The 72,089-nt window shown below is 45.4% G+C and overlaps 1 protein-coding gene across 2 annotated transcripts; it reads right to left on the bottom strand.

Moving 5' to 3' along the window:
- Nucleotides 1–20,107: 20,107 nt before the first annotated feature.
- On the bottom strand, nt 20,108–70,100 carry LYPLAL1 (lysophospholipase like 1). Of its 2 annotated transcripts, none has more exons than XM_056568359.1 (5): nt 69,947–70,100; nt 56,984–57,083; nt 40,041–40,210; nt 26,486–26,601; nt 20,108–20,394 (listed from the first exon to the last, which is right to left on the bottom strand). In XM_056568359.1, exons 1-5 carry the CDS (start codon nt 70,029–70,031, stop codon nt 20,158–20,160), a joined length of 708 nt encoding a protein of 235 aa, XP_056424334.1. In that variant the 5' UTR covers nt 70,032–70,100; the 3' UTR covers nt 20,108–20,157. The 2 variants fall into 2 exon arrangements, with proteins under 2 accessions (XP_056424334.1, XP_056424335.1); XM_056568360.1 differs by lacking the exon at nt 69,947–70,100 and adding an exon at nt 69,392–69,440.
- Nucleotides 70,101–72,089: the final 1,989 nt, after the last annotated feature.

The following is a 72,089-nucleotide window of genomic DNA, read 5'->3' as shown; positions in this document are numbered from 1 at the left end:
GGTAACGCACGGTACAGTCCAATCTTTCATTGTTAACACTATTGATGTAGAGGGGTCTGGCGAGACTGGTCACCGGGATGTTGAACCTGTTGATGAGAGAGGCCAAAATAAAATTTCCTGCAGATCCGGAATCCAAGAAGGCCATAGTAGAGAAGGAGAAGGTAGAGGCCGATATCCGCACAGGCACAGTAAGGCGTGGAGAAGCAGAGTTGACATCAAGAACTGTCTCACCTTTGTGCGGAGTCAGCGTACGTCTTTCCAGGCGGGGAGGACGGATAGGACAATCCTTCAGGAAGTGTTCGGTACCGGCACAGTACAGGCAAAGATTCTCCATGCGGCGTCGTGTCCTCTCTTGAGGTGTCAAGCGAGACCGGTCAACTTGCATAGCCTCCACGGCGGGAGGCACAGGAACGGATTGCAGAGGACCAGAGGAGAGAGGAGCCGGGAAGAAAAAACGCCTCGTGCGAACAAAGTCCATATCCTGGCGGAGCTCCTGACGCCTTTCGGAAAAACGCATGTCAATGCGAGTGGCTAGATGAATGAGTTCATGCAGGTTAGCAGGAATTTCTCGTGCGGCCAGAACATCTTTAATGTTGCTGGATAGGCCATTTTTAAAGATCGCGCAGAGGGCCTCATTATTCCAGGATAATTCAGAAGCAAGAGTACGGAATTGGATGGCGTACTCGCCAACGGAAGAATTACCCTGGACCAGGTTCAGCAGGGCAGTCTCAGCAGAAGAGGCTCGGGCAGGTTCCTCAAAGACACTTCGAATTTCCGAGAAGAAGGAGTGTACAGAGGCAGTGACAGGGTCATTGCGGTCCCAGAGCGGTGTGGCCCATGACAGAGCTTTCCCAGACAGAAGGCTGACTACGAAAGCCACCTTAGACCTTTCAGTAGGAAACTGGTCCGACATCATCTCCAAGTGCAGGGAACATTGCGAAAGAAAGCCACGGCAAAACTTAGAGTCCCCATCAAATTTATCCGGCAAGGATAGTCGTAGGCCGGAAGCGGCCACTCGCTGCGGAGGAGGTGCAGGAGCTGGCGGAGGAGATGATTGCTGAAGCTGTGGTAGTAGCTGCTGTAGCATCACGGTCAGTTGAGACAGCTGGTGGCCTTGTTGCGCTATCTGTTGCGACTGCTGGGCGACCACCGTGGTGAGGTCGGCGACAACTGGCAGTGGAACTTCAGCGGGATCCATGGCCGGATCTACTGTCACGATTCGGCTGGCAGGAGGTGGATCCTCTGTGCCAGAGAGGGATTGGCGTGGACCGTGCTAGTGGACCGGTTCTAAGTTACTACTGGTATTCACCAGAGCCCGCCGCAAAGCGGGCTGGTCTTGCAGCGGCGGAAGTAACCAGGTCGTATCCACTAGCAACGGCTCAACCTCTCTGACTGCTGAAGATAGGCGCGGTACAAGGGAGTAGACAAGAGCAAGGTCGGATGTAGCAGAAGGTCGGGGCAGGCAGCAAGGATCGTAGTCAGGGGCAACGGCAGGAGGTCTGGAACACAGGCTAGGAACACACAGGGAAACGCTTTCACTGGCACAATGGCGACAAGATCCGGCGAGGGAGTGCAGGGGAAGTGAGGTATACATAGGGAGTGCACAGGTGAACACACTAATTAAACCAACTGCGCCAATCAGTGGCGCAGTGGCCCTTTAAATCGCAGAGACCCGGCGCGCGCGCGCCCTAGGGAGCGGGGCCGCGCGCGCCGGGACAGGACCGACGGAGAGCGAGTCAGGTACGGGAGCCGGGGTGCGCATCGCGAGCGGGCGCCACCCGCATCGCGAATCGCATCCCGGCTGGGGGCGGTATCGCATCGCACCCGGTCAGTAGATCTGACCGGGGCGCTGCAGTAGCGAGGATGTTGCGAGCGCTCCGGGGAGGAGCGGGGACCCGGAGCGCTCGGCGTAACACATGCTTAGGAAGAATGTGTGCTCGTCTTCGAGCTAAATGGCTGTGTTGTGAGATTACCATAACGTTGTGGCTATCTTTTTGTGAAATGGCTTTTTGAGAAATTTCCTGTTGAATTTTCCTCCCTCCAACTACAATTCCCAGAATACCTTGTTTTTAAGTGTAAGGTCATTTTTTTTCCCTCCCACACATCAGCCACCCCACCCATTGAAGCACACATGAGCTGCCTTCCATGCTGTGCTGTAAACAATAGACCAGTGTTTTCAAACCAGGGTAATTCCAGCTGCTGTAAAACTAAAATTCCTTGCAGAATGATCTCCCTCCCACCCAGTGGTCGCTCCACCAATTGAAGCACATACAGGCTCCCTTTTACCACCTGATTAGTGATGTAATTTCGGGCCGCACAGTAACCTGGGAAAACCAACACTCACTTTGTATGCTGTTCACATAAGAATTGCGAGACCACCATCACACACAGGTACAGACACTATATTATGAACTATATTATATGAAGTTGAGGAGAGTCTTTGCAGTGGTAGAACCTCATAACCTCACAACAATAGCCAGAATACTGCATCGTGTGAAAAAGAATACAGACAAGTCGGAATCTTTTCATATGTGGCTAGAATTGTTCTTTAATACAAAATGTAATTATGTGTTGATCATTTTTTTCCAAGGATGGCTCTACTTATAATTACAAACCAATGATGTACTGCCTGCCTGGGTGTTCATAAGGGTGACACCCTGGACTCCACCTCACAACGATGTCATCGGGTGACACGATGGTGTTGATTAAGACTAGATCATGTGTTCCGATGTTACCACAGCTGATGAACAGCATATAAGGCAGATTTCTTTTAGAGTTCCAGTTGGCACCTGTATAAAACGGTTAGATTTTTAAGAAGTCAAAAGTGGCTTCACTGACCCCTTTCGATATGCCCAGTTGGGGTACATGGATGCCAGAGATATGGGGCAGCAGCTCAGTATAGCCCCCTCTAAGTCACATGGAACACACATTGGAGAAAGTGGTTCCTACTCAGCCTAACCTTGTTTCATTATGGGAAAATCTTATATGGCGCCAAATCAAGGAGATCATGTAGTTATGGCCCCCTTGACTTAATAACGTATAAGGTTTTTGTGGCAGGTAATGTTGCCAACTCAAAGTTTGTTACAGCAGCTGAAGGACGTCAGAATCTAGGTCTTCTCTTTAAACTATGGATTTCTAAAATATACCAAATGCATAAATAACACAGCAGTTTTCCTATCGTCAGTGGCGACCTGTGGGTGGTTGAGAGTGGATGCTGGTGATACTGTTCACTATTTATTTTTCAAATGTATAAAATACACGGGTAGCAATTTTCATTAAGCAAATAGGCCCTTCAGTCACAGAAGGTCAACAATCACTGCAATACTCAACCAATCTTGGCTTTATGGCAGCATGGCCAAAAAGAAGCATCTCAATAATATCACATGAAACATGCCTAAAGTTTACAAATAAAGTGTGAGAAATGAGATTCCCTGATCTAATTAAACCAAGATTGAAGTTTTTAGCCTCAATTCTAAGAGTCATGGCTGGCGAAAAACACGCACTGCCCATCACCTGCCCAATACCATCCCTACAGTGATCATGGTGGCGGCAGCATCATGTCTGGGGGAAATCAGGCACTGTCCATTAGCTGCCCAATACCATCCCTACAGTGATCATGGTGGGGGCAGCATCATGTCTGGAGGATACCAGACACTGCCCATCACCTGTCCAATACTATCCCTACAGTGATCATGGTGAGGGCAGCATCATGTCTGGAGGAAACCAGACACTGCCCATCACCTGCCCAATACCATCCCTACAGTGATCATGGTGGGGGCAGCATCATGTCTGGAGGAAACCAGGCACTACCCATCACCTGCCCAAACCATCTCTACAGTGATCATGGTGGGGGCAGCATCATGTCTGGAGGAAACCAGGCACTGCCCATCACCTGCCCAATACCATCCCTACAGTGATCATGGTGGGGGCAGCATCATGTCTGGAGGAAACATGGCACTGCCCATCACCTGCCCAATACCATCCCTACAGTGATCATGGTGGGGGCAGCATCATGTCTGGAGGAAACATGGCACTGCCCATCACATGCCCAATACCATCCCTACAGTGATCATGGTGGGGGCAGCATCATGTCTGGGGGAAACCATCACATGCCCAATACATCCCTAGAACCATAAGCAGTGAGGGGCATCGAACAACTGATCGGGAAGGTTGTCGGTTGTCATCACCCCGCCGATCAGCGATTGATAGCCATCAATCATGTAGTCCCAGAATACCCATTAAATATAAAAAAGTCTAAGTAGGAAGAAGCCCTGCACAGTTGTCTTGTGCCACCCTTGAGTTAATTCCCGGCTTTTTAGCGCCAGCCAGGTTTCTGCTCCAATGGCCTTCGATTAAATGCATCTCTGTATTCAAAGAGATAGACTGCCAGGATCTATGGTCAAGAGTGATTTTAGGAAACTCCTCTAATTTTATTGGGTCACTAATTTTCCTACTGTCATGATCGGGGACTAGGAGACCGTTACAATTAGCTCTGGGGCCCTAGATAGGACCAGTAACACTAAGCGTTATGAAATACATTTTCTTTTCAACATTACATAAAAGAAAAAAGCCTTCAGCTATATTCTTCTTTACCCTTTCTGTTTATTCAAGATATCCCAGTGCGTGTGGTGCAAGGTTTCCAACGTAAAGAAAAGCAAAACAAACAAATTAGAGTTACTCTATCTGGAAAGTAGAATAACACAAATTCAGAGACATCTGTATACGTTTAAGGTATCCACATAATAACCATGTTTAATAAATTTAACAGGTTACTTAGTGCACAATTTTAACAGTAATTAAATAAGAAGTAAAAAAGCCTCGTAAAAGTTTTTATAAATTACAAACTCATTGTAGTGGACCCTCAAACAGCCTAAAAAAAAAATCTGGCACATAAAAAAGGCTTAATACAGTCTTAAAAACATGTACAAGGGGGGTAAGGAAAGTCCGTGATCAGCACAATGCTGACTGACTGACTGGTGGATACGCCTTGTGCTGACCATGGACTTCCCTAACCCCCCTCAGTCATGTTTTAAGATGTTGGAATAAAGCTGTATTTTCTTTTATATGGAGGGGGTGAGTGCTATCTATATTTTTCTTCTTCCATTGTATCTCTCTCATTTTTATAAATTACGAATTAATTGATATGGACACTCAAACAGTCTAAAAAAAACATTCTGGCACAGCATTAAAAAAAAGTACCAGACAGACCTGGTCATTAAGGGTTAAACATAGGGTGATTTAGCGAAACTTGAAAGTGTGTGTGTGTGTGTGGGGGGGGGGGGGGGGGGGATGAATACTTTCCCATTACATTCCTTCAGGTAAAGGTAATGGCTGTCCCCCGATTTATGACAGGTCCAAGTAAGTTCAAAATAGAACAAAGGTGAGCCGGACCGCTCCAATCTATTCACTATTCTTTTCCATTCAATTATTTTCCATTTGCTCCGACCGCTTTGCATGAATTATAACTTTACATGACAACACAAACCAAAAATCTGAGCAAAATCTAAACTCCCCTTACACCGTGTTCCTTCACCGATACAACGTGTGCTATTTATTCTGCTCTATCACATAATCAGTTTCCCTCCTCATCGAAACATCTGGATTCTTTTTAATTTAACAAAACGTCTATAAGAACCATTTTCGCTCCTTTTAATAACAGTTTCAGTGACGTGAATATATTTTCATTGGAAAGACCCATTATGTGGAGGTAGCTGTGCGTTATCGGCGCAGTGTCTGCCAGCTGCATGGTGCCTACTTTGCTTTTACAACGGGCAGGAAAGTTTTCTCTCTGTTCAGCACTTAGAAGTTGTTGGGGATATACTTTTTACTTGGCTGGGCTAAAAACAATAAAGAACACGTACTCACCTGCTCTGTGTGCCTGCTGTTCCAGTGGAGCCCAGTCCTGCTGTGAAGAACTTCTTGGAAGATCCCGCTAAGCCAATCAGAGGCCGAGTTGGATCAACACCATAGAAAATGTATTCCCTGGACAACCGATTTAATCTAATTTCGAAAAGAAAGATGGATACAAAAAATACAGTGCATGCAGAAAGTCTTCAGAGCCTTAAAATTATCGAAAAAGGAAAAAAACTAAAATTTCACATGGATATAAGTTACAGAAATGGTACAACCCATTGAAAAGGGGGTTAACATAAAAATCGAATTCCTATAATAAAAAAAATAAGCCACTATTTTAGCTACTTCGTTTAAACCTCAAAAATATACAGTTTACACAAATTTTCCTTCTCTGTGTCCCCTGCAGCACCACTGCTAATCTGTGCTATTTTTGGTAGGCTACTGGGCACAGTCATATGACCTATTTCTGTTTTCTGCATATAAATCACAAACCCCTATCATGCACTCTGTGTCTTTCACATCTCTCCTAAGGACTAATTATAAGTAGGAAGCCTATCAGGCTGAATTTGTGGGAGGGGCTTTGGCTATTTAACAGCCACCGGCCCCTCCCTCTGGGCGTATGCCGGGTTGGCAAAATTGCGGGGGTTCTTTTGTTGCGTACGCTGGGTCGCATGTATGGTGGTGCAGGTAAGTGCCGGGTGTCTGGCAGGATTCACTTACTGGGGCCCTGGTCTGTAGCAGGTGCTCCCCTCGCATGGTGGGCAGGCTCCGGCACCCAGCGCGTTATGCAGGCGGCAGTCCGTCAGGGCAGCGCATGCCCGGGCTGGCCGTGGTTCATACCGGCCTCTGGGTCCAACGGCAGCTGGCGGTATGGCAGGTGCGGAGAGACGCGACCCACGTGGGTCTCCCTGCTCCGGCGTCTCACGTGTCACGCTGGGCTCTGAAAGGGGCGGAGTTACAGCGCATCAGTGAGTAATTCGGCCCGGCAGCGCAGCTCCACGGAGGGGCAGCAGGTGGCGCTGCAGTACAAAAAAAAAAAAAAAAGATGTATTTGTACCATTCAGTATGTGGGGCTGGTTATGATGCACCGGTGTCAGGGCACAGCTTCCCGACACATGCACTGTCGCAGGCAGGGGGCAGGTTGCATATCAATAACACCATAATAATTCCATATATTACTGTTGGGTCGGTTTTGCACTGGCACTACGGTCAGCACTCTTGGGTTCGGCCACGTTGCACGGGCAGTCACCCGCAGCTGTAAGCTAACATTAAGCATGTATTCGGTTGTCCGCAGGTGTTACAGTCGGTTTGCTGTTCGTTTCAGTTGTCTTGTGTTACAGTGGTGGTAAGGTCAGTCAGTACTCAGCAAGGGGGGGGGGGGTACAAGTTTCTCAAATCAGGTTGCTCATGTTTACCGTTTTTCCCCGGCACCCGTTATGGGCCGGACGGGTCATGTCTCACGTGTCAGACATAGAGGACCCAATGTCCATCCCTGAGACGCCAGCTAGAAGCTCCATGCGAGGGACGCCCTCCTCTGCAGCTTACAGTGCTTGGACGATCCCCAAGTTGATGGAAGAGTTGCGCAAGAGGTCAATTCCATTTCCAGCAACCGCCCGGAAAGCAGATTTATACAAGCTCCTCATGGCTGATTAGGGGGGTAGTGGCAGTCACGAAGGGACCTCGGGCCAGTCCACCCTCTCTGAACTGCATGCAATGATGACTTCCATGATGGGCAGGCTGGAGTCTCTGGAGAGAAGGGGCATTCAGGGGCCCCCAGCTCCAGCAGTATTGCAGGCGCCAACGCCTACACAGATGTCCACCCCTGTTCCGGAAGGCAACCCAGGTGCTCTGGGCCACCAAGGGTGTCACCAGTCCATTTTGTCCCAGCGGCCCAGAGAAAGGACATACTGGAGGGGACGGACATTAATTTGGCGTCTCTGTTGCTATCTGCCTTCGACATAGAGGACACCAGAACGGTAGCGTGCGCTGACTTATCTGTTGTCCTTAAGAGTAAGGACACCAAGCTGAAACGGAAGCTAAACATCCATGAGTTTGTGATTGGCTTCAGCAAATACAGGGAGGTCATATGCTCAGCCAGGCCGGAGCGCAGAGAGGAGCTCGACCTGCATTTGCTGAGGGTTACTGAATATGTATACAAGTACGGTGGTACCCATTTCTACGATTATCATAGAAGCTTCTCAGCCATGGCAGCGGCAGCCTTCAGCCAAGATGGGTACCACACGGACTGGAGTATTGAAGATTCGCAGATGTTCTGCAGCCACTTCGCGAATCTCAAGTTCCCGGCATGTGCCTCCTGCCAATCAATCACGCATACTACGGCGTGGTGGTGTAGGGCTTGCTCAACAGGGCGAGCAGGGTGTGGCCAGACCTTCCACTTCCACGGATAGTTTCAGCAGGTTCGTGCCTTCCGTGGACAAGTTGGGCCGTCCAGTACACTATCTCGGTGGCTCACAAATTTGTAACAATTATAACATGTCTTCTTGCAACTTCAGCAATTGCAGGTTATTACACGTCTGCTTCTACTGCTTCAGGGCACATCCGGGCTCTGCATGCAGGCAGAAAGGGCCAGCATGACTAGGCGGGGTACGCACCACAGTCCTGGCCGCTCTGCTCGTGGATCACCCAGACCCAGACTGGGTTCAGTTGTTGATCAATAGTTTTGACAGAGGCTTCCACGCCGCCATGGTCACACTGACGCAGGCCACGTTTGAATGTGACAATCTGCTGTCTGCCGTACACGATCCTGCTGTTGTCACTGAATTAATAAATGCAAGCTAATGAAAGGTTACATGATTGGCCCCTTGTTAGTTTCTCCATTCAGTTCTTGGAGGGTCAGCCCGGTAGGGGTGGTAACAGGCAAGTTCAATGGGAAAAAGAGACTGATATTTGACTTGTCGGCTCCTCATGGGTCAGTTGTCCCCAGTATCAACTCTCTCATTCCATCCGAGGAGTTTAGTATGCACTATTCATCCATAGACCAGGCTATTCAGGTCCTCTTGGCGCTCGGCCCAGGGACTTGAATGGCGAATGCGGATATCACAGACGCCTTCAAGTTGCTTCCTTTGCACAGGGACCAGTGGCAATGGTTCGGGCTCAAATGGCAGGGTGCATATTATTTTGCTTCTAAGTTGACATTTGGATGCAAGAGCAGCCCGTGGCTGTTTGACCAACTGGCCCAGGCATTGCACTGGCTGCTGGTTAATATCTCTGGATGCAGCCAGGTCATCCATTACTTGGATGAGTTTCTTCTGCTCAGTCGCCCGAGGGAAGAGCCAGACCAGTTGGTCAGATTGCTGAAACTGTTCGCTGATATTGGGGTGCCAGTTTCTCCTAAGAAAACGGTCGGTCCAGCTAAGTGCCTCACCTTTCTGGGAGCAATCCTAGATTCAGTCACCATGCAAGTCAGCTTGCCCACTGACAAACTCAACGAGATCAGAGACACCATCCACAAGTACACGGTCTCTCAGGTCACGACCAAGGGCGAGTTGCAGAGCTTGCTGGGAATGCTGGCATTTGCTATGCGAGCAATTCCGCAGGGCAGAGGGTTCGTATCCAGAATATTGTCTTTGCTGCATGGTGTCCCTCAACATCACAGTAGGGTTTGGTTAGATTGCCAAGCCCTGGCTGACCTGAACATGTGGGATAGGTACATGGTGCAATGGAACGGGTCGGCTATGTTTGTTCCGCCAGCCTCCGAGTTGTCCCCCAAGATCTGCACCGATACATCATCTTCCACTGGTTATGGTGCAGTGTGGGGCGGCAGTTGGATGTCGGGCCAATGGTCCTATCAAGTATTGGCTCTGGCAGGCTTCGGCAGCACTTCAGCGCTTTTTGAGGTCTTCCCCATTGTAGCGGCTGCAGTGATATGGGGCGACAAGTGGTCAGGGCAGACGGTGGAGTTTCGGTGTGACAATCAGACGACAGTGGCCATAGTCAACAAGGGCAGTTCCAGGCATGCCACTGTCATGTCTTTCATGCGCAGGTTAGTTTGGGTGTCCTTACAACACAACTTCAATTTTGTAGCCAGACACATACCGGGGGTAGACAACACAGCTGCAGATGCTCTGTCCAGGGCTAATTTCCATCTCTTTTCACAGGTGGCTCCGCAAGCAGATGCAGTAGGAACACAACCCCTTTGCTTGGCACAATTAATCTTGGACTGAATCATTATACACAGGTGGCCTGGGAGTTAATTTCTGATGCCTTAGCTCCCAATACCAGAAAGGCCTATCATACACACGACACCTTTAGGTCCTATCTGTCTCAACATAGCATCCCCTTTTCTTACGACACCACTATCATTCTATCTTTCATCGGTTTCTGCCACTCTTCTCTGCACCTGTCTCATAGAACTATTAAATCTTACCTTTCGGGCATTCAGCATTTCATTTCTTTATCCCACCCAGACAGGCCATCTATCCTATCATCTCAGGCTGTCAAGGCAGCGCTCAGAGGGGTGGTGGCTCGCAGCTCCACAGCACCACCTCTCAGGAAACCGATCAGCGGCGAGCTGTTCCGAGCCATGTCCGACGCATTAGCCAACAACCTGTTTGGCTTTGAGTGCAGTCTGATACTTAAATCTGCCATTTATCTTGCCTTCTATGGCTTCCTCCGGCCGGGTGAATTTTCATGTGCCAGGCAGGGAGCGGCACATCCACAGAAGGCTCATTTAAGGTGGCAGGGTTCTTGGTTCGAAGTTTCACTGTCCGTCACTAAAACTTGCAGGTGGGGGGCGGTGGTCAAGTTTTTCCCTTCAGGTAACAACTGGTGCCCGGTGGCGGTGTTGGCACAACTGGTCGAGTTCCTCCATGATAAGCCTCCGGAGTCGCCACTGTTGCCTTTTGGTGGGGGTGCTCTTACTACTTATCTATTCACATCTCATGTCCGCACACTGCTTTGCACTTTAGGACACAACCCCAGAGAGTTCTCAGGTCACTCATTCCGCATAGGAGCAGCATCGGTGGCCTCCAGGCACAAGGTGCCTGTACATGTCATCCAGAAGTTGGGGAGGTGACGTTCTGACGCATATACCACTTATGTCCCAGATCCCTCAAGGGAAATGGCAGAGGCATTTCAATTTTTGGCATTATAAATAAATACTACTTAATTACCCTAACTGGTGGTGTGTTTTTGCCCTCTATAGGCGGACCCTCGACGCGGTTTTCAGGCACACCTCAACCGCTGTTCTAAGTCATAAGTAGAGTTTATGTGTTAGGACTTTCTTAAATCTAGTTTCTTTCAGGTGTCCTTGGCAGGAGGTAACAGGTAAGCTCATGCACGGTTCAAAGTCCTGACCCCAAGTAGGAAGCCTATCATTTGTGGGAGGGGCTTTGGCTATTTAACAGCCACTGACCCCTCCCTTTGGGCGAATGCCGGGTTGGCGAAACCCACCCACCTCACCCCTTTCTTTCTTCATCACTATACATAAGGGAATGCCCTCTATAGGCGGACCCTCAACGCGGTTTTCAGGCACACCTCAACCGCTGTTCTATGTGTTAGGACTTTCTAAAATCTAGTTTCTTTCAGGTGTCATTGGCAGGAGGTAACAGGTAAGCTCATGCACGGTTCAAAGTCCTGACCACAAATATAGTCCCAAGTATGTTCTCTAGTCAGTCTCCTTCCCCTTCTGGTAGCTGTAAAAATAGTCCTTCAGTATATTCCTTAATCAGTCTCCTACTTCTGGTAACTGCTCTCAGTAGACTTCTTAATCGGTCTCCTTCCACTTCTGGTAAGTGTTAATACAGTCCACAGTAAGTTATCTAGCCAGTTTCCTTTTTGTCTAGTAACTGTAAAAATAGTACCCTAGTACCGTAGTCACTCCCTTTCTCTTTTATATACTAGGCTAGGAGAAGCTCGAACTGGAACTGTTACAAACTAGCAAAAAAAAGTTCACTGCATGGGGAATAAAAAGGAAAGGTAGGTATAGGTGAAATTCGGGGTGCATAACCTAATGAAGACTAGCAAGAACAAAATACAATCAAAGAAGAAAAATATAGGTAGCACTCACCCGATCCGTATTAAAGAAAATACAGCTTTATTCCAACATCTTAAAAACATGCCCAAGGGGGGTTAGGGAAGTCCATGGTCAGCACAAGGCTGACTGACTGGCAAATACGCCAGTCAGTCAGCCTTATGCTGACCACGGACTTCCCTAACACCCTCTTGGGCATGTTTTTAAGATGTTGGAATAAAGCTGTATTTTCTTATCGGGTGAGTGCTACCTATATTTTTCTTCTTCCATTGTATCTCTTTTAAACACAGTCCTTAGTACGTTTCATTGGAGTCTGGAGCGCTAAAAAGAGATGGCACGTGCTAGCTCACAAGTATGTGCCCAGAATAAATCTTTTTTGCTTTGCTCCGTATTGGTCCTTCCCTGAGAAGCTGGGTAGAAGGAATATATATTGACCACTGCACGTGCACTTTGCACAATAATGGGCACCATACTAGGCAAGTATATCTAATATCTTTTGGGATAACTCCATAACATTATAAAATTGGTCTGAAGTCACCTATAGAGGGAGCTTAGTGCCTAACTAAACATGTTCCATTGAATAATCTTTGTACAGGAAGCTCCCCCTAGTGGCAGTGGTGTAATAGAATTTTATATTGGAGATCTTATTGGAGACTGTGACCCATGTGAACATTACCTATAATAACGAAAAGCACTTAAGAATAATAATAAAAAAAAAATAAAAAATCTTTGCCTTTCTATTGGTAGAGGTCCAACCATTGGTACCCCAACTGATCAGAAGAATAGTGATTCCCTGTTTAAATTAAGTAGCGATCAGGTATGCTACTTCATTTAAACTCTATGGGGGAGATTAATCAAAACCTGTGTAGAGGAAAAGTGGTGCAGTTGCCCACAGCAACCAATCAGATCACTTATTTAATTTTTGAAAGGCCTCTGAGAAATGGAAGAAGTGATCTGATTGGTTGCTATGGGCAACTCAGCAACTTTTCCTCTACACAAGTTTTGATAAATCTCCCCTTACGGGTCTGCAAAGATAGTTGAGTACTGCGCTTGGTTATATCCAGATGTCCCATAAAAGTTTGAAAGGAACACCATTCTGCATTCTCAACCACCACTCTATTCAAATAGAGTGCCACAGAACCCAGGTCCTCATAATCTGTGGGGGTTCTAGAGGTTGGATCCCCACTGATCAGACACTTGATCACCCGTGGATAGGTGGTAAGTTGTAATCTTGAGATAACCCCTTTCAAAAGGTGCTTGTATCAGAAATTCCAAAGACACCCATGAACGTAGATGTAGTTTTGTCAAATTTGATGGAAACAATAGCACATTTATTAGGTTCTTTTGGACACCACAGGTATTAATCATGTCACCAATCTGGTTCTTGGTCATTTTGGGTTTTCAGATCCTATGATGGATCAGAAAGATGGAAACATAACCTTAGATTTGAACACAGCCTTTGGCTGTCTAAGAGGTCCCAAATTCCCATCTATTTGTGTTTGCAAAATGCCTCCAGGTCATGCAAAGACTTGGGTCATCCTGGTTTTGTACTTAAAGGGGTACTCCGCTGCTCAGCATTTGGAACAAACTGTTCCAAACGCTAGAGTCGGGAGCTCGTGATGTCATAGCCCGGCGCCCTCAATGCAAGTCTATGGGAGGGGGCGTGACAGCTGTCACGCCCCCTCCCATAGACTTGCATCAAGGAGACGTGGCTATGACGTCACGCGCTCCCGGTGCCGGCTCCAGCATTTGGAACAGTTTGTTCCAAACGCTGAGTAGCGGAGTACCCCTTTAAGTTCATTGTTGTGCTGGAAAGTCTAAATGTTCTGTTAACATGCTGCATTCATCTTGCCAACAATTTTCACAACATTCCCAGTGCCTTTAGAGCTTACATGGCCCAAAAGGTTAGTGAGCACAGTGAAGTATTTTTTTTCTGACAACCAGACCATGCAGCTCATTCTTGTTTGAGTATCGTCCTATTGTGCTCCTTAAAACAACCGCACTGTCATTTTCTAGAACAGCCTGTATTTCTACTGAGGGTTTTAGTTTTTGTTTCCCGAACAATTCTTCTGGCAGTTGTGGTTGAAATCTTTCTTGCTCTACCCGACCTTGGCTTGGCATCTAGGAGTCCACTAATAAATAAGTGATTGTATAGTACTGAATGGCATTTTTAAGGCCTCAAAAATCATTTATATCCATTTTATAAAGTTCCATTGACCTTGTTAAGCAGGTCACATTTCTTTTTTGCTCCCCCTGGCTCAGTATCTCGCCTGCTCAGTTCATCTATGCGAGAGCTAACAAACTCATTGTCTAGTAACACATTGACTGTATCCTTTTCCATCTTTATAAAGTTCCATTGCCTTGTTAAACAGTTGACCGCTCTTTTCTGGTTCCCATGGCCCAAAGCATCCACGTGAAAGTCCAAACTCATTGGCCGGCATTTATCATTGTGTTTACCCTCCCCCCCCCCTCTGTATTTGGCGCAAGTGTCCTTTTTTCTGCGCCTTTTGGTTTACACATTTCCGCTGATTTCCAGTTGTAATCCACTGATCTTAGCAATATGCATGACATGGACAGGTTTTGTGAAAAGGCTCAAAAAAAGGCACAAAACCATCGAATAGTCTCTAAACTACACCAGTCCAGACTTAGCTTAGCTTTTTCGTGTACGTGAAGAGTGAAATTTCAGAAAATGTTTACCTGCACAAAATGTATCAAATGCCCTGTGACTGTTTAATAAATTTGGTGCAAGGCACACAAAAAAAGGTGTAGAAAAATGATTAACTTACACCTACAATGATGAATGCCCCCATTGACTATATCCTTTTTCAACTTTATAAAGTTCCATTGCCTTGTTAAGCAGCTGACCGTTATTTTCTGCTCCTCATGGCTCAGTATCTCGTCTATTCAGTGCATTCACATGAGAGCGAACAAACTCATTGGGGGACATTTACTAATCTAGTCTATTCTGGGTAAGCTTATAGACCAGCGTATGTGGTAGTCTCCTGTCTATTGTGCTCCTAATTTATCAAAGGTCTCACAGCCCTTGAAAAATTCTGTGCTCAGACTTCAGGGTCTACAGCTTAAACTGCATTTAGACCTGCTCCAACATGGTCTGACATTTCAGCGTATTTTGGGCAGATGCGACTTGTCGCACAAAAGTCGCACTTGATAAATTCAGCACCAATGCATTTTCCAATGCATTTCCGTCTAAGATAGACTTGCATGCATCATGTTCTAAAAATCCTCTACAGTAAAAGTCGCAGAAAAGTCGCACATATTTAGACTGTGACTTTCTGTGTGACAAATTTAGACAGGAAAAACCAGTCTAAATCGTTTGATAAATTTCCCCTATTGACTATATATCCGGGCATGCTGGGAGTTGAAGTATTGCAACATCTGGAGGGCCACAGTTAGAGACCACCGTCTTATCTGTTTGTTTTTTTGTTTTCTTTTCAAATGTGTGAGGAAACCAAAGACACCAACACAACCATAAATAGAGTGTACAAACCCAAGCGGAACAACCGAGCCACATGGCTACTTATACAGTCATGGCCGTAAATGTCGGCACCCCTGAAATTTTTCAAAAAAATTAAGTATTTCTCACAGAAAAGGATTGCAGTAACACATGTTTTGCTATACACACGTTTATTCCCTTTGTGTGTATTGGAACTAAACCAAAAAAAAGGAGGAAAAAGAAGCTAAATTGGACATAATGTCACCAAACTCCAAAAATGGGCTGGACAAAATTATTGGCACCCTTTTAAAATTGTGGATAAATGAGATTATTTCAAGCATGTGATGCTCCTTTAACCCCTTCAGGACGGAGCCCATTTTGGCCTTAAGGACCGGAGCATTTTTTGCACATCTGACCACTGTCACTTTAAACATTAATAACTCTGGAATGCTTTTAGTTATCATTCTGATTCCGAGATTGTTTTTTCGTGACATATTCTACTTTAACATAGTGGTAAATTTTTGTCGATACTTGCATCCTTTCTTGGTGAAAAATCCGTAAATTTGATGAAAAATTTGAAAATTTTGCATTTTTCTAACTTTGAAGCTCTCTGCTTGTAAGGAAAATGGATATTACGAATACATTTTTTTTTGGTTCACATATACAATATGTCTACTTTATGTTTGCATCATAAAATTGACGTGTTTTTACTTTTGGAAGACACCAGAGGGCTTCAACGGTCAGCAGCAATTTTCCGATTTTTCACAAAATTTTCAAACTCAGTATTTTTCAGGGACCAGTTCAGGTTTGAAGTAGATTTGAAGGGTCTTCATATTAGAAATACCCCATAAATGACCCCATTATAAAAACTACACCCCCCAAAGTATTCAAAATGACATTCAGTCAGCGTTTTAACCCTTTAGGTGTTTCACACGAATAGCAGCAAAGTGAAGGAGAAAATTCACAATCTTCATTTTTTACACTCACATGTTCTTGTAGACCCAATTTTTGAATTTTTACAAGGGGTAAAAGGACAAAATTTTTACTTGTATTTGTAGCCCAATTTCTCTCGAGTAAGCACATACCTCATATGTCTATGTAAAGTGTTCGGCGGGCGCAGTAGAGGGCTCAGAAGGGAAGGAGCGACAAGGGGATTTTGGAGAGTACGTTTTTCTGAAATGGTTTTTGGGGGGCATGTTACCTTTAGGAAGCCCTTATGGTGCCAGAACAGCAAAAAAAAACACATGGCATACCATTTTGGAAACTAGACCCCTCAGGGAACGTAACAAGGGGTAAAGTAAACCTTAATACCCCACAGGTATTCACGACTTTTGCATATGTAAAAAAAAAAAATTTTTTTTTACCTAAAATGCTTGTTTTCCCAAAAATTTTACATTTTTAAAAAGGGTAAAAGCAGAAAATACCCCCCAAAATTTGTAACACAATTTCTCCCGAGTACGGCGATACCCCATATGTGACCCTAAACTGTTGCCTTGAAATACGACAGGGCTCCAAAGTGAGAGCGCCATGCGCATTTGAGGCCTAAATTAGGGATTGCATAGGGGTGGACATAGGGGAATTCTACGCCAGTGATTCCCAAACAGGGTGCCTCCAGCTGTTGCAAAACTCCCAGCATGCCTGGACAGTCAACGGCTGTCCGACAATACTGGGAGTTGTTTTGCAACAGCTGGAGGCTCCGTTCTGGAAACAGTGGCGTACCAGACGTTTTTCATTTTTATTGGGGAGGGGAGGGGGGCTGTGTACGGGTATGTGTATACGTAGTGTTTTTTACTTTTTATTTTATTTTTTGTGTTAGTGTAGTGTAGTGTTTTTAGGGTACAGTCGCACGGGCGGGGGTTCACAGTAGTTTCTCGCTGGCAATTTGAGCTGCAGCAGAAAGTTTGCGGCAGCTCAAATTTGCAGCCAGATACTTACTGTAATCCTCCGCCCATGTGAGTGTACCCTGTACGTTCACATTGTGGGGGACATCCTGCTGTTGCATAACTACAACTCCCAGCATGCCCGTTGGCTGTCGGTGACTGCTGAGAGTTGCAGTTTTGCAACAACTGTAGGCACACTGGTTATGTATCACTGAGTTTGTGACCTAACTCAGTGTTTCACAACCAGTGTGCCTCCAGCTGTTGCAAAACTACAACTCCCAGCATGTACGGTGCATGGTGTACGGTGACTGCTGAGAGTTGTAGTTTGCAACAGCTGGAGGCACACCGGTCGTGAAACACTGAGTTAGGTAAAAAAAAACTCTTGAGTTTCACAACCAGTGTGCCTTCAGCTGTTGCAAAACTACAACTCTCAGCAGTCACCGACAGCCAACGGGCATGCTGGGAGTTGTAGTTATGCAACCAGCAGATGCACCACTACAACTCCCAGCATGCACTTTAGCTGTTTGTGCAAGCTGGGAGTTGTAGTTATACAACAGCTGAAGGTACACTTTTCCATAGAAAGAATGTGCCTCCAGCTGTTGCAAAACCATAAGTCCCAGCATGCCCATAAGGGAATGCTGGGAGTTGTGGTGGTCTGCCTCCTGCTGTTGCATAACTACAGCTCCCAGCATGCCCTTTTTGCATGCTGGGAGCTGTTGCTAAGCAACAGCAGGAGGCTGTCACTCACCTCCAACGATCCAGACGCTGCAGGTCAGTCCCGCCGCCGCAGCTGCTCCTGGTGCCCCGATCCCAACAGTGGTGCCGGGGATCGGGGTCCCCAGCACCCGGGGTGCACGTCCCGCACCCGCTCACGTCCTCCAGAAGAGGGGCGGAGCGGGTGCGGGAGTGACACCCGCAGCAGGCGCCCTGATTGGTCGGCCGGTAATCTGGCCGACGAATCAGGGCGATCGTGAGGTGGCACCAGTGCCACCTCACCCCTGCAGGCTCTGGCTGTTCGGGGCCGTCAGAGACGGCCCCGAACAGCCAGTAATTCCGGGTCATCGGGTCACTGGAGACCCGATTGACCCGGAATCGCCGCAGATCGCTGGACTGAATTGTCCAGCGATCTGCGGCGATCGCCGACATGGGGGGGCATAATGACCCCCTTGGGCGATATGCCGGGATGCCTGCTGAACGATTTCAGCAGGCATCCGGCTCCGGTCCCCAACCGGCTAGCGGTAGGGGCCGGAATTCCCACGGGCGTATGGATACGCCCTCGGTCCTTAAGGACTCGGGATGCAGGGCGTATCCATACGCCCTATGTCCTGAAGAGGTTAAACTCACCTGGGGCAAGTAACAGGTGTGGGCAATATAAAAATCACACCTAAAAGCAGATAAAAGAGAGAAGTTCACTTAGTATTTGCATTGTGTGTCTGTGTGCGCCACACTAAGCATGGACAACAGAAAGAGGAGAAGAGAACTGTGAGGGCTTGAGAACCAAAATTGTGGAAAAATATCAAATATCAAATCTCAAGGTTACAAGTCCATCTCCAGAGATCTACATTTACCTTTGTCCACAGTGCGCAACATTATCAAGAAGTTTGCAACCCCTGACACTGTAGCTAATCTCCCTGGACAGAAGAGAAAAATTTATGAAAGGTGTCAACGCAGTATAGTCCGGATGGTGGATAAGCAGCCCCAAACAAGTTCCAAAGATATTCAAGCTGTCCTGAAGGCTCAGGGAGCATCAGTGTCAGCACGAACTATCTGTCGACATTTAAATGAAATGAAACGCTATGGCAGGAGACCCAGGAGGACCCCACTATGGAGGAGACCCAGGAGGACCCCACTATGGAGGAGACCCAGGAGGACCCCACTGCTGACACAGAGACATAAAAAAGCAAGACTACATTTTGCCAAAATGAACTTGAGTAAGCCAAAATCCTTCTGGGAAAACGTCATGTGGACAGATGAGACCAAGATAGAGCTTTTTGGTAAAGCACATCATTCTACTGTTTACCGAAAACGGAATGAGGCCTACCAAGAAAAGAACACAGTACCTACAGTGAAATATGGTGGAGGTCAATTATGTTTTGGGGTTGTTTTGATGCCTCTGGCACTGGGTGCAAAGCATCATGAAATCTGCAGATTACCAACGGATTTTGGGTCGCACTGTACAGCCCAGTGTCAGAAAGCTAGGTTTGCATCTGAGATCTTGGTCTTCCATAAGGACAATGACCCCAAACATACATCAAAAAGCCCCCAGAAATGGATGGCAACAAGCGCTGGAGAATTCTGAAGTGGCAGCAATGAGTCCAGATCTAAATCCCATTGAACACCTGTGGAGAGATCTTAAAATTGCTGTTAAGAAAAGGCGCCTTCCAATAAGAGACCTGGAGCAGTTTGCAAAGGAAGAGTGGTCCAACATTCCGGCTGAGAGGTGTAAGAAGCTTATTGATGGTTATAGGAAGCCACTGATTTCAGTTATTTTTTCCAAAGGGTGTGCAAACAAATATTAAAGTTAAGGGTGCCAATAATTTTGTCCAGACCATTTTTGGAGTTTGGTGACATTATGTCCAATTTGACCAATATGACCAATATGACCAATTTTTTTTTCCTCCTTTTTTTGGTTTAGTTCCAATACACACAAAGGGAATAAACATGTGTATAGCAAAACATGTGTTACTGCAATCCTTTTCTGTGAAAAATACTTCATTTTCTTGAAAAATTTCAGGCCATGACTGTATAGTAAAATATAGAAAACAACCTTATGGCGGGAACATCTCCAATATCTTCTCAGTGTTTAAACTAAACACAAAATAGGATTATAAAAATAAATTTTCATAAGAAATAAGAGTCGTAAACAAATCAAGACACAGAGAACATGGAAAAGCTTCTCCTTAACAAAAGACTCCGAGCCTAATGCAATTTCTCTCTGATTACAAACATTTATTATGTTTCTTTTTTTTTTTCGGCTTTTACTGAACGATTTCGGTGACCTCGGGCAATTTCTTTAAAATCCAAGAGTGTAACAGTTCTAATTCCTGTAGGCTGAGTTCATGAAGAAGATTCGGCAAACTGTGGAAAGATGAAGTCACGCCAAGACCTTTCAATCGTGTGCAAGTGTTTTCTCCCCACTGGTGAAAGACTAACTCATCAGCCTGTCCATGGCACTGGAATAATTCGGGTAGGCTCTGTGGAGCGGCTTCAAGTTCCTGAAGAAGATGGGAAAAGAGTGGTCAAAATTAGGGATCGACCGATTATCGGTATGGCCGATATTATCGGCCGATAATCACGATTTTGGGCATTATCGGTATCGGCAATTATCTTGCCGATAAGCCGATAATGCCCCACCCCCCGCACCGCCCCCACCGCACCGCGACCGCCACCCCCTCAACCCGCCGCACCTCCGACCCACCGCACCGCGTCGCACCCCCCACCGTGATGCTAGGCGGTATACCGGCATGGATTTTTTCCCATACCGCTATATCGGTCGGGCCCCTCCCACACCCTCCGAGTGAATAAAAAAATTAAACTTACCCGTAATGGGGGTGGTCCAGGCCATCCTTCCTTCATCTAGTGTCCGGGGGCGTTCCGGGTGGAGGGTGGTCCGGTCCGGGCTGTCCTTCTCCGGCGGGCCTCTTCTCCACTCCGGGCAGGCTCCGGCCTAGTATGCTGCATAGACGCCGCTACGCCGTGACGTCAGGTGCGTCGCTGCGCACGGGCGTCACTGCGCAGCGACGTCTATGCAGCGTACTAGGCCGGAGCCTGCCCGGAGTGGAGAAGAGGCCCGCCGGAGAAGAAGGACAGCCCGGACCGGACCACCCTCCACCCGGAACGCCCCCGGACACTACAGGAACGATGGATGGATGGCCCGGAGCACCCTGGCAGGTAGGGGAGAGAAGCGGGTGGTGGCGGCGGCCTATGGCCCCGCAAAAGCCACTGCAGATCATTGATTTAAAGCGCCCGCTTTAAATCAATGATCTGCAGCGGTGTCGCAGGGGGTTAAATAGCGGTATAAGTTATCGGCTATCGGCCCTAACCTGCACCGATTATCGGTATCGGCCCTAAAAAAACGATATCGGTCGATCCCTAGTCAAAATAAAACAACACAAATAGATGCTAATAAAGGGCTATAATAGATCTAGATTATTCATTGTATGATAAAAAGTTGAACAATTTACAATGTCATTTCTGTAATTATTTCTGACTTTAAAGGAGATCTCCTGCGAAAAAATTAACTTATCCCCCATCCACAGGATAGGGGATAAGTAGCTAATCGCGGGGGCTCCGACTGCTGGGACCCCCTGTGATCACCGGGACAGGACAATGGGGCTCTCAGGGAGGAGCGCGTGTAGTCTACCGGAGACGGCATGCGCTCTACTCACTTCTATAGGAGCGCCGGTGATGCCAGAGAACTGCACTTGGGTCTTTACGGCCCCCATAGGAATCAATGGGGTGGGTGCCGGCTGCAACACGCACTCCCTACTGAGCGCAGAGTCCTGTCCCGGTGATAGCGGGGGCCCCAGCTGTCGGACCCCCCACGTTCAACTACTTATCCCCTATGCTGTGGATAGGGATTAGTTATTTTTTGCTGGAGATCTCCTTTAAGAGTAGGGTCACATGTAACAGATCCGCAGAGTTTTTTACGCTGCGGATCTGCCGATGACTGACCCTAGAGTGTGCCGCCTGCGTCACTACGAGCAGACACACAGGGACTTGTGAGCTGCCTGTGTACTCTGACATCGCAACCGCTCTTGGCCTAGCTCAAGGAACAGGGGGAGCGACCGCAATATCAGTGAGTACATTGCACGTGCGACTCACAGGTCCCTGTGTATCTGCTCGTAGCGGCGGACAGACAACGCAGGCACAGCAGGAGGCACACTCCATAGTCAGTCGATAAAATATTCTGCGGATCTGTTACGTGTGACCCTACCCTAAGATCTTTTACTGCAGTGGGAAGAGTTATGTGTATATACAGTATGGAATGTATTTATTTTATTTATTTATATAGCGCCTACATATTCCGCAGCGCTTACAATTATGGGGTACAAACAAAGACAAGTATCAGACATAATATTACACAATAACTATTCAAACAAGAGGTGTGAGGATATGTTGAGGATATGTTTGGGATATGTTTGGGATATGTTTGGGATATGTTTGGGATATGTTGGGGATATGTTGGGGATATGTTGGGGATATGTTGGGGATATGTTGGGGATATGTTGGGGATATGTTGGGGATATGTTGGGGATATGTTGGGGATATGTTGGGGATATGTTGGGGATATGTTGGGGATATGTTGGGGATATGTTGGGGATATGTTGGGGATATGTTGGGGATATGTTGGGGATATGTTGGGGATATGTTGGGGATATGTTGGGGATATGTTGGGGATATGTTGGGGATATGTTGGGGATATGTTGGGGATATGTTGGGGATATGTTGGGGATATGTTGAGGATATGTTGAGGATATGTTGAGGATATGTTGAGGATATGTTGAGGATATGTTGAGGATATGTTGAGGATATGTTGAGGCCAATTAGAGACTGTTGTAGGCCTGTCTGAAGAGATGTGTTTTTAGGCCACGTTTGAAACTATGGATGTTGTTGTTGAGTCTGAGGGATTGAGGGATAGCATTCCAGAGAACCGGTGCAGCACGAGTGAAGTCTTGGAGACGGGAGTGAGAAGTTCGGATTATAGAAGATGTTAGTGTGAGATCATTAGCAGATCGGAGAGAACGTGTAGGATGGTAGACAGAGATGAGAGATGAGAGAGGAGATGTAGGGAGGTGCAGCATTGTGGAGAGCTTTGTGTGTGAGACTGAGGATTTTGTACTGTATTCTGGACTGAATTGGTAACCAGTGTAGTGACTGGCACAGGGAGGAGGCGTCGGTGTAGCGGCTGGAGAGGAAGATGAGTCTGGCTGCGGCATTAAGGATGGACTGGAGAGGAGAGAGTTTGGAGAAAGGAAGGCCTATTAGTAAAGAGTTACAGTAGTCGAGGCGGGAGTGAATCAAAGCAATAATGAGAGTTTTAGCAGTTTCAATAGTGAGGAACTGTGGGTTCTGGAGATGTTTTTGAGATGCAGGTGACAAGAACGTGAAAGGGACTGAATATGGGGAGTGAAAGACAGATCAGAGTCAAGTATAACTCCAAGACAGCGAGCCTGCTGCCCGGGAGTTATGATAGTACCACATATGATGGAAATGTCAGGGTTAGGTACAGTATCAGTTGATGGAGAAAATGTATATATTTAGTGCCATTGTGACTGCTGTGATTGATTTATAATCCTGATCCACGATTTCCTCAGCTGTTGATTATTATGCCTTGTTGTGTCAGTTTTACCCCTGACCCTCTCCTGTTCCATTTTTTAACCCTTAAAGGATGTGGCAATTTTTTATTTTTGGGTCTTTGTTTTTTCCTCCTCGACTTTTAATAGCCATAAGACTTTGAATTTTCCATCTAAAGACCCACATGGGGCCTTGTTTTATGAAGGAACAATTTTACTTTGTAAGGACCATGAGAGGCACTCACCATCTGTTGTGCTGAATATAATTTTAAATCTTCGTGCAGTAAAAGCTACCACTAGGGGAGCCAATGTCTACAGCTCAGCTATTGGTTTCCTTACATGGCAGAGCTGCATCTTTTCCCCCCATTAACTCTTCCGGTTCTTTTCCCTTTCATTCTCCCCTATTTATTCTTCAGGTGCTGTCCCCTTTCCCTTCCCCCTGTAAACTCTTCACAATGCGGTCCCCATTTCCTCCTGTCCTCACGTTACTTCTTTCCTGGTCCCATAATTCATTTTTTTTTTTTCAATCAATTACATCGAATTAATAATTGGCCAACTAATAGATTATGACAATCATTAGTTGCAGCCCTATCTGATATATCATGTGACCAAAGATCTATAATTATGCTGCTTGGTATATCTTTACTTTTACTCCATTCACTGTACGGGATCATAAACATTATATATTAATAGTTCTGACATTTCCGCATGCGGTAATACAAAATATATATTTAATCAGCTCTGGCACGGGACCCTCAGAGCACAGATGAAGGGACCTCCAAGCAGCATGTAAACCGATCAGACTCCCGCATACATGTTATGGGGTGCCGATCGGGCAGGCGGACAGTTATTGCAGCTCGCTATTAATCATGGCACTTAAAGGGGTACTCCGCCCCTAGACATCTTATCCTCTATCCAGAGGATAAGGGATAAGATGTCTGATTGCAGGGGTCCCGCCGCTGGGGACCTCCGTGATCTCGGCTTCGGCACCCAGACATCTGGTGCATGGAGCGAACTTTGCTCCATGCCGGATGACTGTCTATGCGGGGTGGAGGCTCGTGTCGTCACGCCCACGCCCCCTCAATGCAAGTCTATGGGAGGGGGCGTGGCGGCCGTCACGCTCCCTCCCATAGTCTTGCATTGAGGGGTGCGTGGCCGTGACATTACGAGCCTCCGGCGCTGAGCCTGACGATCTAAACGAATGCCAGGTGCAGCATGGAGATCACGGCGGGACCCCCGCGATCAGACATCTTATTTCCTATCATTTGGATAGGGGATAAGAGTCCTAGAGGTGGAGTACCCCTTTAAGGGGTTAATGATGGACATCGGTCATCGACTGAGTGATAGTGGCCGTCAGTCACAGTCTAAGAAGTGAACGCAGCTCCTACTTTACTTGATAGATGGAACGCCGCTCCGGACGTAGTAAATGTACAATCATGTGTGTTAAGTACCAGGGCACCAGGGCGTACATTAATAACGCATAAGTCTAAAGTTACAAGCCTGCGCGATCTTCAGCTGTAGCACAGGGAGAGACAGGCCAGAACCGTATCACGGTCAGCGAAGTTCCGTCCATCAGAACTTCGCTAAGCCTTGTATAGTTGCATCGGCAGCTAGCCTGTGTCTCCCCCACGCTCAAAGTAAAGGTTGGTCAGAAACGTGTTCTCTGGATCAAATACATTTTACAGAGCACATGTCTCACTACTTCTTTTCAATATATGTGCGATAGGGCTGGGCGGTATGACCAAATATGTGTATCATGGTATTTTTTTTTTTACTTACGGCGGTTCCACGGTATATAACGGTATTTTCACCCCCGCCCCAATCACGTGACCCGCGCGCGGTGTTCAGTGACCCGCCAGCACTGTTCTGCTCCCCCCAATTAATTATCAGCCCAGCGGGATACTACTCACATGTCACCTTCAAGCACTGCCCTCCTCCTCTTTGTTGGGGGCCACCGGCGATGGAACTCACTGTACGCCAGTGGTCTCCAACCTGCGGGCCCCCAGATGTTGCAAAACTACAACTGCCAGCATGCCCGTACAGCCAATGGCTGGAGACCACTGCTCGGGCTGCAAAAGATACAGAAAAACTAACTTACCTATGTCGGCCACACGCTGCTCCTTGGGACCGGAACATCGGACAGCCATCAGCCTATCACCGGCCTTAGCGATGTCCCGCCCCGGCCAGTGATAGGCTGAGTGCACCGTCATGTAAGAAGCCGGCCAGAGCTCCTTACATGACAGTGGGCTCAGCCTATCACTGGCCGGGGCGGGACATCGCTCCGGCCGGTGATAGGCTGACAGCTGTCCGACGTTCCCGTCCCCAGCGTCAGGCTGAAGTTGGTAAGTTACAGTTTATTTTCTTTATCTTTTGCAGCCCGGGCATAGGTATACAGCGTACAACAGTGGTCTCAAACCTGCGGACCTTCAGCTGTTGCAAAACTACAACTCCCAGCATGCCCGGACAGCCGTTGGCTGTCCGGGCATGCTGGGAGTTGGAGTTTTGCAACATCTGGAGGTCTGCAGGTTGGAGACCACTGGCGTACAGTATAGAGTTCCAGCGCCCGGCGGCCCCCAACAAAGAGGAGGAGGGCAGTGCTTGCGGGTTACATATGTGAGTAGTACCCCGCTGGGCTGATAATTAATTGGGGTGGGGCAGAACAGTGCTGGCGGGTAACATATGATTAGTTCCCCGATGTGGGGACAGCGCTGCGCTGGGCTGATAATACATTCCCGAGGGGGAGGGGCCCAACCGGTATTGCGGTATGGGGGAAAATTCATATCGTGCAGCCCAAAAAATTTGGTATTCGGTATGAACCAATATACTGCCCAGCCCTAATGTGCGACTTTTGTTATATCCCCAAAAGATTATCTATTTACATAAATACTGATTTAATATTGCCATGAACTCACAATGGAGTCCACCATGGATCTGAGTGGGATACCCCAATCAGAGGGTTTATTACAATCAGTAGAAAACAAACATAGCCCTTGATATTTGACCCCTTTACCTTATAAACTATTGAATTGTTATTGAGAAAGCTTGAGAGAGCGAACACTCCAGCAACATCTCTATGGTACCTATAAGCCAAGTGCATGGCCATGGCGCCACCCATCGAGAATCCACCTGGAGACGGGAAAAAATTAAAAATATTTACTACAATGTGCATATAAAATGCCCCCAATCTACTGCATAGAAAACTAGAAGTGACATTAGTTTGCACAATAATCCACCTTATTTACCATCTTCAATAAATTAATGCAGCGTTGTGAGCCCTGTTGCTTTTATATATATTACATTATCCTGTACTGATCCTGAGTTATATCCTGTATTATACTCCAGGGCTGTACTCACTATTCTGCTGGTGAGGTCACTGTGTACATACATTACTTATCCTGTACTGATCCTGAGTTATATATCAGACAGGAGGCTCATATCTTATGCATTATTCTTTCTTTAAAAATGCCCATAGCAGAACAAAATTCAATAAACAAATCAGTGTAAAGAAAAAACTACAACTCCCAGCAGTCCCAGGACCACAGCAGCCACTCCTCGTCTGTAGCCCCTATATAAGGACTGCCCACATATAGATCCTCCTCTTTCTTTCTGCTCATGGCAGAGCATGCAAGCTAAGTTCTATCTGTGATTTTATGCTTTGTTTCTTACTTTATTGCTCATAAATATTATAGATTATTGTGGTGTTGTGGGAGCGATTATCTTCTCCCCTTCACATATTATACAATTTTATTCTGATTTCGGACAGCGGATTATCTTCTCCGATGCTAGCCCCCCCTTGCTCCGGTTTACCGCTCCGCTATTCTTTTCCTGTTTCCTTCCCCAATTCTCCGTTCCTCCTGCCCTTCACCGCTTTCCCCTCCCCCTCTTCCGGCGCCATTTTACCTCAGTCTTCTCCTCCTACATCTTCTGCGCTTTCGCGCGCGCGGGATAGGGGCGGATCCTCCGGGTGTCGGCCGCATTTTCATCGCGGCCTACACGCTGAGAGGGGCGGAGTTTCTATTTCGTCACTGGAACGCGCTCCCGCGCCTTCCAATCAGAACCCAGCCGGACGTAGTCTCGTGAGACTTCGTTCCTGGGTACAGGGACTCTCGGGCTCACCTTCCACCGCTGCGTCAGTGCAACGTTAGCGGTGTGGAGGACGGAGCCTGTACTAACCTTACTGTCTCTACGTATTTTGTAGGTAGATTACCAGGAATTTATTCCTTCCCCTCACCAATACTTACCCTATTCTCATTTACTAATTAGTTTACACTTACATATAAACCTGTTAGTCACTATGGCTGAGGAACCTTCATCTGTTCCCCTCAGAGGGGAGAGTTCTTCTTTAGACTCTGCCCAATTTATGACCACCAACCAGATACAGGATTTGATTAATAAATCTGTTCAGGCGGCTTTGGCTTCCGCCATGATACCCTCTGGATCACTACCAGCGGTTTCCGGTGTGTCTATTCCGCCATTCCAGGGCGGAGAACCGCCGATTAAGAAGGGAAAGGTTTCCCATAAAAGGAAACATACCTTGGCAACATCTGACTCCCCGGCAGGGGAAGACAATAATGTGCTCCAGGCAGCCCCTACCCCGGTCTGCCAACCCCAGCATCCATCAGACTCCACTCGACCCCTGGGCCTCAGGGAGTTACAAGAGAAGAGGCACAGGTCCGCTAGACGGACCAAACCCGATTCCTACGTAGATTCCTCTGATGAGGATTCGTCGGGATCATCCAGCGAGTCTGACGGCTATGAATCCACTCCTAATATCGAGGATGCTGGGGATACGGCGTTACACAGGGCACTGTGATCCTAGACTCCCTAGGTGAACCCCTTTTTCACCCTGATTCCATCTCTCATCCACAATCGGGTGAATGGTCCCCACTTCCCCACGTGGCCCAGTATGTGGAGCTTTGGGCTCGTAAGGCCCTAGACAGGACCAGCCGTAACAAACTGAGGGCTGAGTGTCCTAGACCCTTTATTCCCAATAAAGTAGTGGCAACCCCCGAAGTAGACCCCATTTTGACAAAATATCTGATGAAATCGGGTAAATTCCCTAAAAAGGGAATAGAACGCTCATTTAAAACTATTCAGGAGCGTATCTTGGACTTAATGGGCCCTCTCACTAAGATACTCAACCTGTCTGAGCAGGCCGCAACGACGGATCAACCTGTCGATACCCGTCAACTCCGTGGGTGGGCCCAGAGGGCCATATGCCTAGCAGGTACTGCCAACACCACCTGCTCGATTGAACGACGTAGGTCGATTCTTATGCGCCTCGACCCGCAACTGTCCCACCTAGCTGAAACCTAGTCTGGGCCTGCAGCAGCAGGAATGCTCTTTGGGGACAACCTGATGAAGGACATTAACAGGTTTGTCGGCCTGTTTACAGGTTTGGATAAAGCCCAGACTTCATTAAAGAAATCAGGGACCAGTAAGCTTTTTCCTCGGGCCGGCAGAGGTAGAGGCCGATCTGCCGGCCGCACCCCCTCCTATAGGCCACAGGGCAGACCCTCTGCCCAATACCAGTACCCTCAGGCTCCTCCGTCCTACACCGTCCCAATGGCACAACCGTCGCCTTTCTTCCCTCCCAGAGGCCGACCTTGGCGCGGACGTGGCGGACGCGGATACCCCCGTTCCCGTCCAACTACCGGTAAGTGTGCCTGGTATTCCACATGCTCACATTCCTGTGGGGGGGCAGACAGTAGCGGGATTTCACATAGAACTCCAATCTCTACCGGTTCTGGGTGTACAACCAATCCCTATCCGATTTTCACAACACAACATGGTTCTCATAGACAACGAGATCCAAGATCTCCTATCCAAACAGGCAATCCGAGAGATTGACCCTTCTTCCCTAGGATTCGTAAGCAACCTTTTCCTAGTGAAGAAAAAAGGGGGCGGTTACCGTCCGGTCATAAACCTTCGGGAACTAAACCAACATGTCACGTATCGCCATTTCAAGATGGAGGGAATTCACTCCCTTCGCGATTTATTACAACCAGGCGATTGGCTAGTGAAGGTGGATTTAAAGGACGCTTACCTCACCGTCCCTATCCACCAAGATTCACAACATTTTCTTCGTTTCCTCTGGAGAAACCACATGTGGCAATTTACTTGCCTTCCGTTCGGCCTTTCATCAGCTCCGTGGTGTTTCACCAAACTGATGAAACCAGTGGTGGCGTCCTTGAGGAGCAGAGGGGTGCGTCTGATCATTTATCTGGACGACCTCCTCATCATGGCCCGCTCCAAAGCGCAGGCCTCTCTCCACATGTCATGGACGGTACTGCTTCTGCAGAGTCTGGGATTCATAATCAACCGAGAAAAATCGGTTTTGGTCCCTCTGCAGGAGATGGAGTTCCTTGGCTTCTTGGTGGACACCAACCAGGCCGTTCTCCGCCTTCCCAAATCCAAACTGGCCCTGATCCGCAAGGAGATCAGAGCAGTCTTGCGCAGAGGGTGCTTATCCTTAAGGGTACTAGCACGTTTGGTGGGCCTGCTAGCAGCCTCTATCCAAGCCATCTTCCCGGCCCCTTTGCACTACAGGGCCCTGCAGAGACTCAAGATTATGCATCTGCGCCAGGGCCTCAGATATGCGGACGAAGTTCCTCTTTGTCCGGCAGCCATCGAGGAGTTGCAGTGGTGGCTTCGTCATGCCGTCGAGTGGAACGGCAAAACCATATTCAACTCCTGCCCGGACATCATCATAGAGTCGGACGCGAGTCGTCTCGGCTGGGGCGCGCGGTGCGGGGAGGCTTCCACAGGAGGGACTTGGTCCGCCACGGAGGTCGATCTGCACATCAATGCCTTGGAGCTCCTGGCGGCATTTTTTGCCCTCAAGAGCTTCGTGCCACAGGCGTCCAATTGTTGTGTTTTGTTACGCATGGACAACGTGGCGGCGGTCCAATACGTCAACCGCCTAGGGGGCACCAGGTCCAAGATGCTTGCAGATCTTGCCAAAGACTTCTGGCACTTCTGCCTAGATCGCAACATTATCCCGGTGGCGGAGTATATTCCGGGGGTCTCCAACACGGTGGCCGACTGGAATTCTCGCTACTTACTAGATTCCAGCGATTGGCGGCTGGATCGGTCCGTTTTCCTACGGTTGAGACAGCTTTGGGGTCCATTGTGTACGGATCTTTTCGCTTCTCGCCTCAATCATCAACTACCTCGCTTTTTCAGCTGGGGGCCGGACCCAGAGGCGTCGGCAGTCGCCGCTTTCCGTCTCATCTGGCCCAGGTGAACGCACTACGCGTTTCCCCCATTCCAGATGATCTCCAGGGTCCTCCTACATACGATGAACCAAAGGGCGACGATTGTGCTGATCACTCCTTGGTGGCCCACACAACCGTGGTTCCCTCTCCTTCTGGGGATGGCAGTGGACTATCCCAGACTTCTGCCCCAATTTCCTCAGCTCCTCTCCAACCCGACCGGGGATCTCCACCCTCTGGTGGTGGAGGGCAACCTTCCTCTCCTAGCGTGGTTGGTTTCGGGGTCCCGGATGCGGATCACGACCTTTCAAGATCAGCTAGGGATCTCCTCGCCCTGGCCTGGGCCCCCGGGACTAGATCGGCTTATCGATCAGCCTGGAGGCTCTGGGTTCGTTGGTGTGATCAACGACAGATTGATCCCGTACATGCACCTGTGTCTGTAGTGGTGAACTACTTGGCAGATTCTTTTGAATCTGGAAAATCTTATAGTTCCATCAACGTTTACCGATCGGCTATCGCGGCTTACCATTGCCCAGTGGACTCTTTGCCGGTGGGCAAACACCCACTGGTATGTAGACTTTTGCGCGGCATTAAGTTCAAGCGTCCCCCGCGGCCGAGATATCAGTCGACCTGGGATGTCTCCAGGTTGCTCGAGATGTTTGTCTCGTGGGAGGACAATGACGATCTTTCCCTGAAATTGTTGTCATATAAACTGACTGTCCTTTTATGTTTGGTGTCTATTAAACGCGTCTCGGACGTGAAGGCTTTGGACATCTCTAGGCGACAATTTTCGCCTCAGGGAGTGAAATTTTCGGTGGTCCGACGGACCAAGACGGGTATCCACTCGGTTTTTTACCCGTTTTTTCCCGCGCATCCTCGACTTTGTGTGGTTCGTTGCCTGCAGGCGTACGAATCGCAGACTGCAGATCTGCGGTCTCCGGATTTCTCTCAACTTCTTATATCTTACGTCAGACCTCACCATCCGGTGACCTCCGCTACTTTGGCGCGTTGGGTGCGTTCCGCCATGGATATGGCGGGCATAGACGTCTCCCTGTTTGGAGCTCATTCTTCTAGGGGTGCTATGGCTACTAAAATAGTCACAGCAGGGGGCTCCCTTTCTGACCTGCTCATGGCTGCTGATTGGTCTTCAGAGACTACCTTTCGCCGGTTCTACTTCAGACCGGAGGACCATGTTTCCATGTCGGTTTTGTAATGCTAGATCTGATTTTGTTTCTTCTATCTCGATACTTGTTAGCTTTGAACTTGCATAAGATATGAGCCTCCTGTCTGATATATAAATCGAGATTTTCCTAGCTTGTGACGGAAAATATTAGTTATATGAAGACAGGAGGAGAGTATCTTCCCGCCCTACCCACCCTGTTATGATTTTTGTTGTCTTTTTCAGGATACTGAATGCATTGGCTGTTTTCCTGTTTACGGATAACCTGTTGGTTAAGCACTGCTGGGGTTCCCTACAGTCCCCGTTGGGACGAAGTTAGGCCGTCGATTGGCCTCGTTTCCCGAGTTCCGGGCCGGCTGGCCGAAGATTCAAGGAGCGGTGTGGACGTCTGGCTGGAGTTCAGTTTCCTGTGCGGCTCTGATTCGCATGAAGAAAGAGGAGGATCTATATGTGGGCAGTCCTTATATAGGGGCTACAGACGAGGAGTGGCTGCTGTGGTCCTGGGACTGCTGGGAGTTGTAGTTTTTTCTTTACACTGATTTGTTTATTGAATTTTGTTCTGCTATGGGCATTATTAAAGAAAGAATAATGCATAAGATACTCGCCTCCTGTCTTCATATAACTAATATTTTCCGTCACAAGCTAGGAAAATCTCGATTTATATCCTGTATTATACCCCAGAGCTGCACTCACTATTCTGCTGGTGAGGTCACTGTGTACATACATTACATTACTTATCCTGTACTGATCCTGAGTTATATCCTGTATTATACTCCAGAGCTGTACTCACTATTCTGCTGGTGGAGTCACTGTGTACATACATTACATTACTTATCCTGTACTGATCCTGAGTTATATCCTGTATTATACTCCAGAGCTGTACTCACTATTCTGCTGGTGGAGTCACTGTGTACATACATTACATTACTTATCCTGAGTTATATCCTGTATTATACCTCAGAGCTGTACTCACTATTCTGCTGGTGAGGTCACTGTGTACATACATTACATTACTTATCCTGTACTGATCCTTTTGCTCAGTTCTGAAGCCCACAGAGTTGTGAATGCGGCTCTATATCAGAACACATGCTGTCATTTGGGATCTCTACCAGATAAATCGTGTAATATATTTACTAAGTGATTCATCCTTTTTTATATAGTTTTATCCTAGATTTACACTCATGTTCCAAAATGAAGATATCCTTTAATCTGTATCCAACTAAAATCTTCCAAACCTGTTCCTTTAATTTTCAGCCTGTTAAGGAAGGAGGAGAAGGGGTGGTGGTGTGGGGTGTATAAAAGTTTACTGCCCCCGTTACTTTATATATGCACTCTCACATCGTGCACTCTCACATTTTATAGGCACTATTGCATAAGTAAAGTTTTGCATAATAAAAATAAAATAAAAAAATCCCTTGAAATCCCATTTACTTCTGAGAAAGACCCAAGTTACATTTTACACCCAGTTAGTCACAATCTGGCAGATACAAGATGGAGGGGGGGGGGGGGGGGTGACTCACTCGCAATCCTCTATGATGCAGTCACCTCCAGCGTTGAATATTAAGTAATGATACTTTTATGTGGTGAAGACTATGAAAAAAAGAAGCTAAACGCATTCACAGAACAAAAAACAATAAAAAAAATTCAAAATCAAAAAATTAAAATGAATTAACATAAAAAATACAATAGAATAAAATAAAAACTCTGCAGAGTATCACTCAATAAGCCGGAATTCCCAAGGTATAGTCAGTAGTAAATTCTTTGCAGACAGTGATTTCAATAAATATTTATAGTTTGTGGCAAAATTTTTTTATGATTCACCGAGATAGTATTTCAGGGGGCCGCCATCGACATGATGCATAAAACACATTGCTCTCCGTACAGGGGCTTCTGTATAAGAGTAACGTGCGTCCTCCTTGGCACGGCTTCCTAGAAGACGTTGACATAATGACTTGTCCTCTATATGTGGTGTTCGGCGTCTCGTAAACTCTTCACAAGAACGAGAAGGTAATTTCCTGTCAGAAGCCAAAGTCCCCCCCGTCTCTCTCTCTCGCCGCTCATGACAAAAGCGCCGGAATACAACCGGAATGTTCCATGAGTTCATTCCGATCGGCTTGGATGAGAGTATCGTCTATCAGCCGTGTGTTACATATATATATATATATATATATATATATATATATAATAAAAATCAATAAATAATAAATATAAATAAATAAAAAATAAATACAATAATCTATAAATATTTAATAAAAATAAATAAATAATAACAACAACAAAAAGAAAAGGGTCTGGGTTGTAGGAACAACTGGTGGAAAATTAGTGGAATGTCAGCTGTGTAAATTCCACAGAATCCCATTTAAATCAATGGGACTCTGCTGCAGCCGTTTTTTGGGGGCTGAATACAGCCATCAGACCCCCTCCCATAGACTTGCATTGAGGGGGCGGGTCATGACATCACGATCTTCCGTTCCAGTGGTCGGGAGCCAGAACCTCCAGCGCTGCCGGAAGCAGATACAGGTGGGTGCTGCATGCTATATATATATATATATATATATATATATATATATATATATATATGGGGATAAGATGTCTAGAAGAGTACCCCTTTAAATGACAGTATAGTAATGTCCCATGTATAGTATCACTGCTTTTCTGTAGATGTCACGGTGGGTGCTGATGTTGGTGCCTGCGATCTCGGTCCGGCCGATGTCCCGAGCGCAGAGAGTATAAGCAGATGCAGGAGTCTAATACTGTCGGGTCTGATTTTAAAGTGGACCTGTCGTCAACAAAAACTTTTATATAATGTAGATAATACCATTCTATGTATATTTATAACATTCATCTATTTAAAAAAGTTTATATTTTTGTTCCTGCAGCTATTGGCTGTGTCTTTATGAGGCCCATTTCACACTACAGGTATCATCCTGTAAAAAAACCTCCATTATTACTCCTGGCAAAAAGTCCTGAAAACGGCCGTCAAAAAATCCCATTCATGTCAATGGGATTTTTTGACCATCCTTTTGCCTCAGGTATGTCCGTTTTTACGAATATCAGTTATTTTTGCCGACACAAAAGACGGTGCATGCACTAATTTTTCGTTTGGCAAAATAAATAAATAAATAAAATGGTGAAGAACCGGATGTTAAAATGTTACATTGTAGTCTATGGGAACCGGATGTTTCAAAATAAAAAAAAATAAAAAACATCCATTATCAGCAGGATGATTGACAAGCCAGGAGCCTTCACAGATCCCTTCTTGTCCTACCCTCCCTTCCTGTATTTGGACTCTTTTTTTTTCACCCAAAAATATACACAATTTTTAACCAATGTATATTACAAACATATACAGAACGGTATTATCTACATTATTTATAAAGTTTCTGTTGACGACTAGAGATGAGCGAACTTACAGTAAATTTGATTCGTCACGAACTTCTCGGCTCGGCAGTCGATGACTTTTCCTGCATAAATTAGTTCAGCTTTCAGGTGCTCCGGTGGGCTGGAAAAGGTGGATACATTCCTAGGAAAGAGTCTCCTAGGAATGTATCCACCTTTTCCAGCCCACCGGAGCACCGGAAAGCTGAACTAATTTATGCAGGAAAAGTCATCGACTGCCGAGCCGAGAAGTTCGTGACGAATCAAATTTACTGTAAGTTCGCTCATTTCTATTGACGACAGGTAGACTTTAAAGGGTTACTCCGGAGGAATATTTTTTTTTTTTTAAATCAACTGGTGCCAGAAAGTTCAACAGATTTGTAAATTACTTCTATTAAAAAATCTTAATCCTTCCAGTACTTTTTAGGGGCTGTATACTAAAGAGGAAATGCTTATGTTTTTAGATTTCTCTGATGTCATGACCACAGTGCTCTCTGCTGACCTCTGCTGTCTATTTTAGGTACTGTCCGGAGCAGCATATGTTTACTATGGGGATTTTCTCCTGTTCTGGACAGTTCTTAAAATGGACAGCAGAGGTCAGTATAGAGCACTGTGGTTATGACATCAGAGAAATCTAAAAAGATAAGCATCTCCTCTGTAGTATACAGCAGCTGATAAGTACTGGAAGGATTAAGATTTTTTAACCCCTTAAGGACTCAGCCCATTTTGGCCTTAAGGACTCAGACAATTTAATTTTTACGTTTTCATTTTTTCCTCCTCGCCTTCTAAAAATCATAACTCTTTTATATTTTCATCCACAGACTAGTATGAGGGCTTGTTTTTTGCGCGACCAGTTGCCCTTTGTAATGACATCACTCATTATATCATAAAATGTATGGCGCAACCAAAAAACACTATTATTGTGGGGAGATTAAAAAGAAAAACGCAATTTTGCTAATTTTGGAAGGTTTTGTTTTCACGCCGTACAATTTAAGGTAAAAATGACGTGTTCTTTATTCTGAGGGTCAATACGATTAAAATGATACCCATTATTATATACTTTTCTATTATTGTTGTGCTTAAAAAAAATCACAAACTTTTTAACCAAATTAGTACGTTTATAATCCCTTTATTTTGATGACCTCTAACTTTTTTATTTTTCCGTATAAGCGGCGGTATGGGGGCTCATTTTTTGCGCCATGCTCTGTACTTTTTTTTTCTACCACATTTGCATATAAAAAACTTTTAATACATTTTTTATAATTTTTTTTTAAATAAAATGTATTAAAAAAAGTAGCAATTTTGGACTTTTTTTTTTTTTTTTTTGTTCACGACGTTCACCGTACGGGATCATTAACATTTTATTTTAATAGTTCGGACAATTACGCACGTGGCGTTACCAAATATGACTATAAAATTAATTTTTTACGCTTTTTGGGGGTAAAATAGGAAAAAACGGACATTTACTTTTTTATTGGGGGAGGGGATTTTTCACTTTTTTTTACTTTTACTTTTACATTTTTTTTTACACTTGAATAGTCCCCATAGGGGACTATTCATAGCAATACCATGATTGCTAATACTGATCTGTTCTATGTATAGGACATAGAACAGATCAGTATTATCGGTGATCTTCTGCTCTGGTCTGCTCGATCACAGACCAGAGCAGGAGACGGCGGGAGCCGCACGGAGGAAGGAGAGGGACCTCCGTGCGGCGTTCTGAATGATCGGATCCCCGCAGCAGCGCTGCGGGCGATCCGATCATTCATTCAAATTGCGCACTGCCGCAGATGCCGGGATCTGTATTGATCCCGGCACCTGAGGGGTTAATGGCGGACGCCCGCGAGATTGCGGGCGTCGGCCATTGCCGGCCATTGCCAACGGCTGTCCGGGCATGCTGGGTGTTGTAGTTTTGCAACATCTATAGGTCCGCAAGTTGTAGACCACTGTCCTATACTTTACATTGCACGGATCCCTCAACATGCGATGGTTTCAACAAACAATGGTCCATTTGGAACGGATTACCATCGTATGTTGAGGGACCACTGTATATATATATATATATATATATATATATATATATATATATATATATGACTTAGTAAAAAATTAGGACTGAAAAGACTAGTTAAAGGGATACTCTGCAGCTCAGCGTGTGGAACAAACTGTTCTGGAATCGGGAGCTCGTGACGTCATAGCCCCGCCCCCTCAATGCAAATCTATGGGAGGACTGTTACAATTTATTGATTTATTGAATATTTTGACACATTGGGTAATGTGTATCACAGTATCCTCGGTTTAGGATTCTTGATATATTTAGAGCTCCCACAACTCTTTTCCTTTACATATTACCATCTCAGGAACTGTCCAGAGTAGGAGCAAATCCCCATAGCAAACCTCTCCTGCTCTGGACAGTTCCTAACATGGACAGAGGTGTCAGCAGAGAGCACTGTGGTGGAAAGACTGGAAAGAAAATTCAAAAAGAAAAGAACTTCCTCTGTAGTATACAGCAGCTGATAAGTACTGGAAGGATTATGATTGTTTTTATAGAAGTAATTTACAAATCTGTTTAACTTTCTGGCACCAGTTGACTTAAAAAAAAACTTTTTTTTTAATATATCAACTGGTTCCAGTACTTATGAGCTTCTGAAGTTAAGGTTGTTCTTTTCTGTCTAAGTGCTCTCTGATGACACCTGTCTCGGGAACCGTCCAGTTTAGAAGAGGTTTGCTATGGGGATTTGCTTCTAAACTGGGCGTTTCCCGAGACACGTGTCATCAGAGAGCGCTTAGACAGAAAAGAACAACCTTAACTTCAGAAGCTCATAAGTACTGAAAGGATTAAGATTTTTTTAATAGAAGTAATTTACAAATCTGTTTAACTTTCTAGAGCCAGTTGATATATATACACATAAAAAGTTTTTCCCTGGAATACCCCTTTAATCTCCCTATCACATAATATAAGACTCGTATGATTAGAGATGAGCGAACTTACAGTAAATTTGATTCGTCACGAACTTCTCGGCTCGGCAGTTGATGACTTTTCCTGCATAAATTTACAGTATTGTCACCATTTGAGACTGGCCCTGCTTCTATTCCATCACTGTATCTTTAAATGGAAAAAATAAAAATAAAAAAAACATAAAAAGCTTTTGTTATGTTTTATGGACCAATCAGAAGAGTCAGCCGGGAGAAGTCCAGGCTTTGCACATTGTCTCCTGTCTCCATTCAGGGCTTAGTTGCAGTACCAGACATGGCCTATAGGATTTATGCAAAATGCGACAGATGCAAACTTGCCGGAGGAGCGGAAAATTGGGAAGTAATCAGGTGGGACAACCATTTTAATGTTAAAGATAAGATTACTTCTTTCTGATTAGAGCAAGAAACTAAAAAAAAAAAAAAAAAAATTGTCAAATTTTCTATTTTCTGATTACCCTTTTTTTTGTACATTATTATGGGGGGTAACCATTTTTCCTGAGCGGTTTTATTTATTTTCATTTTTTAAGCATTTAGGGATATGCTTCACAGCAAGCCCCATGGACAATAGACCGGTGCTGTCCCATTGATATGAATGGGAAGCATTACCGGTCATACTCTGTGACCTTAAAGGGGTACTCCGGCGCTAAGACATCTTATCCCATATCCAAAGGATAGAGGATAAGATGCCTGATCGCTGGGGACCCCGGTGATCTTGTACACAGCACCCAGTTAGAATCAGTCCCCAGAGCACGTTCGCTCCGGGTCTGATTACTGGCGATCACGGGGGCCAGAGCATTGTGACGTCACGGCCTCGCCCCCGTGTGACAGCTGTCACACCCCCTCCCATAGGCTTGCATTGAGGGGGGCGGACCGTGACGTCAAACGGGGGAGGAACCGTGACGTCACAACGCTCCGTCCCTGTGATCGCCAGTAATCAGACCTGGAGCGAACACGCTCCGGGGACTGATTAACGGGGTGCCACATGCAAGATCACGGGGGTCCCCAGCAGCGGGACCCCCTGTGATCAGGCATCTTATCCCCTATCCTTTGGATAGGGGATAAGATGTCTTAGCGCAGGAGTACCCCTTTAAAAGAGGTCATTCCACAGGGAGGGGGGAGGCTGAGCTATAAGCTTTATCTATTGTATTCTCTATCTACCGGTGTCCCCTTTCCCCGTAATGCTGTACAGATCTCTTTCCAGAAGCCTCCTCCTTATCAGACAGCACAGGAAGTCTCAGCTTAGTTTTAGGCCTAGCGGGCAAAATGAGAACTGCAAAATTTTAGGATTATTTTAAAATATAAATAGGAAAAAAAATAATTCATTTAAACATGAGGTCATTTTCTAATGATGCATTCCTTTTAATTCACTCCATGAAAGTGCATCCACCTGCAATCATTGGGTCACAGCGTTAAAGGGGTTCTCCGCTGCTCAGCGTTTGGAACAAACTGTTCCGAATGCTGGTACCGGGAGCGTGTGACGTCATAGCCCCGCCCCCTCAATGCAAGTCTATGGGAGAGGGCGTGACGGCCTCCCATAGACTTGCATTGAGGGGGTGGGGAGTGACGTCATGAGGGGAGGGGGCGGGGCTATGACATCACAAGCTCCCGACGCCGGCTCCAGCGTTCAGAACAGTTTGTTCCAAACACTGAGAAGCGGAGTACCCCTTTAATTGCATTTTTTTTTTATACTGGGTCGCCATCACAAACCTTGATACATCATCATCACTGAACATACTAAAAGACAAATATTTCTAGGCATTTATACCTAAAATGATAAAAAGTAAGTAGGGTTTGCGGCCGTTGGCGGCGGATCTTACCCAGCAATATTCTGTTTTTGGCAATGCCGGACGCCTCCTCCTCTTTGACTAAATCTGTTAATGTTTGGCACATGGAATTGATGGATTCGTGATTTTCGGGGCTGTGTATGGAGATTTTATGCCTGTCGAACCAGACGTTGGAGATGGCTCCCTTCATCGGTGTATAGGGTCTGGAGGTAACGAAATGTCAAAAATATTGTTTACGAAACGGTGCATATTGTGTTCTATAATACCATTATATCGTAAATAAGACATATGTTGCAATTAGAGATGAGCGAACTTACAGTAAATTCGATTCGTCACGAACTTCTCGGCTCGGCAGTTGATGACTTATCCTGCATAATTGAGTTTAGCTTTCAGGTGCTCCGGTGGGCTGGAAAAGGTGGATACAGTCCTAGGAAAGAGTCTCCCAGGACTGTATCCACCTTTTCCAGCCCATGGAAGCACCTGAAAGCTGAACTGATTTATGCAGGATAAGTCATCAACTGCCGAGCCGAGAAGTACGTGACGAATCGAATTTACTGTAAGTTCGCTCATCTCTAGTTGCAATCCTTGTTTTGCATAATATAAGTCAGTGCAAAACTACAACTCCCAGCATGTCCGGACAGCCGTTGGCTGTCCGGGCATGCTGAGAGTTGTAGTTTTACAACTGCTGGAATGCTGGGAGTTGTAATTTTACAACTGTAGTTTCATGTGATCACCTATTAAGCGGAATGGGAGCCACTTACTCGTCTTCCGATTGGCACTTTTTTTTTTTGGGTGCAACTAGTTCAGAATTATAAAAAAAAAAAAAAAAAGAGAAAGCTTAGGTATAGTTTCTCATTGAAAACCTACTCCAGTCCCGTGGCTAGAATTGCTGCAGAACACAGCACCAGCTGTATTCATTCCCTGTCTGCTCCTCTACCTGTGGCATTGTTCAGCACAAGGCAGCATGCTGTAACCACACCTTATCCTTCTCTAAATTTTCCAATTAAATATATATGTGTGTATATGACAGGCAGGTGGTGATGTAGGGGCTGATCGGAGGTGGTGACATTACTCTGGGGACAGGGCTGGAGAAGATCCTGCTAGGCCTCCAGAGACAGCAGAGGATGATGCTTAGTCTCTGGAGAGAGGGATTAGCCGGGAAGCATTAACAATGAAAGAATACACAACTGCCTGTCAGGAGAGATGGATGAGCCGGGGAGCTGCAGAGACAACATCACATTGACAATGAGAGGACTACACAACTTCCTGTCAGGGGTATTTTATGGAAAACATACTGAAGACAGTACAATTTGTGTCAACACTATGTATAGTTATATATACCTTGGGGTGATTGTTTTATTTGAAAACTATTTTTAAATTTAAATATACACCTCTAAGATCCCAATACACATTACATATATGTCAGCTGAACCTCATGACAAAAGGATGGAAAGGTTATGGTGCCTCCTAACACTGAAGAAGTCAGTGAAAAGTAAAGTCAGGCAGGTTAAATTTCAACCTTTTAATCCTTTTTTCCCTCAGAAAGACAAGACACTGCGGGAGGAGTCTGGCAGTGGCTTACCCCTCCTCACTATTCAGAGCACAAACACTTGCGTGAATCAAGCATTCATGTGTATGGAGTGATAGGTAGATATCGCAGTCAGCCTACTTTTGATGGGTTTGCCCTACTTAAAGGGGTACTCCACTGGAAAACTTTTTTTTTTATTTTTTTTTATCAACTGGTGCCAGAAAGTTAAACAGATTTGTAAATTACTTCTATAAAAAAAAAAAAAGTTTTAATCCTACCAGTAGTTATCAGCTGCTGTATGTGCCAGAGGAAGTTTTTAAATAGAAGTAATTTACAATATCTGATAATTTTATATCTGTTTAACCTTCTGGCACCAGTTGATTTAAAAAAAAAAATGTTTTCCACTGGAGTACCCCTTTAAAATCATGTGTCTGCTTACTGGGGGGGGGGGGGGCATCACCTTAGAATCATAAGATCAGGGGTCCCACGTACAACATTTGAATGTAGAAAGTGTCAGACATGTGGTTACTGCTCATTTCAAAGTCTATGGGATTGAGGGAGATAGAATTCCCCTACCTTTCTCAGTCCCCTAGACCCTGAATGGAGCGGGTGTAAGCATGCTCGACCAGTACTCCATTCATACGGTGGACATCGGGCCCCCATTGTGAAGTGATGACTGCGCAGGAAAAAGGTGACCAAAATGTAGAAACCATATTGTAACAGGAAACACTATGCACTAGCCACAATTTAATACTCTTTTTTTGGTGAACTGGGTCTGAAGATATCACAATATCAGGATAATGCCTAGAGAGGACTAGGGACCACATATAAAATGGGTTTTATATATGGTCCCCAAATAGGGGACGTATCAGACATTAAAAGGGGTATTCCGGCCAAAGACATCTTATCCCCTATCCAATAGATAGGGGATTAGATCTCTGATTGTGGGGGGGCCTGCCGCTGGTACCCCCCGCGATCTCCGTACAGCAGCCGCATTCTATGCCGGGCTACTGCTACAGTCTCGTAAACCTGTGTGTTCGGGACTGGAGACGTGGCGTGACGACACAAGGCAGAGTGGCATGACAGGTCTCCAGTCCTGGAAACACAGAGTTTTACGAGAGTGGAGCAGCAGCCCGGCACAGAATAGGTAATAAGATGTCTTTGGCCGGAATACCCCTTTAAACTCGTAAGAACAGATACTACAAGTGATCGTAGTCAAAAAGCCTGAGAAATGATGCCGCAATTGTATTTCTGGTTGGAGTTTTCCTTTAGGTCACGTAGAAAATCCATATATTATTTTACTGGTTATTCGTGTTTATCTATGAAAACCCACACACACCACAAGAATGTAAAAAAAAAGGAAACGCAATAACCTCAGGCCATCCTGACAATCAGATAAAGGATTAATGTCTTGTATACACACTTACCTTTGATATGATCTGAACCGTGAAAAGTTGAACAACACACAAAAAACATCCCTAAGTCTGAACAGTTGTGTAAATGTTTACTTGAGCAATTGTGTCTTTACAGATGATGGAGATTTTGCCAATTTTTTCTATTTTTCTTGGGTCGCAAATAAACGTGTTGTTAAGGCCATAACCGTCATGTTACACTGCCGGGCCGCCCTCTGAAGTGCTCTCATCTCGGGAAACAAATTTCATCAGATTACAGACTTGCCGTAGCACAGACAGCCTTTGATCAAATGTAGACGGGAGATGCCGACTTCTACATTGTTGGGCAATAAACTAAACGTTCAGGGTCGAATAAACTTACAAAGTTATAATATTTGACACTGTAATTGGAAAGGTTCGCCACCTCCCCTCCCCACCCCTTAAAAACAGCGCCACTCCTGTCTTATTGGTTATGTCTGGTATTGCAACTCATTCCCATTTAAGTGAATAAGTGTCAGACTGTTGAGAACCCTTGTGTGTCTTAAGGAAACCGGGTACTGTCTATCACCTGCCCAATACCATCCCTACAGTGATCATGATGGGGACAGCATCATGTATGGAGGAACCCAGGCACTGCCCATCACCTGCCCAATACCATCCCTACAGTGATCATGGTGGGGGCAGCATCATGTCTGGAGGAAACCAGGCACTGCCCATCACCTTCCCAATACCATCTCTACAGTGATCATGATGGGGACAGCATCATGTCTGGGGGAAACCAGGTACTGCCCATCACCTGCCCAATACCATCCCTACAGTGATCATGGTGGGGGCAGCATCATGTCTGGAGGAAACCAGGCACTGCCCATCACCTTCCCAATACCATCTCTACAGTGATCATGATGGGGACAGCATCATGTCTGGGGGAAACCAGGTACTGCCCATCACCTGCCCAATACCATCCCTACAGTGATCATGGTGGGGGCAGCATCATGTCTGGAGGAAACCAAGCACTGCCAATCACCTGCCCAATACCATCCTTACAGTGATCATGGTGGGGGGAAGCATCATGTCTGGAGGAAACCAGGCACTGCCCATCACCTGCCCGATACCATCCCTACAGTGATCATGGTGGGGGGAAGAATCATGTCTGGAGGAAACCAAGCACTGCCCATCACTTGCCCAATACCATCCCTACAGTGATCATGGTGGGGGCAGCATCATGTCTGGGGGAAACCAGGCACTGCCCATCACCTGCCCAATACCATCCCTACAGTGATCATGGTGGGGGCAGCACCATGTCTGGAGGAAACCAGGCACTGCCAATCACCTGCCCAATACCATCCCTACAGTGATCATGGTGGGGGCCGCATTATGTCTAGAGTAAACCAGGCACTGCCCATCACCTGCCCAATACCATCCCTACAGTGATCATGGTGGGGGCAGCATCATGTATGAAGGAACCCAGGCACTGCCCATCACCTGCCCAATACCATTCCTACAGTGATTATGGTGGGGACAGCATCATGTCTGGAGGAAACCAGGCACTGCCCATCACCTTACCAATACCATCTCTACAGTGATCATGATGGGGACAGCATCATGTCTGGGGGAAACCAGGTACTGCCCATCACCTGCCCAATACCATCCCTACAGTGATCATGGTGGGGGCAGCATCATGTCTGGAGGAAATCAGGCACTGCCAATCACCTGCCCAATACCATCCCAACAGTGATCATGGTGGGGGGAAGAATCATGTCTGGAGGAAACCAAGCACTGCCCATCACTTGCCCAATACCATCCCTACAGTGATCATGGTGGGGGCAGCACCATGTCTGGAGGAAACCAGGCACTGCCAATCACCTGCCCAATACCATCCCTACAGTGATCATGGTGGGGGGCAGCATCATGTCTGGAGGAAACCAGGCACTGCCCATCACCTGCCCAATACCATCCCTACAGTGATCATGGTGGGGGCAGCATCATGTCTGGAGGAAACCAGGCACTGCCCATCACCTGCCCAATACCATCCCTACAGTGATCATGGTGGGGGCAGCATCAAGTCTGGAGGAAACCAGGCATTGCCCATCACCTGCCCAATACCATCCCTACAGTGATCATGGTGGGGGCCGCATTATGTCTAGAGTAAACCAGGCACTGCCCATCACCTGCCCAATACCATCCCTACAGTGATCATGGTGGGGGCAGCATCATGTCTGGGGGAAACCAGGCCCTGCCCATAACCTGCCCAATACCATCCCTACAGTGATCATGGTGGGGGCAGCATCATGTCTGGAGGAAACCAGGCACTGCCCATCACCTGCCCAATACCATCCCTACAGTGATCATGGTGGGGGCAGCATCATGTCTGGAGGAAACCAGGCACTGCCCATCACCTGCCCAATACCATCCCCACAGTGATCATGGTGGAGGCAGCATCATGTATGGGGGAAACCAGGCACTGCCCATCACCTGCCCAATACCATCCCCACAGTGATCATGGTGGGGGCAGAATCATGTCTGGAGGAAACCAGGCACTGCCCAACACCTTCCCAATACCATCCCTACAGTGATCATGGTGGGGGCAGAATCATGTCTGGAGGAAACCAGGCACTGCCCAACACCTTCCCAATACCATCCCTACAGTGATCATGGTGGGGGCAGAATCATGTCTGGAGGAAACCAGGCATTGCCCATCACCTGCCCAATACAACATACCAAAAAGTGAAAAAAGTGAAAGGGCCCGAAGACTTTCCGAATGCAGTGTAAATAACAATAAATACAACTTATCTTTTTTCCAGCAATAATGAGACTTGATTGTTGCTGGATTATTAAATATTTTGGATTATTGTCAGGTCGCAGTGTAGCCTGCCCGCAGAAATACAATGCAAAACATGGCGCTGGAGATTCATAATCTCCGCTTGGTCTTCCAACAAATTTTCACCACGTAGTTCTTTTCTGAAAACAAATGCCAGAATAAGGGAGTCTCAGTGTTATAATATAGCCCTTTGATTATATTCATGGTGTGTATCTTGCAAAAAGCAATTCCTGCATATGGTTGAAGTTTTTCAGCAGCCACTAGATGGTATTGCTGATTTACAGACCGAAGAGCGAAGCCTGTGAATCCAGCGCCCGGTGCAGTGTTTACTGCCCTATTACGTTACCTTGACCGTCTTATGAGGACAAGTGGTTTCTTCTTGCTGCTTTGCTAAAATAAAATACTCAATAACCTCAACATTTGGAACTTAAAAATATATATATAAAAAAAAAAAAGCATATAAAAGCCTAGTAATATCCAGTCCTCCTCGCAGCGAGCATCAATAATGCTATTTATAGCCGGTCAAAAACATTCTGCAAAGCTAGAAAAAGCAGGACGATGGGGTCGGAGCACTGTCCAATCTGTTATGCGGATCAAAAAGCAGCAAAAGAATGAAAAAGAGATTTGTGTACGGGCCAGAAGTCGGAGCGCCAAAAATTCCTCTACAAAACCTCAAATGTAAACCGAAAAAAAAGAGGGATAAAGGGGCCATGGATGAAGCTGTGCAGTCAGGGCTGCATGGGAAAGTTGGAGATTGTGGGGAGTAAACCAGGTCATGACTTTAGATAGGAAGGATGAGGGATGGGGAGCTCGGTACAAAGGTAGAAAAATCTGGTAAATATAATGAAGGTTCATTCTATATATATATATATATATATATATATATATATATATATATATATACATATATACATACACACACACACACACACACACACATACACATTACATACATACACACACACACACATATATATATATATATATATACACACACACACACACATATACATCGATATGAGAAAGACTCCTTGATATTATAGATATGATATATAGATAGATATGAGAAAGACTCCTTGGACTCCGTAGACCAGTGTTTCCCTGACCAGGGGGCCTCCAGCTGTTGCAAAACTACAACTCCCAGAATTCTACAGGTGCAGTGATGAGACTCCACTCCCCCCTCGTCTGCAAAGCAAATGTACGCATAATTAGGAAATCATTTTAGTAATGCAAATATATCGGTATGGCTGAAAACTTGTGCCTGCCACATCAGCTAAAACAGATAAGCACAAGGCATACATAAGAACCACAAAATGATGCTGTAATAATAGCCTATGTTGCACTGTATAAGCAAAAAGGAGATTTTCTGTACTCACCGTAAAATCGCTCTCGTAGGGTACACAGTGATGGGTATATGCTCTTGCCACTAGGAGGCGCTGACACTAGGAAAAAAAGTTGGCTCCTCCCTGGCAGGATATACCCGCCCACTGTAAGTGAGGTAATCAGTTTTCTCACAAAGCAGTAGGAGAAGCCAACAAAGAAATATTTCCGAAGGACCCTAGAAAATAATCCTGGAAAAGAATAAAAAAATAAAAACACACAACAATAACCGGAAGAGAGAATCCGGACAAAAAAAAAAAATGAAGAAATGGGTGGGTGCGGTGTCCCCCCAATGAAGGCCATGAAAGATTTCACGGTGGAGTACAAAAAATCTCCTTTTCTCGGTCGCTCTTCATTGGGGGACACCTATACTGATGGGATGTACCAAAGCAGTCCCCTAGGGTGGGAATAACGACCACCAAAGACAGGGAATCAATCCAAAGACCGAACTCACTCGTCCTCAAGGCCTGCGGACGAGACCCCGAGCCAGAGACAACAGAGGCCCAAAAACTGAGATCCCGGAAGATCCCCTGGCCATGGAGATGGACTAGGATGCCAAAAGATGGGACTGTCCCATGCCGAGACACGAAACCTATGGCAATAGAGAGAGACAAGAAAAGGTTGACTAGGAAGCCAGATGGGCCGGAACCATCCCGATAGGAGCTCGGCTGGAAAACAAAAATGGAAAAAATTAAGAGACTGAAACCGGCCCTAAAGAGGTCTGGCACATAAGATCAATTACCTGAACATCTGCAGACCCAAAACTCCTATCCCAGGGGCCCGCCACGAGCGCCCAGGAGGCAAATTAGCAAAATTAGCTGGTAGAATCCGGATCACCGGAACACCATCTATCTTAGGAGTACATGGACCCCAAAAGGAGGAGACGGAAGTTAAGAATGGCCAAAAAAGGAGCGGAATGCCCTGAAAAGGGCATCCGGAATACCGGAGCGACCGACATGGGAACTGAAGGTTCCCGAGTCACCTGGAAGACGTACACGGAAGAATAAATGTCCAAAAAGGAGCGGAAGACCCTGAAAAGGAGCATCCTGGAACACCGGAGAGGCCGACATGGGAAAAGGAGGTTCCAGAGTCTCCTGGAAAACTTACACCTGAAAGGTAAGTAAACCCAACGTCCGCAAAATGCTCCGGGTGACAAAATTCTGTGTCGAGACAAGAAGAAGTGCAGTACAGAGAGACCGCCCTCAAATGAGATTGAAAATAAGTCTGGGCAGGATCGCTACACGAGCCAAAGACCTCAACCAGCACCAAGGCCCAAGAATCAGGAAGGCCGAGCTAGAAAAGAAGGCACGCCACAGCATCCCAGGTACTGCAAAAGGGAACCCAGCAGCGACTCCCAGGTACTGACACCATCAAATGGAAGGATGAACACGCCCTTCCAGGGAGATTGCATCAAGGGAGGAGGAGAGCAATGGCAGGACCCAACAACAGACGGTGGCTATACCGGCAATTGCCGAGCCAAACAAAATTGCATAAACTCCTACTACAGAGGAGAGTGCCTTGGCTGCATGAGCAGCCGTAGATAACCAAGAAACCGGTGGAGAGCCAGGTTGCAATCGGGGGCAGAAAGCACACAAGCATAGCCAGCTAAAAAAACTGTAAGTGTTCACAGCAACAAAAAAAAAAACAAGGGCCCAGCCAGGCACCCGAGCCATGTAGGGGGAAACGAGAGATGGCTCCGTCTTAGCAGTAGAAAGTACTCAGCGAAACAGTTCCCCTGGTGGAGGGGAAAACAAGGGGTGGTGGAGATGAAACTCCAGACTGTGTAGAGCTCCCTAAATCCCATACCCCCTGTGGAAGGGGGATTGCCAAGTGCACCAGGTACTGTAGGAGCGGGGAAATGACGCCCTATGGCAATGCTGCAAAAGCTGGCGGCTGCCCTGAGACAGAACAACCACCGTAACTCCCAACCTGTAGACAGGTGAGACTACAGATGGGAATCCAGATCCCATTTAAGATCGTGACCACAGCCCCTTAAAATTGCCCTGTTGTGGACTGGCAGATCCTCAAACCACAAACGCCAGTCCACAAAGTGACTGCGCTAAAAGATACCCAGGGAGAATATTAACCCACATACTCACCCGCGGACTCCATCTTCATATACTCACCTAGACTGCTTCAGCCAACTTATGGCCACACTGCATCATACCAGGCTAATATAGCAGGGTGAGCAGGGGCAAGTGGGGGACCCGGACTCAGGGTACAACCTCCAAGAGCTGGCCCCGATAAGGGGTTGACGGTCAATACTCATGTTCTGTGCCCCTTTGTTGCATATGGGGGAACAGGTAGCGCCATGCTCCTGAACCCCCACCTGAAAAAGGGAAACAAAAGGAAGGAAAAACCTAACTAAACCCCCCCACAATAGTAGGCAGCTCCCCCCCACAATCGTAGGCAGCTCCCCTCCCCCAAAATAGTAGGCAGCTCCCTCCCCCACAATAGTAGGCAGCTCCCTCCCCCAAAATAGTAGGCAGCTCCCTCCCCCACAATAGTAGGCAGCTCCCTCCCCCACAATAGTAGGCAGCTCCCTCCCCCACAATAGTAGGCAGCTCCCTCCCCCACAATAGTAGGCAGCTCCCTCCCCCACAATAGTAGGCAGCTCCCTCCCCCACAATAGTAGGCAGCTCCCTCCCCCACAATAGTAGGCAGCTCCCTCCCCCACAATAGTAGGCAGCTCCCTCCCCCACAATAGTAGGCAGCTCCCTCCCCCACAATAGTAGGCAGCTCCCTCCCCCACAATAGTAGGCAGCTCCCTCCCCCACAATAGTAGGCAGCTCCCTCCCCCACAATAGGGTGCCTCCAGCTGTTGTGAAACTACAACTACCAGCATGCCCGGACAGCCTTTGCCGGTCCGGGCATGCTGGGAGTTGTAGTTTCACAACAGCTGGAGGCACCCTGGTGTTTAAGTATACATGAATTAGTTTGTACATGCTCTGGCCGGCCCCCGCCTGCAGCCGCACACAGGAGCCGGCCTGGGCAGATAATCATAAGTATTCCTATGCCGGACCCCAATACCCGGTGTATAAGACGACCCCTGACTTTTCAGAAGAAAATTCGGGGTTAAAAAGTCGTCTTATACGCCGGGATATACGGTACTTGTGGAATTCCGCAAAATTTCCGCCGTGTGAACAAAGCTTTACTGTTGCTCTAACACTTGTACCTCCTGATAACCTGGTCTCTTCCTGACACACAGTAAGGGCCAATCCACACTACTGAATTTTTGCTCACTACCAATTTCACTGTGCAGCAGGCCCAGCTGAAATCAAAGGACGCTACGTGCGTGCAGATACGGTCCCCACTGACGGCAATGCAATCCACGCAAAATTCCATCTTCATTCTTACGGCCGAGTCCAGAATCTGGAATTTCTGCTGAGAAAATTCTGCAGTGTGCAGGGGGGCAGCAGAATCCCATTGAAAACAATAGGAGGCTGCTGCATCGGCATTTCTGAGTGGAATTCTGCTGGCAATTCCATAGTGTGAACGGGCTCTAAATGTTCACTTAGCCGCATTAATGAGTTAACAGAGGTGGGTCCTCTGTTCTGGATGCCTATGTCTATGGCAAAGGGAGAAAGCGGCTGCAAAGAGTTTTTCTTTGACTAGAGCAGTGGTCTCCAAACTATGGCCTCCTTCGGTGTTGCAAAACTACAACTCCCAGCATGCCCGGACAGCCGTGGGCTGTCCGGGCATGCTGGGAGTTGTAGTTTTGCAATATCTGCAGACCACCACTGTAAAGGCCCTGTTCTGTCCAGCAATACCCATTACGTAATACTTAGTTCCACCTGTGGTGGCGCTACGCTTAACACTTTCTTTTAGGTTTCTCCTGGGATCACTGCTGATAGACTCCTCATAATTATCTCCAATCCCTTCATACAAATGGATGCTCAGCTCAGCTGAGTGTGTCATATGAATGGCGGGACATGGCCAACTTGCTGACTGCCTAAGGGATTGGGGGGGGGGGTTTACCCAAAAGGGAATGATTTATTTTCTAATGGTGGCTTCTACCTAATGGGAGGATTCCCTTCTTGCCTATTCTCTGGGGGCTTCTACCTAAAATAAGAGGATTACCTACATACTGGGTGCTTCTACCTAACAGATAAGATTCCCTACCTAATTACTGGGGGGCTTCTACCTAATAGGGGGTATTCCTTACCTAACTAATGGTGGCATATCTTAAAGGGGTACTCCGGTGAAAACCTTTTTTCTTTTAAATCAACTGGTGGCAGAAAGTTAAACATATTTGTAAATTACTTTTATTAAAAAAATCTTAATCCTTCCTGTACTTATTAGCTGCTGAATACTACAGAGGAAATGCTTTTCTTTTTGGAATGCTCTCTGATGACATCACGAGCACAGTTCTCTCTGCTGACGTTATTATAATAATAATAATGATAATAACACTTTATTTATTGTTGTCCTTAGTGGGATTTGAACCCAAGTCCCCAGCACTGCAAGGCAGCTGTGCTAACCACTGAGCCACCATGCTGCCCTTAGCATACATCTGCTATGCATGGTTGCTAAAATGGACAGAGATGTCAGCAGAGAGAACTGTGCTCATGATGTCATGATGTCATGATGTAGCATTCAGCAGCTAATAAGTACTGAAAGGATTAAGATTTTTTTAATAGAAGTAAATTACAAATATGTTTAACTTTCTGCCACCACTTGATTTAAAAGAAAAAAGGTTTTCACCGGAGTACCCCTATAATTATGAGTGTCCATTGAGGGCCTCATGTTCCACTTTCGCCCAAGGCTTCAAAAAGTCTAGGGCCACCTCTGCTGTCACATGACATCAGAAGAAGAGTAATAGTAATTGGTATCGGTACTCTGATATTGAGACATCCCTACTTATCCTACTGGACATCGTCCATATAGATGGTGAGCTGGTCCTGTGCCATAATGTCTTAAGTGTATGGGGGCCTTTAGTGAATGGCATTTTGTAAGTCATTTTCTGTAGGACCAGGAAGTGTTAACCCCGATAACTGCAAGGGATCAGGCAGATGAGTATCCGTGTGCCGCAAGCAACAATGATCTATCTGCATCTGTGTAAAAATGCCCTCAAATAACCCTGACATATAGTAAAAACCACAATGTAATAAACACAGAAAATAACTAAAAAAAGAGATTTTTCCAATGTATTTTAAATCCTCACTTTATGTCTTTTACTCATGTAGCCGGGCCCCGGGCTAGGAGTGGCACCCTGGCTTCCTGACACCGCGGCGGGCTTCTTATAGTAAATTGGGTGATTAATATCTGTCTCTTGCTGGTAACTGCATCTAGGAATTTGGCACGGGGACTGTTTGTGAGTTACGGGCAGGTTTTGGCTCACTTCTTAAACTCTTTATGGCCCCTTTTTTTTTTTTAACCAATAATAAAAGGCAGAAAGGGGGGGGGGGGGGGACCCATGGCCAAGATCCCACTACTGCTCCCAGCCAGAGGGTGAATCGGCTCTAGAACCTCTCTGGCGACGGCGGATAATACTATAGCAGATGCCATTACCCCGGAGTAACGCACGCCGCGCTGCCTGGGGAACACCAATGTAATGCTTCGTGCTTCCTCATTTATGGGAAACAAGTACGTGAATCATCATAGTGCAATCCAAGCCTGAACAGTAACAAACCATCCCGAAAAAAAATAGATGAGAAGAGGGTCTCGGGATTCCAATAAGTGATTCATCTTTTAGACATTTTCCTGGAATGATTGGGAAAACACGCAGAACGGCGGTTAACGTGCTGGAGAGGAGGGTTTTCCTAAAAAATTATGTCTATATACTAATTGAAACTAAGGAGGACTTGTCAATTTTGGGGAAGGGTTACAAATAGGCCTTTGATTTCTTTACATTTCCTTCGCCCATTTGTGGCAGACAGGTGGCATACCCCATATCTAGAAAAAAACGTATAGCAGTGTTTCCCAACCAGTGTGCCTCCAGCTGTTGAAAAACGACAGCTCCCAGCATGCCCGGACAGGAAGAACCATTGCAATGATTCCTATGAGGCCCTTTTGCATGATATTCTCCCCTACTACAGCCACATGCCCTAACACAGTGTTTCCCAACCAAGGTGCCTCCAGCTGTTGCAAAGCTACAACTCCCAGCATGTCTGGAGAGCCTTAGGTAGGAAGAACAATTGCAATGATTGCTATGAGGTCCTTTTGTATGTTATTCTCTCCTATTACAGCTACATGCCCTAACACCGTGTTTTCCAAACAAGGTGCCTCCAGCTGTTGCAAAACTACTAGTCCAGGGAGTTGTAGTTTTGCAACAGCTGGAGGCACACTGGCTGGGAAACACTGCCGTATGATAAAGGGGATTTCTGTGTTAATATGATTAATGGCCTATCCTACGCCAACATTATCTACCCCTAAGATTGAAATGCAACATAACTGACTGTACAAATTATTACTAGCCAGCTGATCGAAACCGCTTGCCGTATTTACATACTCATCATATGGCGCGCATAGCAATCACGAGGATTCAGCATTCTTCTTCCAGCTTTGCCCACTTATGTTCTGCAGCCATCACAGGATCCATCAGGAGGCCTCCTACATCACTCTACTGAGAGGCTCGTACACGTGGTCGGCCTGCACCACCGTCCGTAAGTGACCAGTGTATTGTGCTGGAGACAGACGATCACCGATACATTGTACCTCATCTCCCCTACAGAACATTATTCCAGGACAAGGCCAGCACAGGCTCATCCTCTACACAGCCAAGGCTTCCGGCTGAACAATGTATATCCAGGTGCCGCAGCACGACAAACAGTTGATGGGTGAGGGTGTTGGGTGTCGGCACTCCACCCATCAGATATAGATCGCCTATCCTCAGTATACAGTGATCCCTCAACATACAATGGCCTCAACATACAATGGCCTTTTCTGGACCATTGTAACTTGAAACCAGACTCAACATACAATGTACAGACAGTCCAGATCTGTGGAATGTGTCAACGGCTGGAAGAACTGACCAATCAGAATGGGCATTCACTGGTAAAATCCCTGTATTACTGAAGCGTATGCACTGACTGATGTCTGGTAGTGCCCCCTACAGTACAGGGAGGTATTACATGTTGTGTACTCTTTACCTGTACCAGGGTTAGCTGCTCCTTTGGACACCAGACAAAGACGGCTCCATGTTACTTTTTTAGGACACTGTGTGTACTGTACAGGACCCTGAAGAAGCTCCTGTCCTCTACATAGACAGTGATTACAGCTCCAGCAGATCTTTATTACTTTTATATATAAGGACTTGATTTATCTATATTAGTTATCCATGTTACTTTTTTAGGACATTGGGGGAGATTTATCAAAACCTGTCCAGAGGAAAAGTTGCCCAGTTGCCCATAGCAACCAGATTGCTTCTTTTATTTTAAAGAGGCCATGTTAAAAATCTCCACCATTGTGTGTACTGTACAGGATCCTGAAGAAGCTCCTGTCCTCTACATAGACAGTGATTACAGCTCCCAGCAGATCGTTATTACTTTTATATGGAAGGACTTGCTTTATCTATATTAGTTATCTACTTATTTTTGGATGACATTTTGGGGCTTCAGAATCGATTACCAGGTTTCCATAGAGTTATGGTCTCAACATACAATGGTCTCAACATACAATGGTCATCCTGGTACCAATTAATATTGTAACTTGAGGGACCACTGTATATCTGGAACTGAGAACTCATGTTTGGCCCTTATAAGGGGTTATCTTAAAGTGCAAGTCTGTAATTTTAGGCCGAGAGTAGGGAGAGACAGGCCATGCTGGGCGATACAGTTGCCGAGGCAACCCTATCACGCTCAGCGAAGTTCCGTATGGTTTGTCAGAAAAGGGTTTGTGCATGGAACTATGCCGAGAGTGGTACGGTCTCCTTGGCAACTGTACCACCCAGTACAAGCTGCGTCTCTCTGCACTGGTCTCTGTAGATCCAGCAGGTGACCAACGCTTGCACTTTAAAGGTCTATTCCGCCCTTAGACATCTTATCCCCTATCCAAAAGGATAAGGGATAAAATTTCTGATTGCGGGGGTCCCGCCGCTGGGACCCCCCCGCAATATCCGTGCAGCACCTGGAATTGTGTGCCGGGTGCTGCTCCAATCTTGAAATGCTGGCTTTCCGGAACAGAGACGTGATGCCATGCGATGCCCCCTCATTCATGTCTACGGGAGGAGCAGCACCTGTCACAGAATGTCGGGTGCTGCATGAAGATCATAGGGGGACACAGGGCGGGACCACTGCGATCAGGTGATACTCCTCTAAATCAGTAGGGGTATATTTTTTGGGACCGCCACCAATCCTGAGAACAGAGGTCTTTTTTAGCCTGAGTGGATGGAACAGCTTGGCTATTTTTGTAAACCCAGTAATAATCTCACGGTCACTCCTGACCATAGAGATCAGGAAGAGTTAAAAGGGGTATTCCTTGGAAATTATATATATATATCTCAACTGGCTCCAGAAAGTTAAAAAAAAACTGATTTGTAAACTACTACTTGTCTGCTCAGTATGAGGCCAGTGATGTGAAGAGGGGGAGCTCATACTACTGCTCATTAGATTTTTTTTTTTTTAAGACAGCAGGAAGCCCCTCTCAGATAAGACAGCAGACAGCCTGTTGTGACTGAAACTGAGAAAGGCTTCCTGCTGCCTTAACCCTTTAACGACCACGAGCGTTTATTTACGCTAGTGACAGGCTCCTGTTATGAGAATTGCACTCAGGAGCTGAGCGCGCTTCATACCCGGCAGGTCCCGGTTGCTATCAGCAGCCAGGTCCCGTGGTTAATACGCCGACTGGGCTGATGTCCGGTATTAACCCTTTAGACGCCACAATCAAAGTTGACTGCGGCATCTAAAAACGTGAGAAAAGCATTGCCGGTTAGCTCAGTGGGCTGTTCGGGACCGCCGCGGTGAAATCGCTGCGTCTCGAACAGCTGAGAGGACAACGGGAGGCTTCTTTACCTCGTCTCCCGCGTCCGATCGTCGCTCTGCTGTTCCATACTGAGATCCAGGCTGGAGCAGCAGCGCACCGATTATGCTGATCATTAAAAAAAAAATTTAAAAAATATTATAATAATTTATACAAAGCGATCAAAAAGTCCCATCAAAACCAAAATTGTACCGATAAAAAGTTCAGATCACGGCGCAAAAAAATGAGCCCTCCTATATCCCTGTATAAAGTAAAATAAAAAAAGTTATAGGGGTCAGAAGATGACAATTTTACACATACTAATTTTGGTGCATGTCGTTATAATTTATTTTGTAAAATAAAACCTATATAAATTAGGTATCCTTGTAACCGTATGGATCTACAGAAGATATGGTGTCATTTTTACCAGAATGTGCACTGCATAGAATTGGAAGTACCCAAAAATTACAAAATGTCTTTTTTTTTCAATTTTGTACACTTTTTTAACATTTTGTGGTGAAATGATTGAGGTCATTAAAAAGTACAATTGGTGGCGCAAAAAATAAGTCCTCATATGGGTCTGTAGGTGCAAAATTGAAAGCGTAATGATTTTAAAAGGTGATGAGGAAAATAACAAAGTTGCAAAAACGGAAAAACCCTGCATCCTTAAGGGGATAAATACTAATGAGCAGTAGTATGAGCTCCCCCTCTTTACATGAATGGTCATATCCTGAGCAGAAAGGAGGGGGGGGTAGAGATGGGAGCTCTGAGTGTGAAATGATGTTACAGTTACAAAAGAAGAGGGCAGAGCTGATATGGAGAGATATCTGCACTATGGCTAATAACAATATAGAAGAAAGTTTATTTATTATACTTTTTGACACCATACACAGATTGTTTCTTTCACTGGACAATCCCGTTGTACCAATAGAAATACAAAAAAAAAAAAAGAAAAACTCACCGGGCCGGAGCTGTAGGAAATATGACCTTTATATGGCTAAACGCTAAATCCTTCTTCAAGAGTTCCCGGATCCATGATTTAATTCCTGGTCCTGAGTCACCTATAAAGGACAGGGAATATTCATGAGTTTCATCACTTGGGGGCAGAGATCCACTTTATAACTAAAATTTATGAATAATGAAAGTTTAATTTTTTTTAAATTTATTTTAGCCCCTTTGTTACCACACAGGAAACACTAACTGTGTGATATGTTTGAATTACAGATGCTTGTAATATTTGCTCTCATGACGGTTCATGTAAATGCCTGGCGTCCGTAGGTTTTGCTGATGTCAGGTACATTGGTCTAGCGTTAAAGGGGTACTCCGCTGTTCTGAACGCTGAAGCCGGGAGCTCGTATCATAGCCCCGCCCCCTCAATGCAAGTCTATAGGAGGGGGCGTGACAGCTGTCACGCCCCCTCCTATAGACTTGCATTGAGGGGGTGGGGTGTGACGTCATGAGGGGCGGGGCTATGACATTACGAGCTCCCGGCGCCAGCTCCAGCGTTCGGAGATATGCAGTGAAAGAAAATTATGTATCCCCTCTCGCAGTACAGTATCAATAATTTTAATATATAACAACAAGTCTGCACACAGCAATACCATATTTTTCCAGTTTATTAAAAAAAAAAAAAAAATTATTGTGATTTGATTTGTACAGGGGAGGGGCTTTTTTTTCTTTTTTTTTTTTTTTTTTTTTTTCTTTTTTTTTTTTTTATAAACACACGTTTTAAATCCCCATAGGGGGACAGTTATTAAATTGCTAATACTGAATAATGCTCTATCTATTGCATATCATTGTGATCGTCGCTCTGCTAATAACCTCTGTTAGAAGATCACAGGGACTCTGGCTGGCATGGAAACTGATCGGACCCCTGAAAATATGTTGCAGGGGTTCCAATCAGTTACCCTGACTCGTTATTTCGGCTTTTACTTGCCATAATTGCTATGGATCACTTAAAGAGTACCTGTGATGATCTTGTTAAATGTTATAATCCTCCCAGGTCACGGCCCCCATCATGATAAACCACCCCCTGCCTTTATTTTTATAATTTTTTTAGTTTTCTACCTTGATATTGCTCTGCATTTTCTGCTCAGTCTGGTTCACGGACTGGGAAGGGGCGTTCCCCAGCAGGCGTGGCATCATCTGAAGCCATACAGGGGAGAACTACCTCCCCCTCTCTGCTACACACAGCCCAGAGCAGTTCAGTGTGTGATGAGCTATGATTGGCTAAGGCTGCACCCCCCCCTCGGCACTCAAGACTACGGGTCCCATACGTAGTATAGGGCAGGCATAGGTAACCTTCAGCACTGCAGATGTTTTGGACTACGTCTCCCAGGATGCTCTTACAGCCAAAATGCTGCAAAAGCATCATGGGAAATGTAATTTAAACCATCAGCAGTGCCAAAGGAGGCCTATGCCTGGTATAGGGGATAACATGTCTAGGGGTGGAGTATCCCTTTAAGAAGTTAATGGTAGGCATATGCGTGACAGCCGCTGTCCGCCATTAGCTGTGAGTGCACGGCTGTTGATAGAAGCCTTCACTCACGTGCAATGAAGCGAGCGACATACATGTACGGCATTGGGTGTTAAGTATCAGGTGGCCATGCTGTACATGTACGCCATGGGTAGTTTAGATGTTAAGAACCTAAAGCCCCTCCAGATCTGTCTCATTTAGTAAATACTAGTATTTCCCATGAAATGTATGACTAGATAGCCAACTGGGTGTTACCAGTCGGAGATGTGTCTCTAGTTTGTCTGAGACTATCCAATCAAAGCTGACAGTGCCAGGGACACGCCCCCTTACTGGAAAAAATGATGTGCCTACTTGCATTACATTTCCGGGAGGAATAACAGAGGAACGTCACAACACAGAGTTATACGTAAAAAATGTTCTAGAATTCGAATTTCCTGGGAAATACAAGTTTTTACTAAGACAGACTGGTCAGCAAAGGTCATGGGTTGTCTTCAAAATGTAAAGCCGTGTTCACACACCTGAAATTTTCGAGCAGAATACGAAGATTCTGGAGCAGCAGAGTCCCGTTGTATTCAATGGGGTTCTGCTGCACCGTGCACATGTCCTGAATTTCCATGCCAGATGTTTCTGGCACAGAAATTCCGTTTTCCGTGTCCGTAGAAAGAATGAATCTGTCAATTCTTTCTGCGGACTCCGCACGGAACGCATAGCCATCTATAAGAAGGCACGTTCCCGATCGGTCTTAGCGCCAGCATGTTATGCCGGTGACCGCAGTCTCCAGAATGTCCAGAGATTTTCTGTGTGGACATTTCGGACGTATAAACATAGCCTAATAGTTCTGCACAGGCTGCGCTTGCACCATAAAAAGGTCATCAGCAAATTGAACTTCAGTTTATTGTGATTTTAGTCATATTCCAAAACCATTGCTAGAGGTCGCAAAAAAAATACAAAAATAAAAAACAGACCATAAAAACCAACACAAGTATAGATATTACTGCCAGCTCAGGGCCAATAGTGAATAGAGGAACGTGCTGCAAACAATACTCAGAAGAGAAGCCTAAATAAAACAAATGAGAGGAGTGTTTCTAGTTTAAGGGATTAGCAAATGATCAGGTCCGATCTGTGTTCTGGGAAGTTACAGCAGATCATGTTATATATATACACAAGGGGATTATGGGGGAATTGAGAGGTCTTTACATAATCACCAAGGAAAATGACAAATTCTCAAAACTAACAACTAAAAAAATAAGTTTATATAATAAGACTCAGTTTTGCCCACAATTTCTAGACCCATGACCTTAGCTGCCTTAAAATCTGCAATAGGCTAATCCCAAAAAAAAAGTGAATAACTAATAGATTATATTTTTTATTATATTTTTTGGAAGACATGGCCAGCAGATGGGAGTTGTAGTTTTGCAACATGGGGGCTAAATACATCCAGTCACAACAAACTAGGACCACAGAAATGTGATCGATTTGAGAGATTGTTGCTAATTTGGTTTCTGCAGCTTGCATATACATACCATACAATGTAAGCTGCTCGATGCCCAAGATGTAGCCCCTCTCTCCTCTCCTGAAAAGATTTTTCAGAGTTGATTTCTAGTTAAAAGGAGTAGTCTTGTTTTGAAAGTTTCTGTGCCATCATCCCTGGGTTGCCAGCATGTAAAACAACAAAGCAGTCTCACCTTCCGCCGCTCCAGTCCTCTGATGCCATCTTCTACCTGGTTGCCAATGGTCAAACTGTCACAATGCTGCTCAGATAATCGCCAGCCGCAATGATGTCCCACCTAGCCCGGCAATAGGTTAAGCAGCAGTGTGATGCATTGTCCACCTGCACTGGCCTTCATGGTGTCGGGGCTCAATTCATCACACAATGCTGTGGCCGGCAATTAACTGAGCAAGCAGGGAGAAGATAACACCGGAGGACTAGAGCAGTGATACCGGGGCATTGAGAAAGCGATGGCAGGTGAGTCCAGTTTGTTGTTTTATATGGAGGCAGCCCTGGGATGACAGCAAAGAAACTTTCTAAACGGAATATCTCCTATATGTTAAGGTAATTTTTTTCTAGGTTCGGTTCAGAATATCTTTCAGGAAAGGAAAGTAGCTCCAGGCTGAGCCATGATAGATCCATTAGGAAGAATTAAGGATATCCTGGTCCCATTTCTTGTTAAGAGCGAGTACTGATACTTTTTTCCCCAAGTACTCACTGATACCAATTACCGATACTTTTTTTTTTTTTTTGTCATGCTACAGTGGAGGTGGCTCAAAGCTTTAGGCGAAAGTCTAACATGAGGCCCTCACTGACACTCATAATAAAGAAATGCCTCTAGTAGTTAGGTAGGAAATGAACCCAACCCCCCCCCCCCTATTCATTAGGTAGAAGCCCCCAGTAGGAAGGTAGGCATAGAATTCTCCCTATTTGGTAGAAGCCCCCAGAAGATGGGCAAGTAGGGAATCCTACGCTTTTTAGGTAGAAGCTCCTGGATGATAGGTAAGTAGGGAATCCTCTTATTAGGTTGAAACATCCGATAAGTATGTAGGAAATCCCCCTACTAGTAGAGAATTCTCTCCTTTTTGGATAGAAATCGAGTGACAGATCCTGCACCACTCCGGATAACAGAGTGAACAATAACGAGGCCTCAAAGCGGGAAGAGCAGGTAAGGGGAGAGACATTTCTTTTGGTTTGTAGGTATCAGGATGGGTATCGGGAACATTTGCGCGAGTACAAGTACTTGCGCAAATGTCTGGTATTGGTGTCAATAGATACCAGTATCGGGACACATCCCTAGACATTCTGATAACAGGACGGCATCCAGCAGCTTGTACTGTAGTGTACCTGCAAGCTGCAGAAATCTTTAATAAAAAGTAATGGTAAATCTGTTTGGTTTATAAAAGTAGATGAAATATAATTAAAAAATAAATAAATAAATGAGATCAAAGCTGTCCACAGCCTTAAGGCTTCTGTTGTTCCTCAGGCTCGAGGCACAGACTCAGCTAATCTTTTTTACCGTTACGTCATGCCATGTTTCCTCCCAACACTTGTCTCCTGAAGTGCACCCATCGCCTTTCTTGTGGTGGTTTAGAACAAGAGGGAGCATGCTGTGCACGCTGGAGACTCCCAGTCTGCCTCTTGGATCACGAGGCTCCCGAGAGACTCACTCGAAAAACTCTCATCAGCAACAGAGAAAGCCTCAGCAGTGCATGGTCAGGATATTTTTATACTGAGCGCGCACGGAGCTTTTATAGTGTTCTTCACTACATTGTGTATGCCTGCCAACAGCTGATTCAATCGACTTTAAAGGGGTACTCTGTTGAAAATGGTTTATTTTATATCAACTGGTGCCAGAAAGTTAAACAGATTTGTAAATTACTTCTATTAAAAAATCTTAATCCTTCCAGTACTTATCAGCTGCTGTATACTACTATACTTTTCTGTCTGACCACAGTGCTCTTTGCTGACACCTCTGTCCATGTCAGGAACTGTCCAGAGCAGAAGCAAATCCCCATAGAAAACCTCTCCTGCTCTGGACAGTTCCTGACATGAGAGCACTGTGGTCAGACAGAAAAGAAATTAAAAAAGAAAAGAACTTTCTCTGTAGTATACAGCAGCTGATAAGTACTAGAAGGATTTAGACTTTTAAATAGAAGTGATTTACAAATCTGTTTAACTTTCTGGCATCTGATTTAAAAAACAAAAAAGTTTACCAGTGGATTAACCCTTTAAAGGAGAACTCTGAGATACAAAAGGTTTTTTTTAAACTTCCCCAGGCTGTTGGCATTAATAAAATAAAAAAATAAATTAAATAAATAAAAATGAACAGTACTTACCGCCACTCACCCGATGCCTCCGGAATCCCGCTCCAGCCTCCACAGTGATCCGGTTGCCAGTAGTCGAGCTGTCACACTGCTGCTCAGCTAATCGCCAGCCAAAAAACACCGTGGCCAGCGATAGGCTGAGTGGCAGTGTTACATATTTGGCCCCGGTCTTATTCCTGGTGTTGGGCCAAATAAGTCACACGGCCGCTCAGCCAATCACCGGCAGAGGTGGGACATTACTGTAGCTGGAGATGAGCTGAGCAGCAGTGTGACGGATCGACTGCTGGCAAACAGGAAGAGGATCCCTGTGGCGGCCGGAGCGGTATACCGGAGTCACCGGGGGGAGTGTTTGTTTTATTTGCTGCCAGCAGCCAGGGGAAGTCTGGAAAAAAAAAAAGTTTCTATCCTGGAGTTCTCCTTTAATACCAGAAGAGCGCTGGTGAGTTTTATGCACTATGCACCTCTGCTTGGTGACCCCGCTCTGTAATTTAAAGGGGACCTGGAGTCATTTCTAAAACAGTTATGTAATGGTATGTATAGATTCTTTAGGGGGGCTGATAACATACCGCCGACATCTCTGCTTGTCTCGGGAATTGCACAGAGCATAAGAGGTTTGCTATGGGGATTTGCTTCTACTCTGGACAGTTTCTGAGACAGGTGTCATCAGAGAGCACGTAAACAGAAAACGAACAACTCAACTTCAGCAGCTCATAAGTAATAAAAGGATTAAGATTTTTTAATAGAAGTAATTTACAAATCTGTTTAACTTTTATGGAGCTAGTTAATTTTTATATCTATCTCTCTATCTCTATAAAAAGAGATAACCCCTTTAACGAGCACATTGGGTAAAGCCCTGACCATTCCGCTCAGCTCTGCTGCATCGTGTCGGCTTAGTCACACTGTTGCCTTTGATTGTTCTATACCAGATTTAGCAAGGGTCAGAAAGTTCCACCACAGATGTAAAACGGTGCCCAGTCCGAAAAGCTTTTATTATTAAAAAGAATACAGGCTCCTGACGTGAAGGCGACTGGAGCCGCGGCCGGTGACTCACATCTTCTGGTAATGGCAGCCGATGACCTCATGCCCATTAGTGGCGCCGCGCTCCTTAACATTGGAATTACTGTACATTCTGATCGTCGGCACAAAGAGCCTAACAAGTCCTTACAATGCATGACTGCACCGCATGGTAATTCTGGTTTACAGGGCGACTAACAGCGCGAAACAGGACATGTGGAAAAAAAACAAAAAAATGTCCGGAACGGAATTATCACAGTGACCACTGACTTATGGTCATATTAGGCCCCTGGATTTATTACTGCGCACAGTACTATGGATGGGGCATTTACAGGTCTATGGGGGAGATTAAAAAAAACTGTGCAAAGGAAAGCTGCCCAGTTGCCCATAGCAACCAATCAGTTCACTGCTTTCATTTTGAGGCCTTGTTAAAAATGAAAGAAGCGATCTGATTGGTTGCTATGGGCAACTGGACAACTTTTCATAAATCTCCCCTTATATCTGCTGACCTAAAGGGGTAATCACATGATCATGATATAGCTGATAAGTATCTGATCAGTGGGACCCCTATAGATCAGTGGGACCCCTATAGATCAGGAGAATAAACTAGTGATTATATCGGTAGTAGCACCCATGCTCAACCACCGCTCCATTCACTTACTATGGAACAGATCATCTGGAGTAAAAGGAGTCGGACATGTATGGGAAAGGATTCTGAGCATACTCTGTTACCTGTGTTGAGGTCGACCTTATCCATGAAATGATATGATATTATATATATCTCAACTGGCTCCAGAAAGTTAAACAGATTTGTAAATTAATTTATATATATAAAATAAAAATCTTAATCCTTTCAGTACTTATGAGCTGCTGAAGTTAAGTTGTTCTTTTCTGTCTAAGTGCTCTCTGCTGACACCTGTCTCGGGAACTCTCCAGAGTAGAAGCAAATCCCCATAGCAAACCTATTCTACTCTGTGCAGTTCCCGAGACAAGCAGAGATGTCAGCAGAGAGCACTGTTGTCAGACAGAAGAGAACAACTCCACTTCAGCAGCTGATAATTATTGGAAAGATTAAGATTTTTTTAATAGAAGTAATTTACAAAATCTGTTTAACTTTCTGGAGCTAATACTATCGAAATCATTAATTAGGCCTAGATGATAAAAAAATGAATCTTTATTAGAACATAAACACATAAAGACATAAATTTCACTGATAGTACAGCATTGTGTCTCTTGATCCGATAAAAAGCACAGATCACAGATCAGGTAGGGAAGGGTTAAAGGATACAGGCGAGCCCCTACTCCTTAGAGAACCCTACCTAGTCTAAACCCTTGCCCTCACTAAACAATAAGTGTGGACAGGGTTAGGATGGTATCAATATTCCATCAGAAATACAACATGAATGAAATAAATTTAATATGGCATCTCGTGCTCCCTTTCCAACGCGTTTCTCCCTTAGCAGATAACTAGGGTTCATCAGGGAATGGAGGAGAAAAAGTACATATAAATATATAAAGTATTGCCGATGATGTACCGTGGTGAAGTAAAATCAAATAATAATAGAGATAAAGATAAAGCACAGTTGAGTAAGTTAAAACTGATTGTGCTAACAGTTGGACGTCCGTTCAATATATATAATATATGTGGAATGATGAATCCCTTTTGTTATAAATATGAAGCTGGCCCAATCCAGAATACGGCCAACATAAGGTGGATATAACTCTGTATTAGCCACACAATGGCACATCAAGAGTAGTGAGGTAGTCCCAGCATTGTTTAGACAGGGCTGTATTGATACGATTTAAATGACCTCCAAGGACCAGTTTAATTCATAATCTGAATGCACATTTAGAGGTTGATGCACTCTAGTAGACCAAAGAATATTAGTCCATCCAGTGAGATTCAAGTTTACTTCAAGACCAGGACTCCCAGTTAGAAATCAATGCACTCCTAGACCTAAAATCGGTCCATCATGGTAAGTACAGTAGCGCTTTCCTTTTTATGTGATGGCTGCCCGATAGAAGTATCAAAGATGTGACAACAATAGGGGGAAGATGGACGGTAAAGTCCCCGTTTTTCGGCTCAATGGCCTTCCCGGATCTGGCAGCTCAGACGTTGGACCCACTTTCTGGAGCCAGTTGATATTAAAAAAATAAATAAATAAATAAATAAATAAAGTTTTTTCCTGAAATACCCCTTTAATGGAGAGGGAGGCTGAGCTGTGAACATTATCTAGTGTGAAGAGTGTCTATATTAGGGATGCAATGATTAATCAATATGATCAGACTAAAATCTATAATGGAAATTGTTGTGAACAATTAGTTAGGGGTTAAGGCTTTGGTCGTTGGGGGTGTGGCCTGCCTACCTGTAGCATCAAGACAGTGTCCTGGAGGGCAGTATGGAAGCAGGCGCCATCACCATCAGGGAGCGCCGCCTGACACTAGAAGCCTTGACACCTGCATGAAGCTCCATTCGGTATCCTCCCTGTAGTGTCCTGGTGCAGGATGGATGGCCGAGATCTGAGATTTCTCTACTTCAACGGGGATTCGCCTCCTAGGTTAACTCTTTAGGATCTGTCCCCCTTCCCCCCCCCCCCCCCCATTTACCCTTCAGGTATTTGAAAAGTCCCTGACTGTGATACTCTCCCTGAACTACAGTGCAATGCTTGATGGTCAATACGCAGAGCAGTGTTTCCCAACCAGGGTGGTTCCAGCTGTTGCAAAACTACAACTCCAAAAATGGTCTGGACAAAATTATTGGCACCCAAAATTGTGGATAAATAAGTTTGTTTCAGGCATGTGATGCTCCTTTATACTCACCTGGGGCAAGTAATAGTGTGGGCAATATAAAAATCACACCTGAAAGCAGATAAAAAGGAGAGAAGTTCACTTAGTCTTTGCATTGTGTGTCTGTGTGTGCCACACTAAGCATGGACAACAGAAAGAGGAGAGAGAACTGTCTGAGAACTTGAGAACCAGAATAGTGAAAAAATATCAACAATCTCAAGGTTACAAGTCCATCTCCAGAGATCTAGATTTGCCTTTGTCCCCAGTGCGCAACATTATCAAGATGTTTGCAACCCATGGCACTGTAGCTAATCTGCCCGGGCATAGACGGAAGAGAAAAATTGATGAAAGGTGTCAACGCAGGATAGTCCGGATGGTGGATAAGCAGCCCCAAACAAGTTCCAAAGATATTCAAGTTGTCCTGCAGGCTCAGGGAGCATCAGTGTCAGCGCGAACTATTCATTGACATTTAAATGAAATGAAACGCTATGGAGGAGACCCAGGAGGACCCCACTGCTGACACCGAGACATAAAAAAGCAAGATTACATTTTGCCAAAATGCACTTGAGTAAGCCAAAATCCTTCTGGGAAAACGTCTTGTGGACAGATGAGACCAAGATAGAGCTTTTTGGTAAAGCACATCATTCTACTGTTTACCGAAAACGGAATGAGGCCTACAAAAAAAAGAACACAGTACTTACAGTGAAATATGGTGGAGGTCAATGATGTTTTGGGGTGTTTTGCTGCCTCTGGCACTGGGGGCCTTGAATGTGTGCAAGGCATCATGAAATCTGAGGATTACCAATGGATTTTGGGTCGCACTGTACAGTCCAGTATCAGAAAGCTGGGTTTGCGTCCGAGATCTTGGGTCTTCCAGCAGGACAATGACCCCAAACATACGTCAAAAAGCCCCAGAAATGGATGGCAACAAAGCGCTGGAGAGTTCTGAAGTGTCAGCAATGAGTCCAGATCTAAATCCCATTGGACACCTGTGGAGAGATCTTAAAATTGCTGTTGGGAAAAGGCGCCTTCCAATAAGAGAGACCTGGAGCAGTTTGTAAAGGAAGAGTGGTCCAACATTCCGGCTGAGAGGTGTAAGAAGCTTATTGATGGTTATAGGAAGCCACTGATTTCAGTTATTTTTTCCAAAGGGTGTACAAACAAATATTAAGTTAAGGGTGCCAATAATTTTGTCCAGCCCATTTTTGGAGTTTGGTGACATTATGTCCAATTTGCTTTTTTTCCTCCCTTTTTTGGTTTAGTTCCAATACAGACAAAGGGAATAAACATGTGTATAGCAAAACATGTGTTACTGTAATCCTTTTCTGTGAGAAATACTTCATTTTCTAGAAAAATTTCAGTGGTGCCAACATTTACGGCCATGACTACACACACACACTGTAGACGGCCATTGTTGTTTATTAAAGCGAAAAAAAAAAACATTCCTGCCTGATAACCCCTTTCATTATTTCCTGTTCCACTATTCCCGTTTTCTTTATTCTGATTAATCAAAAATATTTGGCAACAAATCGATAATGATAATTGTTGGTTGCAGCCCTAATCTATACACTGGTGCCTCCTATCACTGTGATGGTGCCTGTGAGGGGACTGCTGGGAAGGGATCTGTGCAGAATAGGAAATGTCCCCTTGATATTAGCCCTAGTGGCCAAAGAGAGAACTGCAATATTTCGGAATGGTTTTATAATGCAGATCAGCTTTTTCTAACCAATGTGCCTCCAGCTGTTGGAAAACTACAAATTCCACCATTCACGACAGCCAAAGGCCAAAGGTTGTCCAGGCATACTGGGTGTATGTATTTTTGCAACAGCTGTAAGCACAATGGTTTGGAATTAGAGATGAGCGAACTTACAGTAAATTCGATTCGTCACAAACTTCTCGGCTCGGCAGTTGATGACTTATCCTGCATAAATTAGTTCAGCTTTCAGGTGCTCCGGTGGGCTGGAAAAGGTGGATACAGTCCTAGGAAAGAGTCTCCTAGGACTGTATCCACCTTTTCCAGCCCACCGGAGCACCTGAAAGCTGAACTAATTTATGCAGGAAAAGTCATCAACTGCCGAGCCGAGAAGTTCGTGACAAATCGAATTTACTGTAAGTTCGCTCATCTCTATTTGGAATCACCAATATAGATAGTAAACTTTATTTAAACCATAGGTCACTTTTCCTGCCTATTGAGAAGCAGAACAGTAACGGCCAGTGGTTGATTATACATACATGTCCAGGAGGAAGAACACAAAGATGATCTAGCATTGTTATTACCAGGGAAAGGGATCCTCCCTCTGTGCTCGGTTACTATTATCTGTATACTGCTGCTATCTCTATGGGATCAGGATATTTATAGTAGTTATACCCCTCCCCTCCAGCTCTATCTGTATACTACTGCTATCTCTATGGGATCAGGATATATAGTAGTTATACACCTCTCCTAAAGCTCTATCTGTATACTGCTGCTTCTATCTTTCTGGTATGAAGGTATATAGTAGTTATATATCTCACCTCCAGCTCTATCTGTATACTGCTGCTGCTATCTTTCTGGTATGAAGGTATATAGAAGTTATATATCTCACCTCCAGCTCTATCTGTATACTGCTGCTGTCTCTATAGGATCAGGATATATACTATAGTAGTTATACACCCCTTCCCCCAGCTCTATCTGTATACCGCTGCTGCTATCTCTATGGGATCAGGATATATATAGTTAGACACCTACCCTACCTGTATACTACTGCTGCTATCTCTATTGGGTCAGGAGATATAGTAGTGATACAACTCCCTCCCAGCTCTCTGTATACTGTTGCTCTCTATGGGATTATATATATATATATATATATATATATATATATATATATATATATTCACCTCCCCTGCAGCTCTATCTGTATACTGCTGTTTCTCTCTCCACCGAATCAGTATATATATATCAGTAATTCCCCTCCCCTCCAGCTCTCTGTATACTGCTATCTCCACCTAATCAGAATATATAGCAGTTATTCACCTCCCCTCCAGCTCTATCTGTATACTGCTACCTCCACATACTCAGAATATATAGCAGTTATTCACCTCCCCTCCAGCTCTATCTGTATACTGTTGATTTTCCACAATTCCTGTAAAAACTTCACATTCCTCATAAAAAATAAAAAGCCTCCATTGTGATTTCAGTTCACACCACTTTCTCCTCACTGCAATATTTTTCTAAACAAATAACTAAGAAAATGCATCAAATCTGCACATAGTGTGAACCGAACCGAATTCACTTACGAGTCTCATCAGTTCCCTCGGCTGAAATCCCCATCACTAGTAACCTAAATAGATGACCAGGTGCAGTGATGAGACATCATTAATAAATGTGAACATGTTCTTAGTTAAATGTTACAGAAAGTTTCCCCAACTTACTAGAGCAGTGTTTCCCAACCAGTGTGCCTCCAGCTGTTTCAAAACTGCAACTCCCAGCATGCCCAGACAGCCAACGGCTGTCTGGGCATGCTGGGAGTTGTAGTTTTGCAACAGCTGGAGGCACACTGGTTAGGAAACACTGTGCGGGAGTTGAATATATGTACAGTGGGCTCTACAGCTATACAAAACTACAACTCCCAGCATGTCCAGAAAACCTGTTGGGCTAGAGGGCGTGGCCAGGTGATTTCAGGGCGTGGCTTATGTCAGTTTTCTTACAGTTTATAATACTATATCTATATACATAGAAATACCAGCCCAGGAATACCACCAGCTGTAGAACTACAAGAACCAGCACCGCCGACAATAGTCTCTAACAGGGCACCGGAGAGGAAGGTACAGATACGGGGTATGAGGCAGCACCTGATCCGTGCAGGAAGATGACAGACGCCGTGTGCTTTCCTGCAGGAGACACCACACACCGGGATAGGGAGTAGGAAGCCGCCATGACACCCACGTGACTACAGGAACTGACCGCGCATGCGCACAGCTCCCCGCGCTCACTCTCTGTATTCGTATTCTTATAGTGCCAGAAACCATACCATGATATGGTCGCGTATACAGCACTGCGGTACCGCATATGGTGTCATTACTTCCCTACGTCATTACAGAAACGCGAAATATATTTCCCTGTCACTTGCGTCCTCAGAGATACTGTACTGTGACGTCACTGTGTGTATTATCCCTGTACTGTGACATCACTGTGTGTATTATCCCTGTACTGTGACATCACTGTGTATTATCCCTGTACTGTGACATCACTGTGTGTATTATCCCTGTACTGTGACGTCACTGTGTGTATTATCCCTGTACTGTGACATCACTGTGTGTATTATCCCTGTACTGTGACATCACTGTGTATTATCCCTGTACTGTGACATCACTGTGTGTATTATCCCTGTTCTGTGACATCACTGTGTGTATTATCCCTATACTGTGACATCACTGTGTATATTATCCCTGTACTGTGACATCACTGTGTATTATCCCTGTACTGTGACATCACTGTGTATATTATCCCTGTACTGTGACATCACTGTGTATATTAACTCTGTACTGTGACATCACTGTGTGTATTATCTCTGTACTGTGACATCACTGTGTATATTAACTCTGTACTGTGACATCACTGTGTGTATTATCCCTGTACTGTGACATCACTGTGTGTATTATCCCTGTACTGTGACATCACTGTGTGTATTATCCCTGTACTGTGACATCACTGTGTGTATTATCCCTGTACTGTGACATCACTGTGTGTATTATCCCTGTACTGTGACATCACTGTGTGTATTATTCCTGTACTGTGACATCACTGTGTGTATTATCCCTGTACTGTGACATCACTGTGTATTCCTGTACTGTGACATCACTGTGTGTATTATCCCTGTACTGTGACATCACTGTGTGTATTATCCCTGTACTGTGTGACATCACTGTGTGTATTATCCCTGTACTGTGACATCACTTGTGTGTATTATCCCTGTACTGTGACATCACTGTGTATTATCCCTGTACTGTGACATCACTGTGTATTATCCCTGTACTGTGACATCACTGTGTATTATCCCTGTACTGTGACATCACTGTGTATTATCCCTGTACTGTGACATCACTGTGTATTTTCCCTGTACTGTGACATCACTGTGTATATTATCCCTGTACTGTGACATCACTGTGTGTATTATCCCTGTACTGTGACATCACTGTGTATTATCCCTGTACTGTGACATCACTGTGTATATTATCCCTGTACTGTGACATCACTGTGTATTATTCCTGTACTGTGACATCACTGTGTGTATTATCCCTGTACTGTGACATCACTGTGTATTATCCCTGTACTGTGACATCACTGTGTATTATCCCTGTACTTTGACATCACTGTGTATTATCCCTGTACTGTGACATCACTGTGTGTATTATCCCTGTACTGTGACATCACTGTGTATTATCCCTGTACTGTGACATCACTGTGTATTATCCCTGTACTGTGACATCACTGTGTATTATCCCTGTATTGTGACATCACTGTGTGTATTATCCCTGTACTGTGACATCACTGTGTATTATCCCTGTACTGTGACATCACTGTGTGTATTATTCCTGTACTGTGACATCACTGTGTATATTATCCCTGTACTGTGACATCACTGTGTATTATTCCTGTACTGTGACATCACTGTGTGTATTATCCCTGCACTGTGACATCACTGTGTATTATCCCTGTACTGTGACATCACTGTGTATTATCCCAGTACTGTGACATCACTGTGTATTATCCCTGTACTGTGACATCACTGTGTGTATTATTCCTGTACTGTGACATCACTGTGTGTATTATCCCTGTACTGTGACATCACTGTGTGTATTATCCCTGTACTGTGACATCACTGTGTGTATTATCCCTGTACTGTATCATCACTGTGTGTATTATCCCTGTACTGTGACATCACTGTGTGTATTATCCCTGTACTGTGACATCACTGTGTGTATTATCCCTGTA

Source organism: Hyla sarda, chromosome 3, assembly GCF_029499605.1.
Source record: "Hyla sarda isolate aHylSar1 chromosome 3, aHylSar1.hap1, whole genome shotgun sequence".
Lineage (NCBI taxonomy): Eukaryota > Metazoa > Chordata > Amphibia > Anura > Hylidae > Hyla > Hyla sarda.
The sequence above is the reverse complement of the archived record's forward strand: the minus strand, read 5'-3'. Positions and strand labels throughout refer to the sequence as shown.

Excerpts from the sequence above, each read along its gene's own strand:
- LYPLAL1 (XM_056568359.1), bottom strand. The coding sequence starts at position 70,031 with ATGGCGGCTTCCTACTCCCTATCCCGGTGTGTGGTGTCTCCTGCAGGA. Across the intron at positions 40,211-56,983 it reads TTTCCTACAGCTCCGGCCCG|ACCCTATACACCGATGAAGG; the intron begins GTGAGTTTTTCT and ends CGTTACCTCCAG. Across the intron at positions 26,602-40,040 it reads CAAAAACAGAATATTGCTGG|GTGGATTCTCGATGGGTGGC; the intron begins GTAAGATCCGCC and ends TCCCGTCTCCAG.